Genomic DNA, 72,089 nt, shown 5'->3' with positions numbered 1-72,089 from the left:
AACAAACAGTTTGAGACCCATAAGTATAAGAATAATAGCGTCCATCGTACTTCCAGGCCGAAGTACGATGGACGCTATTATTCAAATTATAGAGGACTGGAGTCATGCGAAAAATAACAACAAATCAATTTATGCAACATTCTTTGATTTCGAAAAAGCTTTTGATCTTGTCAGTCATGACAAGTTATTGTTAAAGTTAGTGAACATTCTACCTAGATGGCTTACCTCTTGGATCGCAGCTTACTTATATAACCGTCATCAAAGAATTAAAACAAATGATCACACCACTGACTGAAAATGTATCGAAGCAGGTGTAGGTGTTCAGGGTAGCCTTCTAGGTGCAATCCTGTTCATTCTATTTATTTCCGACATTGACATCTATCTTCCACCTGAAATCATCCTCGAAAAATATGCTGATGACATACTGACCTATATAATTAATGATAAAGTTCCTACCAACCTACCTCAATCCATTATTGATGGCGTCACTCTTTGGTCTAAGGTAAACGGAACGAAACTTAATGACCCTAAATTATTTCCAGTTGCTCCGAAATTCAAGCTTTACCATCCATTGTACTCAATAATACTGAACTTGAAATAGTCAGCAGCCACAAATACCTTGGAATCATGCTCAATGAGAATATTGATTGGGATGAACAATGGACAAAAGTTCACAACAATATAAAATCAGTACCATATCTGCTCAAACGTCTTAAGCAAATTGGACACACTATTAGCCACTTGATATATAGTGCTTCTATTCTCACTTCGTGCAGTGCTGCTGCTTAAAGAGAGATCCAACATTTTCATAAAAATGTCCTGCAATTTATTGGAATTGATGTAACCAATTCAAGCAGCTTCAATATTATTTTTGACATTGAAGAGTTACTTGACAGGATCTGTATTAATATACTCAAAAAGATCCTTGCAGACCCATGCCATCCTATAACCACTAAATTAACTCAAACCAACAGCAGAAACCCGAATAGATACCCGTATGCTCTTAACACCGCAAAAACAACTACTTACCAGAAAACTTTTATTCAAAAATACCTCCAAATCCTTCATGATGGCGTCAGTGACCTCTACCTCCCAAGCAATATTGGACGCTCTACTGCCTTTTCAATGTATAAATAATATGTTCCTCCCCTGTATTCATAGAAAACTATTAATATTAAAGGACAGATAAAATTGTACAACTCATTACTTGTAATGCCATTCAATTTTAAATAAAGATTTATAAAATAAAATAAAAAATATTATTACATATATATATATATATATATAAATATATATATACATATATATATATATATATATATATATATATATATATATATATATATATATATATATACATATATATATATATATATATATATATATACATATATATATACATATATATATATATATATATATATATATATATATATATATATATATATATATATATATATATATATATGTATATATATATATATATATATATATGTATATATATATATATATATATATGTATATATATATATATATATATATATATATATATATATATATATATATATATATATATATATATATATGTATATGTATATATATATATGTATATATATATGTATATATATATATATATATATATATATATATATATGTATATGTATATATATATGTATATATATATATATATATATATATATATACATATATATATATATAGATATATATGTACATATATATATATGTATACATATATATATACATATATATTTATATACATATATATCTATGTATATGTATATATATATATATATATATATATATATATATATATATATAATATATACATGTATATATATATATTGTATAAATATATATATATATATATATACATATATATATATTTATATATAAATATATATCTATATGTATAAATATATATATATATATATATATATATATATATATGCATATATATATACATATACATAAATTAAATTAGTAAAAAACACTTATCTAACTTTTATATTCGACTTGAAGTTTCACCATTGCTGGATCATCAGGAAGAGTCATAATATATATATATATATATATATATATATATATATATATATATATATATATATATATATATATATATATATATATATATATATATATATATATAGTATATATATATATATATATATATATATATATATATATATATATATATATATATATATATATATATATATATATATATATATATATATATATATATATATATATATATATATATAACGGGTCCGCCATCTAACTTTTTTTTTTTCAACTAGTGCTTATTTCGTGAATGGTAACACTTAGCTCATGTCTGATTTGACAGATAATTAGTTTTATCCTTCCGCTGAACGAATATGGTTGTGTATACGCTTGAACAACGCTGGGAAATATTGCAACATTACTTTGAAAATCATGGTAATGTTGCAGAATGTGTGCGAAAATTGCGTACAGATTTTGGAAGAAGAGAAGCACCGTCAGCTCCGTATGTTCGTTATCTTGTGAAAAAAGTGAAAGAAACTGGCATCCTCATTGGTAAACCAAAGCGTGAAAAGCCAAAAACAGTGCGTATACCTGAGAATATTGCTGCTGTGGCAGAAAGTGTGCGTGAAGCGCCATCAACATCAATTCACCGTCGTTCTCAACAATTGAACATTTCGGAGACATCATTGAGACGAATTTTGCATAAAGACCTTGGTATGACGCCATACAAAGTCCAATTGGTTCAGGAGTTGAAGCCAACTGACCATCCAATGCGTTTTCGCTTCGTTAAGTGGGCCTGCGATCGACTTACAGAAGATGCCGATTTTGCCAAAAAAATCATCTTTTCAGATGAAGCTCATTTTGATCTTGACGGGTATGTAAACAAGCAAAATTGTCGCATTTGGGGCACAGAAAACCCGCACGCATACATTGAAAAGCCGATGCACCCAAAACGAGTCACTGTTTGGTGCGGATTTTGGTCCAGAGGCATAATTGGGCCATTTTTCTTCGAAAAAGAGCAAAGAGTGGCCGTTACAGTCAATGGCAATCGTTATCGGGCCATGTTGACCGAATTTTTGTTCACAAAATTTGAAGAGGAGGATATTGGCAACATTTGGTTTCAACAGGACGGCTCTACGTGCCAAACAGCCGAAGCTACACTCGATGTTTTGGGCCCTGTTTTTGAAGATCGCATTATCAGCCGCAGAGCTGATGTCGTTTGGCCACCTCGGAGCTGCGATTTGACACTGTTGGACTATTATTTGTGGGGTGCCCTCAAAGATAAGTGTTACGCCGACAAGCCAGAGACAATTGACGCTTTAAAGGACAATATTCGTGAAGCCATTGGTGAAATACAGCTGCACACAATCGATAATGTGCTTAAAAATTGGACCGATCGTGTAGGCTACTGTATGGCCAGCCGAGGCAGCCATTTGAATGAAATTATTTTCCAGTATAAACCGGAAGGATTTTACTTTCAAATAAAAAAAGACATTTGAGAAAATATTCAGTAGATTTTTTTATAGCATTTTCAAAAAAAAAAAAAGTTATTTGGCGGACCCGTTATATATATATATATATATATATATATATATATATATATATATATATATATATATATATATATATATATATATATATATATATATATATATATATATATATATATATATATAATATATATATATATATATATGTATATATGTATATATATATATACATACCAGTAGGTTCATCCGGAAGAATGTCTAAACATCAAAAAATTCAAATTATAGAAAAAATATTTCACAGGAAGATGGGAATTGTTATAATTAACTAAGTAATAACTGTAATTATTCTGCAACCAAGAAGTTGCATTACCAACATTAAAATTAAAAAATTAATCATGAAAAGAATTCTTTAATAATAAAGAATTTAATAAATAAAAAAAAATCCTGAAAATCAAATTTAAATGTAAAAAACAAAATATTATTTTAAAATGACTAATTTAAAACTAAAAAAATAACCTGATGAAAAATAAACTTTTTTTATATTTTAACTTATAAACATATTTCAAATGAAAGTAACCGATAAAAATTACAAATGCTTGCTCTGAACAAAGAGTGGATAAAAGTTATAGAAAACAAAATCAATAAACTTTTAATTTAAGAACATAAAAGTTTATAACTACAAAGGCTTACTTTGAAAAAAAAAAATTCCTTTAGCTTGGGTGTGCAAAAGTTGTCCATTCATATCTGAATTATTCTGGAAATATGTCAATGCTCTAGGAAATTATATTGAGGTGCCCCAGAACTTTGAAAATCTAACGGTTCCTTAAAAATTTTTTCTAAGGTATGTTATACTGGTTTTTAAATAAAACGAACTAATAACAAAGTTTTTAAAATAATAGTAATTTGATAAACTATTATTATACCACTTTTATTTTGCTGATTAAACGATATTACAATTTTCATAAATTTTTTTTTAAGTTTATTTAAATTCTCTTTAAATCTAATTTAGCTGGGTTTTAGTCAAATTTCTATTTAACTTTTTTTTGTGGTTTTGGATAAACCAATAACACATTCTGCTTCATATATACATATAATAAAGTCTTAAATCAACTTTATATTTCTTTCTGCACAATTTTTAGTGACTTCCATATTTTTTGCAAAAAATTTAAATTTGTCCAGAAGAGAAAAGTCCCCTTTTGCATGCGCAACATGAGCTAGGCAAAACAAGATATTCAGTTATGATTACCAACTAAATCTGATAGTATTGTATACGGTGTTAGTGTCTAGATATTGTTGCATACGGTGCAATCAGAGGAATTTTAGGTTTGCAATTCATAAACTCTATATGAATTGAAAACTACAAGAGTTTTTGCGGTGTCGTTATCTTTACGTTTTTCACATCATCATCATTATTACAACATCACAACAAGCTGTTGACTTTAATACCAGGTATGGTTCTGCATGCTTTTTAGTAGTGATTGAATAAGCTCAGTATATGACTTACTTAAACTAAACACGTCCTTGAAAGCTAATAAATAATTACCTGGTGCTTTAACACTTTAAAAGCTTTTGACGAACCACGGTATGTATGTCAGAGATATAAATAAAGAAACTATCTGAATCATCTTCTTCTCCCTTTTTTTCATGATGCTTGAGATGTCTTTTGTCATTTCCATTGTAAGCAAATAAATTGCATTTGCCATAAATCTTGCTTTATGGCAAGCTCCTGGCTGATGAAATTTTATAGCAGGAACATGTCCACCAAGGTAGTGAATATAAAGTTCACAAAGAAGTTTGCAGCATCCTCTCTCGAAAAAATTTTTATTTAGTGCAGTTTTCTCAAACTTTAATGTTTTCTTGGCTATATTGTAGATAGGTAATCTAAAATCTTAAGAATTATCTAATGATGGATCAATCTTATCAATAATCTTTGACCACGCCTTACGAAGCGCATCAAAATTTCTTGATTACTTAGTCTTAGTTTAATCATCAAATTTTAATATGTACTTCAGTAATATGGTAACAACACACACACCAGATGAGACTTGTATTAAGGATAATTGATAAGATCGTAACTGCTGCAGCAAATTTTTCAGTGTTCGATGCGGTTGTGTAATAGCAAACACTCACAATATTGTCAACAAAATCATAGTATTTTAAGAGATTGAGGATTAAATGAGTCTGGCTTTAATAACAGGTATGATTCTGCATGCTTTTCAGTAGTGATTGAATGAGCTCTGTATATGTTGAGTTCAAACTCATTATCTTGTTGTACAGTCATAGTCCTATTTCTTTTTAGATAATTGACCTTTATAAAAGGCGACATGTTCTATTTTCTTCTGTTCTTCTCCGATCTTTCGTACCGTGTTAACTAGAAAAGGAACAGGTATGTCAAACAAGTTATTAATATCCATGTTGAACTCTACCTGCTTATGAGTCCAGTTTGCTTTGCTGAAACTCCACTTTAGTTTATTCAATCCTTTGATTTTTAATATATTTTTTTGTAAGTCAAAGGGTCCCTTCACTGGAAAATTCTACATAGCTTAATTTACTAAAAAAATAAATTTGCAAAGCATGGTGTAAAAATATTTTTTTAAATTTATGTAACAGACCTTCCACTGATAATGTTGCACTTAAAACCAGCTTTTATCCAGGTGTCAGTAATAGTTAAAGTTACCCAGTGGGAAACGACCTAGCGCCTAACGAGCGACTTGCTAGCTTTATAGGAATTTTTAAGCAATTTTTTTTCTTATTATATTTCCTCATAAAATCCTTAACATCTTTATAAATTAAATTTTTTAGAGTTGAATCTATTATAATTATGAGAATAATTGTAGAATAATTGTACACATTGCTACAAAATATTTTGTAGCAATGTGTCGCTAGCTTCATATCGTAACTTTGTAGCTAGCCACAAAATCTCTACAAATTTATAGCTGGTTGATAGCTACATATAAAAATATTTTAGACAGGGATTTTATTACAATATGACGCAAGCTACAATACCCAGTGAATTTTAGCTTATTAAGCTAGCTATTCTCGTAGCCAAATCGCTGTCTTTATCTTAACAAATATCGATAGCTTTTCGCTAACTTAAAAAAGCAAGCGATCCTTGTGGCCAAATCGTTATCTTTATTGTTATAATTATAGCTAGTTATTCGCTAGCCGATTTGCTATCGGGTATACACCTATTGGCTAATTTCTCACATGCTCTATCCTTGCAAACTAGAGTTCAGGTGTTTTTGTTAGACAGGCAATAATTTTTTGCTGGATTGAAACCTGGTGCTTCTAAATAAAAGAAATTTTATTCAAATATATATATATATATATATATATATATATATATATATATATATATATATATATATATATATATATATATATATGTATATATATTAGGCTAAGTAAATAAATTAAATGAAAACTAGATGTTAGAGCTAATAAATTAGATAAAAACTAAACTACATTGAGTTTTTTAAAAAGTAAAATTACTGCAGAATATTCCTGATACTAGGCAGCTGTTTAACTGGAAGCTCATTCATGGGATATTTTAGTAGATATAGAGATCGGGACACCCTGAAATCTCTCTCTCTCTCTCTCTCTCTCTCTCTCTCTCTCTCTCTCTCTATATATATATATATATATATATATATATATATATATATATATATATATATATATATATATATATATATATATATATATATATATATATATATATATATATATATATATATATATATTTATCGATATTTAGATATTAAAAAAAAAACACATCAAAGAACTGCTTTTTGAATTTTTGGTTTGGTTGTCTAACTTGCATCATTAGCTAGAATTTTAACTTTCGAAATCAAAAAAATCAATAGTTTTCTTTTATGCATTTGCAGCAGTCTTCACGTCTAAAGTTTGAGATTGTAATTGTTAGCTAGTACAATTATTTTCAGTTAATACATCGTGCCAAACCACAACATTACATATGAATTCAAAACAGTCTAATTTTGATGCAAGTGATTCAGCACTTAATATAATAATAGAGTCTTTTAACAATGTTAAAAACTTCTTTCAGTGCGCAATAAATTTCTTTTAATCCTAATTTTAGAGCACGAACAACATTTGCATGACTTTCCCATCTGGTAGCACTTAAAGACTTTACTGATAATTTGCAACATTTTGATTCAAAAATTTGCCAACGCTTTGTAGTCGCAGAGAAAAAATTATACATAGCTTGAATTTGTGAAAAAATTTCATAATTTCTAGACATCCTTGGACTGCATCCGCAACAAAGAAATTCGAGGAGTGACAGACACAAGGAATATAAAAGGCTCGTGAATTTATATCAGCTATACGCTTCTGTACACCAATTTGTTTACCTTTCATATTGGATCCATTATCGAATTCTAGTCCACGAATATCCATGACAGATAGATTATTTGATTCCAATGAATTCAAAATTTCTTCAGTAAGTCCTAATCCAGTAGTATCTAATACATTTATGAATCCTATAAAACTTTCTTGAATTGTGACACTGATAACCTGGTTATCCAACTGTTTTACAATGTTAACGTAACGTATAATAATAGACATTTGCTCTTGGTGACTATTACCTGGTGTACAATCTAAAATAATGGAAAAATACTTAGCCTTTTTGATCATACTTAAAATTTTATCTTTTGTAGCTTTGCTAATTAATTGAATTAATTCTTCTTGAATATACTTTCCCAAATTATGTGTTCTATTAGGATTCTCAACTGCTTTGTTTAAATGTTTTTCCATCACTGGATCAAACTTTGAAATTAGTTCTACAATTTTTAATATTTTCCCATTATTTTCTGAAAAAATTTGGCCTGATGATCCATGGAATGACATATTTTCAGAAGCCACCATCAAAATTATATTGATAATTCTCTTAATAACAGAGTCCCAATGTCGTACTTCAATAAGGTACATTTTTTCAGTAAGTCAATTAATAGTTTGAGATGTACTAAGTCTTTTCTTCAAATCCATCTATTTCCTAAATGACACAGTGCTCTGCACTGCTTTCATGTCTTTTTAAAATTAGTGTCATGTGTCTCCAGTCATGTGTTCCAGTTTTCACTAAACAAGAAGTAACGTTACTAAATAATTTACAACAAAAACAAAATACTTTGTCTGATTTAATCTCAAATCCGACCTTGTATGGAATACTGTTGCCATATATGGGGCGGTTCTTCTAATGATTCCCTTTCTCTTTTAGAAAAGGTGCAAAAACGCATTGTAAACATAGTTGGACCTGCTCTTGCAGTCAACCTCCAACCATTATCACATTGTCGTAATGTTGCTTCTCTTTCTCTTTTCTACAAATACTATAATGAGCACTGCTCTAAAGAGCTAGCGTCTCTTGTGTCATCTACTAAAGTTCATTCTCGTGTTACTCGTCATTCAATTAAGTCTCATCCTTTTTCTGTGACTGTTCCTAAGTGCTCCAAAAACGCTTATTTGTCTAGTTTTTTTCCTCAAATATCAGTTCTTTGGAATTCGCTTCCTTCATCATGCTTTCCTGATTCATATAACTTGGAATGTTTGAAGTTGTCCGTCAATCGTTATCTTGCTCTACAATCTTCATCTTTTCTCGTTCAGTAACTTCCAACTTTAATTAGTGGCTGCTTGCAGCCTTGTTGGAAGCAAAGATGTTAAAAAAAAAAAAAAAAAAAAGTGAATAAACAAGCCAAGATCTGTTGATTAATTTTTCATTAGGAGCTTTTAAAATAAAAATGTACATAGTGAAATAATCGGTTTTGATTATCTTTTGGGTAAGCAGTAACATAAAATTTATTTAATATTGTAATGTTGTGGACAAATGTTGTTGCTATTTTGAATCACCTATCAATAAAAAAAAATTCCAAATAGTACCAATTTATATATATATATATATATATATATATATATATATATATATATATATATATATATATATATGTTGTTGTACTTTGAATCACCTATCAATAAAAAAAATTCCAAATAGTACATAAGGATTACTTTCGCATAATAAAATGTAACAGACTTAGAACTTTTTGCTCGGGTTTTTTATTTATTTTTTATTTGGTTTAATGCAAATTGTTTAATATTTTATGCCTTTATAATACCTTAAGGTATTATAAATAAGAATTCTTATTTTTAAAATAAAACAATAACAACAATTTTTTAAAATTTATTTGAACTATCAAAAATATGCAAAAAGCAACTCATTATGCAATGCATCATAATCTGAAACCGCACTATCTGCATCAATATAGGCAGTTCTAGTTGCATGCAGTTTTACTAGCTAGATCTACTATTACTAACGAAAAATAATTATGCGCAAAAAATAACCAAAACAAAAAATGTGTAAAAATAATTATATAAATAATAGACCAACAAGGAGATTTGTATTTTTTATATAAAAGCATTCAAGAAAATGTTTTTTAAATCTGGAAAATAAGGTGCAGATGTGTCATTCATAACTGACAATAGAAATTTAAGGCGGTGACCTATTTCAGTAAAGCTAGCACCAATGTCGGCCATCTTGTCCAGAAGTAAACACAAAATGTAAATTTTCGTCTGATTGGTTAGCAGAAAACATTGAAATAAACTGATTAGGATTATACAAGGGGCATAACTCAGTTTTTACAAAAATGGACTTTGTGCCTTTTGCGTTTTTAGTTATAGATCTAGAAAAGTCTATACATTTTGTTTCTAAGCAGAATTTTAATGTTGCGCCTTTTTAATGTTGCGCCTGTGTGTTTCGCAAACGCTACGAGCCGGCTCTGTATATATATATATATATATATATATATATATATATATATATATATATATATATATATATATATATATATATATATATATATATATATATATATATATATATATATATATATATATATATATATATACATGTATATATACATATATATATATATATATATATATATATATATATATATATATATATATATATATATATACATGTATATATATATATATATATATATATGTATATATATATATATATATATATAAATATGTATATATATATTTATATGTATATATGTATATATATATATATGTATATATATATATGTGTATATATATATATATATATATATATATATATAATATATATATATATATATATATATATATATATATATATATATATATATATATATATATACATATATTTATATGGATCAGGGGCTATTCTAGACCATTTTCAATAGCGTCGATTGTATTTGGGAACCGATTTGGGCCCAAATACGGTCGATTTTAGGGAGATAAAAGGTATACTGAGATCAAAGGAAAACAAGAAAAAACTGAGTACAAATCCTGGTCAAAGTCAAAAATTTAGAAATGAAAAAATAATAGGCTTTAGTTTTAGCAGGGTAAGCCATTAACTTTTATAAGCATTAAAGCCATTAATGATAACAATACTGGCTGATGGTTAATAGGAAAGAAAACAGTAAATTTGATCTCAACACTGACAAAACTGCACTCTTGAGAACAAAAAAAATAAAGAAGAAAGAGAAAGGCGAGTGAAGAGGTTCTATAAAAAAGCACCAAAAAAATGATCAGAGGTTTCAAACCTGATTTCGCAACAAATAAGTGAGTTGATACATAAGCATAAACATAAATTAAGCATAGACATGTTATTGCAGTCTTTGTAAATCAAAAGACAATAGTCAATAACACTGAGTTTCAAAGATGAAACAGGCCAACTCAAAGGTACTTTTCTTATGTTTTGAGGTATTAGAGATTCTATCAGTTAACAATCATAAACTCTAGTTAGCTGTATGTGGCTCTGTATGTGGCTCAACAATACACACCAAAAGCAGTTGCAAGAACGTCATCTATTTGCGACATCCATTCATAAAAAGCACTAGCAGGGAAGCCATTCATATCATAGTACTGTGATAATGATCAACACTCTAATATTTTACAGCAGTTTATAGAATCACCCTAGCTGAGAGCTACCACAGAACTCATGAAACCTAACTACCAGCCAACCTTAGAACCATTAAACTGAGGCCTAGAACCATACCTCTCATTAGGAGTTAAAAGAAAGAGTTGCATAGCCAATAACAAGGAGACGCAAGCAAAAATAAATGAATAGAGTCAAAACGATCAAGCATTCACCACTCAAAGCAAGAAACAAGAAAACATTGATTTATACTTACACCAGCTTTATAGATGAATAAGGGGTGCAAATCTGATTAACAGAAATTTCTGCATACATTAAGTCTTTACCTAGGAGGCCTATTACAAGACAGTAGACAGTAGCCAGTTGCAGTACAATCTCCCCAAGATTAGTAATTTTATTGAGACATTATTTCTAGCCTCTACTCAAATAGAAGCTCCAAAGTATGGGTATTTTTAAGTCTGAGTTAACTTTTAACTAGCATTTGCTTAGAAAAGCAAATCCTGAAGAGCAACAGGGTATGGTGCAAGTTGTACTGGATTACTTATTAATATACTGGATTGATTATTAATTATACATATTAGCAGTAGTGGATTGATCACAATGATCCTAATCATAACATGACGTTTCTCTGGCTTAGCTTGAGTTAGTTGATCTCCTTATCTGCTTATGACTTATAACTATATTGATGCTGTTTGCTATGCTTTGTTTACATTTCCTTATTTACCTTTCCCTTTTTTCCCCTCATTGTCTTTTTATGCTACCTTTTTGCTACTCCACTTGTGCTGCAGGAAAAAATACTTTCTCTCCGCATAAAAGAGTTCCCTAACTTCATTCTGGATTTTAATCACCACGCTTATTTTTAAAAATGTTGCTACTTTTTCTGTGTAACTTTATAGTCAGATTATACTTAAACGCAGCTCTAACAATTTTTTGACACATTAATCAATCCGCAGCGTCATGTTTTAGTTATTAGAGAATTTGGGTATTTTGGCTAGCATCCAAATAAAAAGAAATGTATCATAAGACATTTTATAACATTCTGAAAGCGATAGTCTTTCAGACTATAAATATATAAAAATACTAAATAATGAAGCCTGAACAGTTAATCTACATCTAGCAAAAAATGATAATTTTGCTTTATATAACATAAAATATAGGCTTGACTACCTTGCCCATGTTTAAGACACGATATCTTTTTGATGATTTTAAATATAAAATCAACAAGATATAAACCAATTGAAGTAGATTGCTGTTTTCCATATAACCCACAAGCACCCAAGTAATCTTTTTTATGTAGGCATGTATTTAATTCATGCCTACATAAAAAAAATTAAAAATAACATTATTTGTTAATTTACACAAAATGCGCTTATTTAAAAAAAAATCGCTTTATATAATTTTCTATTTTATTTAAAGCCTTCACGTAAAATAAAAACTTTAGAAAAGATCAACGATTAGAAGTTATTCATAACGTAACAACTTTTTTTGTAGCATTTAAATTGTTTAAACAACAAATCGTGGTCAAATTGTAAAGAAAAAAAATTATAAGTGTGTTCACTTACAGCGTGCGATCGCATGCCATTCCTATCCAAGACTGAGGAGTCATCATTTAATTGCATATCAGATTAAAAATAAACTTTGTGCTACTTACTGCATCCTCACTTTACATTTTTAAGTATCTTAAGTATCTTATTTTAAGTATCTTAAGTATCTTATTTTTAAGTATACTTTCAATTCATAGCTTGTGCTGTCAATTTATTGTATTTTTCTTGTTGAATATTAAGAGTACTACAAGATAAAAAAATAAATGAGAACCTTGTGTATAAATCTTTATTCTCCAAAAAACCTTTCATTATAGTATCCACAAAGTATTATTTTTTAAATAAAATTTGTCGCATATATATTAAATATTTTTTGTCTGGGAAAAAAAATATATTTCTATATATCAAATTTCCTGAATATCAAAGACAAGAGAGTACTAAAGATAGAAATAATAAAATTTTACCGAGATATATGCTATAATTATTGTGTTATAAAATTAAATAAAAGAAAAAGAAATATTAATCAAAAATATGTATTTATTTATATACAATTATTTATGTACAAGTATCAATTTACGCAATTTACATTATAAAGATAATATTAAGTGCAGCAATGAAATAAATGTTCAAAACCAATGGAATCAATGAATTCATTGATTTCATAATCAAAAGTTGTTCAAGAATTTGAATTTATAAATAGCAATGTTTAGTTTGGGTGTTTCAAAAGTAGGTTTTACATTTTAATAAAAAACTTCGAATGCGCAATAGCTCGCGAAGAAGTTCTAAGTCTGTATTTTCTTCAAATTGCAAACCTCCTTTTGGATCATCCAAAAGCTAACCGATTATTTCATCCGCCTGATTTATTCCATCCCACTGCGTAGAAAACGAAACAATTTTTTAACTATGTTCGATCATTTTTAATGGCTATTACTTAAAAACGCATTCTTGTTTTGAGTTTTACGCAGTGAGATGGAATAAATAAGTTGGATGAAATAAACTACCACAGAGCGCAACACCGTGAGCGTATACTGACAAGAGCACAACAAGTATATATAAACATATAATATATTGACTTGTTGCGCTTTTCTAACTTTAAAGAGTTAAACTTAGAAATAAAATTTAATAAAAATAAATCAACAATGAGCAAAACACTAAGCCTTAAGCAAATTTTTGCAATTAAGAAAGTATTAAAATTGACCATTAACATTATATTTGAAAAAAAAAAAAGAGTACAAATTCAAATTTAGGACCGATGCCGATACATCGGTATTGGCCTTTAACAATCGACATTGGTATCGGCCAAAAGTAGGCATCCCAACTATTTATTGACTTATCAAAAGGATTTGACTACCTTCAAAATTTTTTAAAAATTTAAACTTTTTTTTTTAGAGTTATTGAACAAAATTTGAAGCAGATTTCAAATCTGCAAAAATAAATAAAGGTTGTTTAATAAAATTTTGCTTATTCTTTGTTATTTTGAACCTAAGTAATGTGTCTTAGTAATGTGTCCTCAATATGAAAATTGTACATTGTACCTTGGTGATGAGAGTATTTGGCGATAGCCATGCTGGCATTGAAAAACATACTCAGCTCATGAATATGCCTAAACCCATGACACCTAAAAACTATACAAAAATAACAACAAAAACAAGAAACATTGTTAAAAGTATTGCAGATGAGTATAAGTCAAATGCTGCAAATGAAATAAAAAAATGCAACTGATGAAAGCCAATACATGCTAATTTAAGTTACGAACCTGAATTAGCAAAGTATCTGCATGGTCGACAAAAGTTTTTTAGGGAAAATACTGTATTTAGCTGATAAGAATTATTACGACATTTAAAAAAGCTAATTAAATCGCTTCTTTTTCTTCTCATGGATAAGGTTGTTAAATTAAGTCTATTTAATCTTTCCTCATATAGAAGCTCTTAATATCCTGGAATTATTCTTGTTGCTCTATGTTGCACTCCTTCAATAAGATTACTGTCTTTTTTTAAAAATAGATTCCAAATAGAAGACGCATATTCAAGATGAGGGCGTGCTAGCGTAATATTTAACAATTTAAGTATATCAGTATTTAAAAATGAAAATGTGTGACGGATAAGACCTAAAATTCTATTTGCTTTAGAAACACACCCAAATATATGATGATCATATTTCAGATTGCTTTTAAACATGATAACAAGATCATTTACACAATCCACCGTACTCAATTGATAATCAGAAATATAAAAATTTATTGATATTTTCATTTAATTTATTACTTTTTTTGACATACATTATTTTACATTTTTCTATATTTAGTTGCATACTCCAGTCATTGCACCAATTAAAAATAGAATTTATGTCATTCTGTAGATCATTTGTACTGTTATCACGGATTATGTGGAAAACTTTGCAATCATTAGCATAGAGCTTGCATTTATTTTTTAGTTTAACCGGAAGATCCAGAAGATCATTGATATAAATTAAAAACAAGATTGGTCCTAGTACAGAGTCTTGCGGTACACCACTTAAAACACTAAGAAGCAATGTCTTCAATAACAACTCTTTGCCTTCTAATTGATATAAAAGACTCAACCCACTTAAGAATGATTCCCTTTATACCGTACATTTCAATTTTTAATAAAAATTTTCTATGGTGAACTCTGTCAAATGCTTTAGAAAAGTTGGTAAAGAGGATATCAATAGGATAATCTTGATCCACTGCTAGAGTTACAATATCTTGACTTTCAAGTAAATTTGTAAAGCAAAATTTACCTGGTAGAACCTAACTGTTACCTAATTTTTCTGAACTTTTTTATGCAAAAAAAAGTATTTATTCAAAAATCTGCTTCCTTCGTATCACAAATTTATACATAAAGAGCAGTTCAGCTAAGTTTCATTATCAGTCCTTTACTCATTCTTCTTAATTTTTTTACAGCGTAAACACAGTTTTTTGGTATTTTCAGCTAATTTTTAGTTACCATTTTTTACTTTTTTTTGGAAAAATATTTATCCTGCCGTTGCTCAAATAAAAAATACTCTGTCGAAAATCATCAAAATTACTGGTATAATGTATTGAGTTTGTTCATGCGTCAATAAACAAAGTTTCAAACTATTATTTTTTGTGTTAGTTCATCAAAGTACTAAATCATTGCCCATGATATGTTTGCATAGTTGTTTCATCAGCTATGTAAACATATCATGGGCAATGATTAACCCAACCATAAAAACTTAAAACAATGTTTAGCTTAAAAAACGTGCTTGATAAATTGTTCACTCTTAAAATAAGCAAAACATGCTAAAACTTTAATGAAGAAAATGAAGGTGGCCGGTTCTAGACAAGAATTCAGGAAAGCCTTTCTAGGAAAGAAACATGAAAATTCTTGCTATGATAGAAAAAAACATGATTGCTTTTTAGGATAGAATAAATGAAGGATAGAAAAGAAGAAAGAAATACATATATCCTTTCTGGCAAAGAAAAATGAAAAACTTGCTAGCAAAGACTAGGATAGAAATCGCACAAGTAAAAGTCATTTTCTTTCTAGCAAAAAAAATTGGAAAAACGTACTAGCAAAGAAATTTTAGAAAAGAAATTTTAAAAACTTTCTAGCAAAGAAATTTTAAGAAAGAATTTGCGCGCAATTTGGTAATTAGAAGTTATGATTTTTAATTGAATAAATGTTAAATAAGTATAATCTAATTCTAACAAAATCTTTGTGAAATAATAGAGATTATCTGAATCATTCATCAGTGATTCACTTTTATTATAAATGGTAATTCTGTCCTAACAAGTTTTTTTGGATTAAAGAAATAAAATTCTGTCGTAGCAAGTTTTTTAGATTTATTAAATAAAATTCTTTCCTAGCAAGTTTTTCGCATTTATTAAATAAAATTCTTTCCAAGCAAGTTGTTTACGTTTATTAAAAAATATTCTTTCTTAGAAAGTATTTCAAGTTTCTTTTCAAAATTTCTGCCAAAAATTATTCTTTTGTAAAAATTCTTTTCTAGTAAGGTTTCTTTATTTCTATCATAAAAAATTCTATTCTAAAATTATTCTTTCCTAGTTTTCTATCCTCATTTTATTCTTGTCTAGCATGACACATCAAAATGAAAATGATCTCTATTTATTAACCCTATTTCAAATAGATATTTATCAGAATTTTATTTTCATGTATCGATTCAACAATAATCTCTCTAATGGAAACTTTAATACAAATTTTGAAAAAAATACAAATGAAAACTATTATCTGTAAGCAAATAACACATATAAACTACCTCTGAAATTTAATAACTGTACGGTACCTTTCAAAATACCTATCAAAATAGGTTCATGTGTTTGGGAATGTTGTTAAGTTTATTTCGATTTGTAACAAAAAAAAATTGAAAAGGTTTTCAATTTGGTTTTTTTGTAACTGGCATTGGTTTTCAAGTAACTAATTTGAAGTCATTTCACTGTTTTGTCAGGTCTTTTTTTGTTTTTTACATGATTTGTTTGTCAGCACAAGTCTTTTATACTTATTAGTATTTTTTTAAATATTTACTTTTATTGAAACTCCATACGGGGACTTTATAAAAAAAATTGCAATGAGGTATTTTCACCTTCATTTTTTTTAACTCCTGAGTACTGAATTCTTTATTTAATAAAAATCATTGTAAAATAAATTATATTTTATATTTTATAATCAAAAACGGTTTATAGTGACTAGGTTATACAGCCTTCTTCGTTCTACGGTCATATATTTATTTTTTTCTTTCTTGTATACTTGTGTTAACTACATATTAGTTATTTGCAGTAAAATAAATTTAATAATAATAAAAAAATTTGACTTGAAGCCTAAGAACATTTGTGCTATAAAAGACTATCAATGCCCTAATGTTTCCCAAGCCTGTCGGTTGAGTTATAGAGGTTGTGTTGGGTGGTAAAAATATTAATTCAATTTAGAAATTCATTAGGATGAGCTGGGAGCTTATCTAAGAGTAAAGCAATTTTTCTATCATCAGTGTTGAACTTTTGCAGAATTATGAGCAAGTGTTTTTGCTCCCAATTCGGCATCATCACATCTGTGCCTTTCCTGGCAGCAAAATAACAACAACAAAGGTTTTCATGGCTTAGGTACAACAACGGTACTCTCAAATTTTTCTTAAACTTTCAAATCTTTTTTTATAAATATAGGAAAAAACCTTGCCGGTGCAATTCCTGAGGGAAAAAAAATCATTTAAATCCTTTTTGAAAAAATCTGATTCCTTCATGGAGGAGTCGGAGCTTTTAATTAATGAACTTCGACTAGCAATTAGTATGCTGAAAACAAATAAAAGTGCAGGTCTAGATGAAGTTAACCCTGATGTTGTAAAAGCGGTCTCAGATATTATAGAGAAACCTCTTTTTAAAATTTTTAATCTTTCCCTAAAAAACTGCATTTTTCCTGAACAACTAAAATTAGCAAAAATAATTCCGATATACAAAAGTATGTCGTGAAACTTATTGCAAAGTTACAAATAAAAGGGGCCTGGTGATAAGACTGCAGTCTTCTACTTGCTCCTGTCATTATTTTAATTTTTTTTAATCTTATTTATGAATGTATACATATAAATATACTTGTATTTATGAATGTATTTGTATTTATAAATGTAATTGTATGTAAAATAAATAGTGACGAAATAAATTACAAAAAAAAAAAATAATAATATTAAAAAAAAAAGGCGATGGTGATTCGATAAAATCTAACTACAGACCAATTTCCATACTTTCCTGTTTTTCCAAATAACTAGAGCTTTTTATGCACAACAAACTGTGCAATTAGCTTGAAAATAACAACATTCTTTATCATAAACAGTTTGGTTTTCGCAATAACCATTTCACGGACCATAATTGATCTTGTCAACCATATTTTAAATGGTTTTGATAACAACAACCACACACTCGGAATTTTTCTAGATCTATCAAAAGCATTTGATACTGTCAACTACAAGATTCTTATTTATAAACTACGCAATTATGGAGTAGTTCACTCCAACTTAAAGTGGCTGCAATGTTATTTACAAAATCGTAAACAAGGAGTTCCATATGACTTAACATGTTCCATATTTAAATCAAAAAGTTGCAGAGTTCCCCAAGGATCAATACTTGGACCTCTGCTGTTTTTAATTTATATTAATGATATTTATTTGTCTTCAAAAATAATTAATTATATTATTTTTGCTGATGACACTGTTTTCTTTTCTGACTCAAATTTAAAAAATATTTTTTATATTGTAAACTCAGAATTAATATATATCTTAATGAGTGGTTTATAGCAAATAAATTTTCATTAAATATTGAAAAAACGAAATATATTTTGTTTGCTAAACCATCTAAATCCGAGCACCTTCCACTTAAATTACCTGAACTAACAATTAACAATATTAAAATAAAAAGAGTTTTTTTAATGAAAATACTCGGAATAATTTTCGATGAACATTTAAGTTGGAAAAGGCAAATAAAGCTAGTCGAGAACAAAGTTTCAAAGACTCTTGGGATTATGTACAAGACAAAACATTTTTTGAATAAATTATGTTTAAAAAATTTATACTTCTCATTTATACATAGTCATATTAACTATTGTAATATTGCCTGGGCCAATAATCATTCATCTTTCCTAAAAATTATTTATACAAAACAAAAGCAAGCAAGTCGATTAGTTTTGGGCGCAGATGGATACGAAAGTGCCAAGCCGTTACTCAAGGAAATAAATGGTCTAATCGTATACGAACTAAATATATACCATAATTTGTTATTTATGTTTAAACTTCACAATGAAACAATTCCAAAAAATTTTTTTTAAAGTTTCACTCGAATTAATCATAAATATGAATCAAGACACTCAATGAGTAACTACTACATCCCACTAACATCACTCAAAAAACCTGACTTCTCGATTATATGCCGGGGACCACGCTTGTGGAATTCGGCTCTTGACGAAAATATGAAAAAAATAAAATCTATTGATACATTTAAAAGAACTATAAAAAAACACTTACTAAAGTTAAACATTACGTACATTTTCTCATTTTTTTAAAAAATTGAAATAATTTTGTATTTTTTATTTTTAATGTATTTTATTTATTTTTAATATTGTATTGAATATGTATGCAAATATGTACCGATTTGTAATTTTTTATTATTTTTAATAATTTTTTTCAATTTCTTTTTTTTTCTTTCTTTTTTAACTTTATTTTTTTTTAATTTCTTTTTTAACCTTTGAATTTTTATTTTTTTCAAACTTTATTGTACTTTTCTGTATTTCACGAAGGGGCTTGATGATAAGACACTTTGACTTCTACTTGCCCCAGTCAGCTTGTAATTATATATATTTGTTTAAATTTATAGATAGCATTATAAAATGTGTAAAATGACAAAATAAATAATGATAATGATAACAATACTAATAATAATAATAGTAATAATAATAATAATAATAATAATGATATATATATATATATATATATATATATATATATATATATATATATATGTATATATATATATATATATATATATATATATATATATATATATATATATATATATATATATATATATATATGTATATATATATATATATATATATATATATATATATATATATATATATATATATATATATATATATATATATTTGGAATATATCGCATATTTGGAATTGTGATTATACAGTTTTTTGGGGTGATCAAGGCAAAGCAACCGTATCGTGTCCAAAAGGGACAAGACGTGAATTTAAACTTACTGGCAACAACGAAAAAGTTCATTACACTGTAAACAATTGATGCAACGCTGATAGGCATTTTGCACCACCATTTGTGATATACAAAGCCAAAAGAAACTTTCGTCCTAACTTGGCAAGAGGTGGTCCAGCTGGCACCAAATATTCAATTTCAAATCAGGTTGGATGGAGCACGACACGTTTATTGATTAGCTAAAAGAAGTATTTATAACTGAAACTGAGCAAATTGGTTATATTCATATTTTAGTATTAGATGGGCATACAACTCACATAACTTTGGAAGCTGTATTGCTGTGCAAAAAATTCAATATAATCTTGATTTGTCTACAAGAGCATTTTCGACATATTCTACAACTATTGGATAGGGGTGTCTGTTTTCATGTCAAACAAGCATGGAAAGAAATTCTTACAAAGTATTACAAAGATTCAAAATGTAAGAATTTAGATAAACAAAATTTTCAACCGTCGCTAAAACTGCTGTACAAGAGTGGTAAATATTTTACACGCTTGTATGCAATAGCTGATTTCCAGTACACTGGCTTATTTCCACTTAATAAAAACAACATAAATCATAAGGCATTAGCAATCACACAAATGTTAAATCCATCTTTATCAACTTCAGCAGCCTCCGCAGCACCTACACCATCTTGCTCAGACACAGTTTCATCATCTTCAACAGTCGCCGCAGCACCTACTCTAACTACACACCGATTACTATCTTTCTCAACTACACCAGCTTCAAGTTTTATAGGTATCAAGCATGTGTTGAGCGTTGCAAAAACAGCATCTAGATAGAGTTAAAGAAGTTTTTTTAAACCAAAAATCAATCGAGTGTTAAGAAATCGAAGCTGTGCAACATGTCAAAACTTGGCGGAAAATGTATTACCGAAGAAAACGTGATCGAGTTCCTCAAACAAAAAGATGAAGAAAACGCAACAAGAGAAGCCGTGAAAGTCGCTAAACTTAACGCAAAGCGTAGACTCTCTATGCCAAATACTCAAATGTCTGAGCTTAACAATGCTGAGCAACCTCAGCAAAACAATAATAAAAAACAAGTACTAGCAGCAAAACGATTAAAAGCTGCAAAATGTAAAATGTGTAGAGCACAGTTACACACAGAAATGTTGCAATGCAAGAATTCGATGTGTCGGGAACGGTTTTGCAACATGTTTACCAAAGAAATATGTAGTTGGAACTAAATTTTTTTGTTGCAAAAAATGTAAAAACTTTATTTTAGTTTCTTAAATAAAAGTTGTGTTAAAAAAAAAATAAAAAAAAAATTCAATGTTTTCTCAAGTGTGCGGTTTTATATTGCCTAAAACCGCACAATTTTTTTTTTCTTTACATTTAATATTTTCCATAATTTTATTAAAATTTTTTTAACATATATTTAACAAATATATAAAAAAAAAAAAAAAAAAAATGAAAAATAAAAAAGTTAATTTTTATTGATAAGTGTGCGGTTTGACCCGGTTTTATCTTTATCGACCATTGGAAATATGTAATTTATTTTTTCATCTTTTTATTTATGTATGATATTAAAATGTTTAGAAATTAAGGGGAAAAAAAATGTCATTCAAAATACAGAAAAATTTAATTAAAAAAAAAAAATGTTGATAGACTTTTCAATTTAATTTTAAACCTTTTTCCGAATTTTGATTTTTTATATTGCATTATTTTCTACTTACATGTTTTATTTTTTAAAAAGTTTTGAAAATAAATTAAAAACTTGTACAAATTAATACTTTGTTAAGTTTTATTGCAGCTGTATAATTTAATATATTGTTTTCAATATTCACAATTAACGTATATAAAGCTTATTTAAAATTATATAAATTATTTTTTCATAATCTTAATCGAATTTATTACAATTTTAAAAAGTTATGAAAAAAGTCAAAAAGTAATAAAATTTTATTCAAAAAGATCTTTCAACGTTTTAAATTTTTTGAATTGTAGTTGCAAGAAAACATTGTACTATTGTACATATAAGTGCATTGTGCTTACACAGTAATGGTTTACTTGGCTGCCGCTAATGTATGCAACTTTAACAGCTATCATAATGTGTTGAATTTTACCAGTATCGTATGTGCAATTTAACTCCACAATTCACCGATGTTGTGTTTCAAGATAGACATAAAAGATATTTAAAGTACTTTTTAACGCAACTAAATATAATGAGTGTTTTCAACGAGTCTATTTCTATCATCAATTGTTCGAAAACTTTACTTTTCGTGCCTAATGCACAAACTAATAGAAGTGTATATGTAATTATTTGTCTACTATTAATTATATCTATTCCAGTTGTTATCATGAACGTTTATATTGTTGGAATAACCTGCTACTTCCGGAATATGCGCTCGGTTTCCAACACTTTGTTAGCCATTATATCATTTTGGGATTTATTAATTGGAATCTTTTCAATCATTCCACTGATATTAGTCTTGATTATATCAATTTCACAGGCACAAAAATGCAGTTTACTTATTTTTACAATGTTTACAAACTTTTTGTTTGGAACAATATCATTCTTAACAGTTTTCATGAGCTCAATTGACCGTTACTTTGCAACTTTTAAACCGTTTTTTTACCAAAAATACTTACATGAAAACTCAAAGTTTTACATAAAATTCGCAAGTGTTATTGCAATAATAGTTCTACTAATTATGTGCATTAGCTTTACGTTAGAAAATAAATTAAAATCACTATTTATTATGTCAATTGCCCCAATTGTGATTATTACTGTTTTATATATTCATACTCGAATGCACATCCAAGTGAAATTGATCAAACGTAAGATATCATCATTAAATCCAAACCTCAACGGAAACAATTTTAACAAAAATGAATGTAATATAAAGACTCTCAATACATCAACTAAAAAAGTAGTTGGAAAAGATCTAAAAATGAACAAATTTACAATAATAGTGTACGCATCGACGTGTATTTCATACTTACCATTTGTTGTATTATTATATTTGGTGCAATTTAATAGCAATTCGCTTAGTTGGAAATGGACTCGCTATTTTTATTTATGGGCATATATATTGACATTTACTAAACCTTTAGCAAACCCAACAATTTATTTTTATCGATCTCGTATCTTGCGCAGAAGTTTTAATCGTGTTAGACAATCGCTCTCTAAATCCAATCCTAATGTCGGTGAATAAATTTTGTGGATGAAAACAAACAAATGTTTTTGGTTTTTAAACAGTTTGTTATTTTAATGAAATGCTAATTAAAAGATAAAGTATTGTTATACAAACTTATAGCTTAAAATATTTTTTAAAGTAAACATCACAAGGTTAGAAATACCTTGTTTTATCTCCACCTTTTGAGTTTAGAGAAGACGATATATAATAAAAATATTTGTTACTTGAGGTATTTGTTACATAACACAATTAACGAGTCAAACTTTTTAATAAGTGGAGATTGAATGACATAATTCTATGGTTATAAGTTAAGTAAGGTCATACTATAATAATATTTGTCATTAATATTTTAATGATATTTTCGTTAAATTTAAGAAATTCCAATAATTTTTTAGTTTTTTTTTTTTAAACTAACATTTTTGTTTTGTGGTAACATTGACTGGAATATTAATGTTCCATGGCTCTGTCACGCCTCTCCATCGTCCATAACGATTAAAGTTTACCCGGTAAAGTCTGCCCTTTTGTGCACAATTAAAATGAAATGGATCAAAAAATAAGTAAACTTAATAAAATTAATTAAAAAAATAAGAACCCTCCAATTAATTAAATATCACTGAACAGTTGATGAGTGAAAATTACTTTTTTTAGAAATTCTATTATTCTCCCTGATTTCTTCAAACAATAGTAAGAAAACTACAAAAATAAAACAAAGATGAACAAATTTGGACAAAATTTACCCCCTTCAGCAATTTTTGGCCAAATTAGACTAATTTTCAAAACTTTCCATACTTGAAGTTAGTTATTCCAAAAATAAAGATTTGTAGTATTCTTCCTATCAAATGTATTATTTCTCATCTAATAACAGGATATTTTAAATGAGTTTCAGAGCGTACATTTAAAGTATATTTACAATCGAGCAAAAAATATTTTGATCAGTGTTAAAATGTACCTTGGTGTTAGGTATTGGCATATTCTTCCTAGATTGAAGACTAACACGTATACCATCTCTTTTCATCTCATACTACCTCTTTTCATCTTGTCACAAACCGAGGCAAAAATCACAGTCACCATCTTTACACAACTTTCAACAACTTGTGTGTGACATAGTAACTTTCCTTAAAAGAAAAAAAAAGGATCATTTAAATGTAGGGGAATGTCGGGTAGCCCCGGACATTAGGAAAAAAACATATTGTACACATTGTAACAGAAAACAAAGTAACAAAAGACTTTATCAAAAGTATAAACATTTATTATTGAATTAAAAACAAAAGAATAATTATTGCGTACCTTAAAAATACACAAAACATAAAAGAAAAAATGTTAGAAAAAAGACATGTTTCAAATTTAGAGGGTAGCCACGGACACCTAGTTTAGCCATGATTTTACCTCTTTTAACCAGCGTGAAACAAGTATAATATATAATTATTTAGCATTGGACTCGACTCAAAAAAAAAAAAAATAGCCTTTAAAAATTGCTTCTGATATATAAGGAATCTAAGGGCTTTTTATTGGAATTAAATAAATTACTATGATAGGTTTGTGTATTATATTAAATTTATTATAATTTATATAACAAAAGCTGCTCATTTTTAATATGTTAGCAGATTATGTCTGGAACCACCCTCTAAACATATGCCCGATACCACCTGATCATATCTCATTTACAAATACTAGTTTTAAAACCAGTGAATCAAATGTGTTAAACAAATTTCATTTTAATAACTATTATAAAAATTATCTTTAATCAATAAAAAGTTATTAGTTTACATAAAAATTAGGTATAATAAAATGTGAATCAATACCCCAAATGCTTTTTTGTCTCTTCGAATAGCTTCATCGAGGTGCGTTGTTATTAGTGGTCCAACTTGTAACTTAGTTTTTCACATTCAAAACTTTTTCTAATTTTATAACATGAAAGTAATAATTGTCAGGTTCATTAAGTCATTCTGGTGAATACATGGCAGATGAAATACGGAGGTTTTAGAAGTAATTAATCCTAAAAAGTCTTGGGGGAATAGTAATAGACAATGAGGCAAACATGAAAAAGGCATAGAAACTATTAAAAAATAGCTATCCTCTTCTTAATTGCTATAGATGTATATCTCATGGTCTTAGTTTGCTTTTAAATGATTTTATAAAAATATCTATTCTTTGTGTTTTAATGTCACAAGCAACAGATATTGTAAAGGAAATCAAAAACTCTCACATATTAGCTGCAACATTTAAAGAAATGCAAAAATGAACAGTTGATTCAAACATTTCATTAAAACTACCGGTAAAGACCAGGTAACTGATATTTTTATACAACTGATCAAAACATAATTTTATGTAGTAATCTATTTTATTTTTAATTTTATATTATTAAATTAGGATATATGATTAAAATCTATTTATCATTTGGCGTGTCTTGAGAGTATACAGAAAAATAAACAGTCTTTAATATATTTGCTCATCGCAGATATTTTTTGGGATAAGGTTCAAGGATTTTTGAAACTGCTAGCATAACAGAAGCCGACAGCCCAATGTTGTCGTCTATAGTTAAAATATTTTATAGTTTAGAAAATAATACTAATCAAAACATAGTAGGCAGTCCTTTAAAAAAAAATAGGAAGCATAAACGAAAGAACTATTTGCTAAAAGAAAAAAAAATTGCTTAACAAAAAATCATATGGCTGCTAATCTACTTGACCACAAATATCAAGAAAGATATTTAAATGGGAAACAAAAGGTTAAATTATTAGTAACTTTTGTTTATTTTTATTAAACTAAGTAAAACCATTAAACCAATGGGCACACGGACGTCCATAGTACGTCACAGGAAGTCCAAAATGGTCCATTCGGACGTCCAAAATGGACGTCCGTCGACGTCCATAGGACGCACCAAATGCAACAACTTTCCTCCATCCATTTTGGACCTATAAAGTACATCCAAGGACGTCCAAAGCAGTCCGTTCAGAGGTCCACAATAAACGCTTTTGGACGTCTTACGGACGTCTAAATTTTGTCCGTTCATTCAGTGTTTAATTTTATTCAGCTTATTCTCATACCAACTTCATTTCTAGCAACTATAAAAAATGCTAAAGAAAATCAAGGGTCCGTCTCTTATCAGATTCCAGATATTCAAAATGAATTCATCAACCTGATTGCCTGCACTGTTAGAGATAAGCTCCTCACAAGTATCAAAAGAAGTAAGTATTTTGGTATCTTACTTGATTCGACTTTTGATCTGGGACATCGAGAGCAGTTATCCAAAGCAATAAGAGTCATTAACATTGATTTTGTTACCAAGAATATTGTGATCAGAGATTCATTTCTTGGATACATTGAAATTCATGCCAAAGATGCAGCAACTCTTGAAACTGTTATTACTGAGAAACTTGAATTGGACAACCTACCACTTGACAGGACATATCTCTGGGCTTCAACAAAATGCGACCGAAATCCTCGAGCATTGTTTATGAATTGTGATAACCATAGTTTGAGCTTGGTTGGAGTTCATGCTGCTAAAGTAGATCCTATAGTCATAACATTTTTTGGAACAGTTGAAGCATTTATCTGTTTTTTTCTCGTTCGACTCTGCTTGGCAGCAATTGAAAAATGCTGTTAAGATCAATGTTAAACGGGAAGCAGAAACCAGATCGAGTGCAAAAGCAGAAGCTGTTAAAGAAATTTCTGAAGAAGTCATTGAATTGGTTGATATCAAATGACATAAGCCAGACAATGGCTACAAGAAATGAAGCTGGAGCTTTACTTCAAAATATTCTAAAAATTAATTTCATTGTTTTACTTCATTTCTGGAACAACATTCTTGGAAAAGTAGACCGCGGTCAAAAGCGACTACAAGATCCCACAATGAACTTTAAAGATGCAGCATCTAATATGGAAATGTTTGAAAACTATCTTAAAGAATTTCGTGATTATTTGTGCCTAAATGTATGTATAGCAAGTTGATGTTGAGTATAGTAAATGTTGAGTAGCAAGGACAGATGTATGGAATGGGGAATTGAAGTTGAGAGGAGAGTCAGGCGATGGCGAATAATGCGAGGTAAAAGGGTTGGAGATAGTGGCCTATCTGCTGAAGATGAAGTTAGCAGAGTTTTGAAAATAATATTGGATTGTTTTCAACAAGAACTAACAACCCACTTTGACGATTAAACGATCTCAATGAAAAATTTGGATTCTTGCTCGATGTGAAAATATTGCTAAAGAGAGATGGTGATGAAAATCAAGGAAGTTTGCAGCAACATTCTTTGGATCTTAGAAACTTTTACAGTACAGATATCAGTAGAGCAGAATTATTTACTGAAATTGCAGACAGTCAGATGCTGCTTAAATATCGTGTGGGCCCAATACCAACAACTCCGCTGGATTTACTTTAATTTATTTTGTCGTACGAAGATAACGTTTTTTCAAACTTACGAATTGCATTACAAATCTTGCTCACAATTGCAGTGTCAATTGCCAGTTGCGAACGTTCCTTCAGCAAGACGAAGCTTGTTCTTTCATATCTACGAGCTTCAACAGGGCAACAACGTCTTGTTGATTTGGCAATCCCTTATGTCGACAGAGAAACTCCAGAATCAACAGACTTTGACGACATAATAGATAATTTTGATGCAGTTAAAGCTAGAATGATCAAATTATAATTTATAAATAGTTATTGATATTGGATCTGATTAACCATCTGTCACTTTCAATATCTTGTTTTATGAATTATAACTTTTTCTATTCACATGAAATATCTTGTTTCAAGAATTATCTTCAAAATAAAGTCAAGTATGGATAATGCGAGCAAAGTTTTTTTACATGCCTTGTTTCATGGTGCCAGATCTCGATTATAAAACCTTATGTAATAAGATATTCTCATATAAACATAGTCTCTTGTTAAACTTTCTTCTAAATGAAAAGCATGATCAATATGTTCATCATAAAGAAGTGTAAAATCGCAATCGATTTTATTTACTTTAATAATTGATTGCGTAATATTTTTTTAGTTTAAAAGTTTCATTTGCATTATAAACATGCTTTCCATTTCGTGAAGTAGGTTTTGTAAAAAACAATCAGTATTAAATAAGTTACTTTCACAGGGTGCCACACTGGAAAGAACTTGTACACATTTTTGACAGACTTGAACTTTCTTTATCAAATCATCTGCAATTGATTTCAAAACATGCCTAATTGACTGTGAAACTGAAACAGTTGAAACATTTTGTATGCATAAAGTTGTAGTTACTTTTTAAACAATGCAGTTGGCTGTTTAAAAATCAATTGTTCATTTGCAGAAACTTGATTCTCAAATACTATCTTGGTAATTGAGTCAATGGTAACTGCAGCAGAGAAATCTAATTCAGTTGGACAATTACTGTAAGAGTTAGATTGTTCTATTGAAAGGAGTACTAAGACATTTTTATATGCTGATTTAAACTGCATTGCTGTTGGTCTGTTATTCCAACCTCCTTTGCTTCGTACTAATGCAAAAATAATTTCTAAACAGTCCTGATTAAATTGAGCTGTTCAAACATAAAAAAAATCCTCACGAAGCAATTTGTTTGTAAGACAAAAAATATTAGAAGTAGTGACATCTAAACTTCAATGACTGGATATACTTTTTTTGGCTGCGGGCTGTTCTATTAAAGTTGGTGAATTAAAATTATAACGTATACGTGGTGAAAGTCACGTAGATAAACGTGATAAAAGTCACGCATTCGTTTATGGTTTTTAATGACTATTGTTGTTTTATAATTGTCATGGGAATTTAACTTTGTAATTATATACGATTTTTTGTAATAAAACAGAAGGTTGAAAAACGCTTAGATAGTTGTTTTTAATATATTTATATAAACGAATACAAGAATGCAACACGGGCACCAGAAAAATGCCAACCCTCAATCTAAACTATTAAATCTTCAAGCTTTTGTATAAAACTACTATTTAGAGTTAAAGTAGAGCGTGTTGAATTATCTGCTTTTAGTTTACGAGAGTTCAAGATGTCAAATAAAATATCCATATTTTTAATAATAAAGGCTGTTGACAAAAACATTTTCCGACAATAGTTTTGCAAAAGCATATTCAGTAAAAGCATTAACCTTGTCTAAATTATAAAGTTCTTTCAGATGCTTCCATTATGTTATTTTACCATCAGATAAAGTTTCATGTTTTATTGAATTGTTTATAACATTTTTTATAAAATGTAGTGAATTCAATATTATATAAATTTTTGCTCCTGTAGTTGGATGTGAAATTTGTTGATTTAATAATGAAAATAATAAAAATTTGAGAGCTCTTACATTACTTGAGCTTTGATCACAAACATCTTACAGCTAAACCTGCTTTATGTTGATGAATCATAGCATTATTTACTCTCTTTGCTAAATTGGTTAAACACATAGTAGCATTACTGCAAAAATATGCAATTGGTTGTTTCCATTTTGTTGATAGCCCGCGAACCATCAATACATTTACTTGGTTTACTGATTTGCCATTAGATTGAATTTCAATGATCTTGTCATTGTTTTTGTCATAATCAAGATGTTGCTTTAAAGCAATTTTATCAAAAACAAGGCTACAGTTTCGTTCATATTTTTTCATGGTATCTACTCGCATTTTTAGTAAAGCCATAACCTTATTGGAAAAACTAGATTCAAAAGATTTTTCAAGAAACACTAAAATAGTGCTTCTAGCAGGTAACGAAAAAACTCTGCTAAATATTTTGAAAGCTTGTGGACTGCAGTACATGATTCTAAAAGCTAAAATTTTATCTTTAACAGTCCAACGTTTTCCTTGTATGACACGATTATTCATACGTAATTGACTTTCAAAAAATTGAAGTTGGGTGTTTGGTAAATATTTTTTAGACAAATTAATAATATGTTCTACTGAACCATCGCATTTTTAACATCTCATGCTTTATCTTCAGGTTTTTGAGTTTTTTTCCAAGTTGAGAAACCTTAACTTAAGATAATAAACACTTATTTTTAAAAGTAGTTTGACAGTTGCATTATTTGTACTACTATTTTCAACATTATTTATTTCATTTAACTCAGCTTTATTTGTTAATTTTTTTTTTGTTGAATTATATCTTGTAAATGAAGTCTGTTTGTATGCTGTTTTCTCTAAATGTTGTCTAGTAAATGTTGAAGATATAATCTTTCTTTTTTCAACCCTATTCTTTATCTTAAGTTTATACATTTTCTATGCACCTGTCAAATTTCAAGTTTTATTTTGACTAGCACTTTTGATACCTAAATCAATAAATTTTCCTTGATACCTAAATCAATAAATTTTCCCCGCATCAGGAGAAGGGAGAGGTGAAAAAGAAATTTGAAGACAAATAGTATGTAATTATATAATATTTAGCCTTTATGTTATAATAATACTTGCTATTTTTGCAATTAATTATGAAGTGAAATATAATTTTTGTATTTTATATTAGATTTACTCATTTTAATAAATATAAAAATATTTATATTAATTAGTTATTTTTGATAATAGGCTGTGTTAAACCATTACACCACCATCCACCCTCAACTCAAAAGTAAACCTCTCATATTTGGCATTGGTCTGGTAGCAAATAACTACAATTTATTGTATATACAATAAATTTGTAACTTTTATATACGTATGTAAAAGTTACAAATTCATTACAAAAAAAGCTCGTTTTATTTTAAGATTAGAATTTTTTAGTGGTATAAATGGCGTTTTGGTTCCCCCTCTATCCCCCTGATTACGCCCTGTTGCTTAAAACTATTATAAATTTGTAGCCTACTCTTACACTTTTCTTTTGATACCAAATTATTGACATTTTGATGAGAATTGACAAAGTTATAACAGTTTACGTAAAAATTACGCACTTTGACCGCAGTTTCCTAAACAAATCCATATATCAAAAATTTGCTACTAACCTTATAACTTTTTGCAGAGTTGTTCGATTTTCATAATTTTTTCACCATTAAAATACTGCACTAAAGTTCTTTCCATTGATGTATAACTATCTAATAATTAATCAAATTAAAATTTTCATGTAACATACCTACTTTGGAAATCAAAAAAAGGTATACTATTTCCAACATTCTTTCCACACTTGTTTATACAACTGATGGTTGAGCAAAGTGCTGGCTTATTAAAATTGTGAGTATTTATAGAAAAAACAACTTAATTCTAGAAAAGCGAAATCTAATAATGTTATAGTATTTAATATATTTAGTTGACAACAAAGATGTTCATTAAATTTATGTTGTTTATAATATGGTCCCGCAAGACATCCCATAATTCAATATACAGCCAATTACACATAAATATATGGACTTTTAGCCGAGTTGGCAGGCATTGACCAGAACTTTAGTAAATGCGTGTAGTTTTTACTTACGTTACACAAACTTAAAATAAAAATGTGCTTTAACTAAGCACCGTTATTTAAAATTAATGTAAAGACATAACATTTAATATTCTTTCACATATATTATTAAAAAACTTAAGTTTTTAAACTAAATTTTGGAAAAAACAAAACTTTATCATCTTTTGTTAACTTATGTTACATGAAAATTGCAACAGTTCTTTTATTATTTTCTTGAAATATATATATTTTATAACGTATGAAACCTGACCAACAATAATTTAAACATGCTAACTCCATTTTCAAGCTAAATTAATTCCGATTAAGTAAATGAATTCATGGTTAAAATAACATTTTATAATGACAATTTATTTTATCATGAGACAATAAGAAAAACCGTAACTTTTGGAAACATAAAAATGACTTAAATAAATTAACTTTAGTATGTAAGGTATATTTTAAATAAACTTTCATGTGTCTACATTAATATTCATTTGCTAAAAGTTGACGAAAAAAAGATTAAAATTTGATTACTTTTTCACTTTCTGCTGTGGAATTGCCAATATGTATGTATGTATGTATGTATGTATGTATGTATGTATGTATGTATGTATGTATGTATGTATGTATGTATGTATGTATGTATGTATGTATGTATGTATGTATGTATGTATGTATGTATGTATGTATGTATGTATGTATGTATGTATGTATGTATGTATGTATGTATGTATGTATGTATGTATGTATGTATGTATGTATGTATGTATGTATGTATGTATGTATGTATGTATGTATGTATGTATGTATGTATGTATGTATGTATGTATGTATGTATGTATGTATGTATGTATGTATGTATGTATGTATGTATGTATGTATGTATGTATGTATGTATGTATGTATGTATGTATGTATGTATGTATGTATGTATGTATTTATGTATGTACATATTTATTTATATATATATATATATATATATATATATGTGTGTGTGTGTGTGTGTGTGCGTGTGTGTGTGTGTGTGTGTGTGTGTGTGTGTGTGTGTGTGTGTGTGTGTGTGTGTGTGTGTGTGTGTGTGTGTGTGTGTGTATACTCATTGCACCCAATCGCACCCAACGACCCCTCCAACAGCTCGTACCGCGGAGGGGTCGTCGGTTGCGATCGACCCCCCTTTTTATGCAAAGTGCTTTTTTTAATTTGACGCCAAAAATTATTTCTAGACTCTTTTCGATGTCAAAATATTTAAACAAAAGTTTTATGATAATTATTTGATTTTTATGAATCATTTTCATAAAATAATTTTTACTTTACTGTTTCACAAAACGTAAGGCGTCATTACAAGTTATTGCTTGTGAAATCTTTTGTAAACGAAAAATGAAAAATAGTCTCTCCAGAGTTTCTACTGTAATTACAATTCTCTACTAATACCAATTCACTTTTAAAAGCAAACGATAGAGTTAACATGCCTAACCAAATTAGGAAACGAGCAGCTTATAGAAAAGAGCCTCAAAATGCAGCAAAGAAATGCAAATTGTTAGCTGGACATTTTAAGTAAAAAAGTTATTTTTGATCTTCTTTTTATAATAATTAATTTTATTAGATATTAATTTGTTAGATATTAACTAGATAAAGATATTATCTATACGTTAAATTTTTTTATGATAGTACTTTTGTTATTAATTGTTTTTTGTTGCAATGTTTACGTGAGTTTTTTTAATTTTTGTGTAGTGTCATTAAAGATGATAATAATGTTAACAAAAGCTTGTCATGCGAAGTAGACCAAACAAATTTAAATGAATGTGATTTTAAAGAAGAAGAAAAACGATATGGTATTGACGAACTCTTGCGCGGAAATCAAGAATTATCACCACATGAAATATACAAAACGTTTACGAAAAAACTTAAAACAGAAGATACATTTTCAATTTTCCAAAACATTAAAACATGGTTGCAAACGCGTTTGTAAAGAAGAATATTTAAAAATGGATTTGTCTACAGCGAAAGTGAAGACGCAGTCTACTGCATATACTGCACTTTATTTCTAAAGCAGGAAAAAAAAAATCTTTGGGAGCTTTTGTCAACCGTGGATATAAGGAATGGCATAATGTTTTAGAGAAACAAAAACTACATATAGACAATACATATCATAAAGAAGGTATCGAACAAGCTGATGGCATTTGTTGTCGTTTTGAAGATCCAAGACAAACCATTCCATTACAAAGCGCTAGCACTTTAAAATACCCACAACAAATGTACCCGTACATTGTTGAAACATTAGGTAGAATTGTGCATTTGATGGGGAAACAAGGAATTGCAATTCGCGGAACTTGTGAAAAGTGTATAGAAAACTCAGATCAAAAAGGTAATCCTAGAAATTTTCTTGCAATTGTGCAAGGAATAGCTCGCCATAACGCTAACTTAATGCATGTGCATTATACAAACACCATTACGCAAAGATGTCAGCTACCTTGGCCCCAAGAGTCAAAATGAATTAATTGATATAATTGGAAAGAAATGCATACAAGTGTGGCTAATTAATAAAATCAAAGCTTTAAATTACCATTCAATTTTAGGAGACGAGGTAACAACTGCAGACCAATAAATTCTATCCGTATGTATGCAATACGTAAACGGAGAAAAAGAAATTAGAGAAGTATTTATTGACTTTTTGAATCTTGACAGAATAACAGGCAATAATATTGGGGAAAGCTTGATGAAATTTTATAGCGAAAGTGGAATTGATTTTAGTTATTGTAGAGGCCAGTGTTACGATGGCGCACCAAACATACAATCTGTAAAAAAAGGTGTTGCCAGCTATATTTTACAAAGATCACCAAAAGCAATTGTAACACATTGTAGCTCACATAATTTGAATTTATTAATTGCTGCAACATCAAATCATTGATATCATCTTTGAGGTATACAGAAATATATCCATTTATTTCAATTCCTCTCCGAAAAGAGAGCGCTTGCTTAAGCATGTTGCAGAGATCCGTAGTAAATCAACTGAAAGAAAAAAGATTTTGATAGAGATGTGCAAAACAAGACGGTCAGAAAGAGATGCAGCATAAGAACACTTTTATGTTGCTATACCATTTATGGCAGAGGCATTAGAGATTACTTTAGGAATACACTCTAATATAGAACAGTTCAATATGGAGTTTAGTATGGATTGGGGCGCACAAGGAAAAGAGAGGCCAACTCACTCCTTAATGCACTCACTAAGTTCGAATTCATAATTGGTAATATAACTTTCTACCGCTTTCTTCACCCGTTGTCGTATATAACAGAGAGGTTGCAAGGGCGCGCAACTGATATTGTGTATGCATACAGTAACATTCAAGAAAAAATCGACAATTTGAACCATCTACGGACTAATGCTGAAAATTGCATTGCTGCTAAGGTTTTATGCTTGGTTCCCTCGATAATTTGCAGTGAGGAGATAACTGTTTTCCAGGAGTTAGTTGAAATGTATAAAAGTGATCTTCTAAACTCAGAAACTGTAGATCAAGAATTCATGTTTTGGAAAAGAAAATGGTCTGTTATTTAACCTGATGATAGGACTAATACTTAGCTAAAGCCATTAAAATCTGCGATGAAAATCAATATCCTAATCTCTTTGAGCTTTGGATGCACACTACCCGTAACGTCCGCAGAATGTGAACGCAGCTTTTCAGCAATGCGAAGATTAAGAACATGATTGAGAGCCAGTATGACTGCAGATAGACTTGGTTCATTAGCCATCATGAATATCCACTACAATGAAATTGTTGATTATAAACAAGTCTCAAAATTATTTTTTACTTTACATCCTAGAAAATTGTATGAAAAAAGGTTAGTTTTTGAACAAAAATTTAAACCGTTTATCAGAGTATTATTAATCTTTGTACCGATACCCATTTTCTAACAAGGAGCTTGCTTATACGCCTATGCCGTATAAAAATAGAAAAAATATTCGGAGAACAATGAATTCGTTTATGTAAACATTGTTTACACAAATATAACTATGTTTCACGAAAATTTTATTAAGTAAATTTAGTAAGATATTTGTTTGGTATTTTAAAACTACTTTTTTTTTTCAAAAACGACCCCCAACCCTAATAAACTTTACGGTACGACCCTGTATATATATATATTTATATATATATATATATATATATATATATATATATATATATATATATATATATATATATATATATATATATATATATATATGTATATATATATATATATATATATATATATATATATAAATATATATATATATATATATATACACATATATCCTTTAAAACTTAAAAAAGAACATATATACATAACATAACATAATTGGAAAAAATGCTAAAAGTCTTGCAAATTCAACAAACTTCAACCAATTTGCGGAAGTTTCAAACAAATTAATTTTTTGGATTTTTTATCTTATTATATGTAGGTACCAAGTCCAAGGAAAACATTTGGATTTTCAAAAAGCTTTTTTTTTTTGAAGTACCTTAACATTCTACGACTAGAGTTTAGTTCTTGTGTTATTTGTTTGATTATGTTTTAATTAAACTTCAATTTACGTTGAGTTTAAACGTAGTTTAAACGTAGTAAACTCTACGTTGACTGAGCCTACAAGTAGTCTCATCGCAAACCCGATGATGAAAATATGAATAAAAAAAAAAAAAAAACGATTTTTCGTATTTTTATTTTATTTAAATAGTAACAGTCACGTAAACGTCTTGCTTTATGTCAACTTATTTGTTTTAAATACACATTAATTAATAATGAATGCTAATTTATGTTGATTTTGAATTTTTGAATGAATATAATGCGCAACAAATATAAAACCTTTTCTTTTTGATTATTTTGCGGCAAGAATACTCGTATTACCAGTATTGTTCTGCTCAAATATTTATTTTTTTTTTTGCAATAAAGCATTAACTTTTATTTAAAAAATAAGTTCACACGCAAAAAAAAATTTAAAAAATTTATAAACCAGCTTTGTCTTGTCAAGTCTGAAAAATTTAAATTATTATTGAGATAAAATGTTTTTATTGCGTAAATATGTCGTATTTTTTAGCGTTGTATCTTATCTAGAGGTTAACTCTAAATCGCAAATAAAAAATGGGGGAAATGAAGCAGCAAATAAAATTTTTCCAACCATGAGTATAGAGGAACAACAATGTCAAAGCCTTAACTTAACAATGGAACAATGTTGCAACATCGACGAGTTAAAAGAACTTCTATGTAAAAAAATAATAATTCATGTTTGTGACTCTAATGTAGTTAAGTCAGTACCTAACGTAGTGCTTGCCCTTTTAGCAATGGTTGGAAACAGTCTTGTTATCTACTCTTCAATAAAGGATTGGTCTGTCACTCCTAGATTTAGAAAATTAATTTGCGGACTGGCAGTATCAGATTTTATGTTTGGTTTGGTGTTATTATTATACAGTGTACCTGGATTGTGGACATGTCATTGGGTATACTGGAAGCCTTTATGTAAAGTAATTTCACCTGCGATTTTGTTTTGTGCAAACTTAGGAATAGGATTTGTTGTTCTTATTGCTATAGACAGGTTCACCGGAATTATTTTTCCATTTAGTTTCTGGTTGTCGAAAAACATAATTATAATGTTTTTTTTTCTAAACATTTTTTTGGCTTTTGGATCAGTTATTCCGGCAATTCTATCTCAAAAAATAAGTAAATTTAACACGTGCGAAGAGGATATGCCTAAATACTCACGAAGTTATAGTTGGTTTTTGTTTGTTGTATATTATCTTATTCCAGTAATTTTTACCTCAACGGTTTACACTATCTTAATTGTGTGGTTGCGCAAGGTCCAGCTTAACACCAATGTGCTAAACGACGAACAGCAAAAGATTCGTCAGAAAGCAAATCGAAGTATTACATCAGTTTTAATATGTATTACTATTTTTTTTGCAATTTTTGTAATGCCCAGTAAAATTGTATGGATTATAAAGGAAGAACTTGGTTTCGCACGGTTTAGTGGACAAGTAACAAAAAATATAAAAACAGTAGCGGAGGTTTTTTACAGTTTCCACGCTGTAGTCAATCCTTTGATTTACGCCTTTGCTGACGAAATGTTTCGCAAACGACTTAAATTATTGTTTTGTTCCAAGATGAAAAACAGACGAGGATTCAAATCCTCGATGTCAATATTAAGTACCCGAACTTTTTCTGCAATTCAACTAAGCACTCGGTCATGATTTTTTGAGAAAAAAACGCGCACGTTAGTTAGCGCAGGGCTTTAGAGTTATACTTCATTTATTATATAATATACATGAAAACGAGTGAATTTATTTGTATATATATATATTTGATATTTGAGTTTATTGTATATATGCATTTTCTTCAAAAATTTATTTTTAGTTTGAAGTTTTCAAAAATTTATTTTTAGTTTAAAGTTATAAGTGTCTAGATACTTATAACAAAAACTTTATAACGAATAAGCTTATTTGGAAAAAAATAAATAGTTTTAAAGTGAAAAAATTTTTTGTTTTTGCTACATTTTCTCAACAGCGTTAGTATGGCTTCTTAGGTTGCACTACTCGCGACGCCACTGAGTATCGCTACTTAGGTTGGTTTTAAAAAATCTATACTTTAAAAATATAGTTTGTACTAAATGTTAATAGATTCCTAATATCAAAAATTATCATGAACGATAAAAATTAAAGTTTTGGCGTAAATATTTTTCTTTTAAATGTGGCGTAAATTTCCTCTTTAAATAGCGTTTCCTTGTGCTCTGTTGGAATATCTACCAGTATCATGATTTAATTTTTTCGTTTTGATTTGGGTAATATTAGGCGGGTTAACTTTTTAGGTGGATTTACTTTGTTTAAACAGATTTCTTTCATTAAAACATTTTTTATTGCATTGGCATAGAGTTTCTAATAAACCTTTGGTTTTGTTTTATTTTTTTACCGAAATCAACTGTAGTTAACCATAAATAGTAGAGAAAATGAGGCTAATACACTCATCTATTGGACATCAAGACTAATATACTCATCTATTAGATATCGTTTTTAAATTTCCGCTTTTATTGTTAATTTTTGATCTGGTTATTTACCCTGCTTTTTTTTTATAAAGCATATTCATGTTGATAAACTTCAGAATATAATATAAGTGTTTACTAAATATTTAAGAGCAAAAAGTTTCTTATGATTATTATTGTCATAATATATCATAATAAATTTTCCCCATTATTTGTTCGTTGCTAAACTTAACTATATAGTATCAGTAAAGTTTATGACTGCTTATCAATTATTTTATTATTTATATTATTTTATAAGTAAAATAATAATTAAACTTATTTTAAGATCATTCAGCTAATTTCTTGCTTTTTCATAAATCAGTATTATTGAAATAAAAACTGTTGTTTCAAAATCATTTAAGTAATAATGGTGCTAATCAGTAAAAAAAAATTTAACTTTCAAACTAAATATTTATTATATGCTAAATTATATAACATGTAATAAGAAAAAGGAAAGTTTGGACACAATACTTTTTGATAAAATGTTAAAGACATTTAAAGCAGTGTGAATGAAAAAAACGTGTTTTATTTCCAGTTAAATGGAACATTAAAGTCAGTATATTGACCAGGTTTTAACAAACACACGCTCAATCGCAAAGTAATAAAAGTTTCAAGCAAAAAAACTGAGTGTTTGTTATTTATAATAATATATAGCATAAATAAAAATATATAATAATAATATTGCAAAATATTATTAAATGGCATATTATTATTATATATTTCATAAATATAAATATATAATAATATTTCAACAATATTTTGACTTTGTATAATATAAAAATAAGTGCGTAAAACAGCTAAGAAATATTAATATTATTTACAAACACTCTTTATATGAAAAATTGCTAACTGAAATGCAAAAAAAAAAACAAAAACGGAAAAAATTACAAGTTATGCAACTTCTCACGTTTTTAATTGAAAATTTCCGATGTATTTCATACAAATACTGTTTAAAAACATATGGTTTGTAAAATTATGACATCATCATTATGACATCAGTTTAGAAATAACTAGTCTCTATTTTGGGTTACCTAAGATTCTTTATTTGTATTTCTTCCTTTTATTTTTTTAAATTACCGAAACATAAATATAATAAAACGATCTACATTCATTATTTTACCTTACAATTCATATTTTATCTCATTATAGATAATCTTAAACATTAGCTTTTGTCTTTTTTTTTGTTAACAAAATACTAAAAATTATTTAAAAAAAAAAGTTTTTTTTTTTTAATTTCGACGTAACCTTAAACATATAAGAATTTGATAAACAATACGCTTTAACTTTCCATACAACATTTGAAATAACAGCTCAAAAGACTTAGCTAGGTGTGAAAAGGGAAGGTGCGATAAAATTGTTCAATTACGTTTTTAATTAAACTAGCATTTTAAAAATAAACAACTAAAAAACTTTTTGTCACGCCTACTTATTTAATATGTAATTTTTTATTAAGACTTATTATTAATATCATTTTAAATGAATGAAATGAAGGAGTTTTATTTAGTTTTAATTTTTTATTGATTAAAATTTTTTTAAAACTCTTCACAAGTTACAAAATTTAAAACATGTTAAAAGTAAAAATGAACTTGTAAAAATATTAACTGGGTACAAAGTTTCAAACAAGTCAAATAGAAGAACAAACATGTCGAAAACAAAAACAAACATGTCGAAAGCATGAGTAAACGAGTTTAAAAACTAATCAGTTTGTTTTATATTTATATTATATTTATAAAAATTTATCAATTTATTTTATCATTGCAGAAATGAAGTTGCACACATTACCTCTCGTATTATTTTATATATTACAGGGTCAGTCTGGGGAAAAGTGTGGCGGCAGGGATGCAGCAATAAAAGGTTGTATATCAAAATATAGTAAGTCTGGGGACCATGCCCCAGATTTATCAAATTCTATCGGAAGAAAATTTCTTTTGGTAATATTATTAAGTAAAAAATGTTCTGTAGCTCGTATAGGCTGTACAAGCCGTGGTGTAGTGGTTAGAGTTCTGGCTTCAGAACTGGAGGTCCATGGTTTAAATCCGGTTCTGGCCATAAACGCATCATCGTTAAGGAAGGAGTTGTGAAGTTCCTGTCTAAATGCAATTCCGCGTTGTGTTCGTGATAAGTCTACTTATGTTTTCTTGTAGCACCTAAATATCTAATTTAAAGAAAAACAAAAAACAGAAACAGCCTGGCATTAAAAGACTGAAGCTCTTTTTGATGCGTTGGATTTGTTTCAAATTATTTTTTTGTGAAATTTTATGTGAATTTAATATATGAAGCATTGCTTCTTTCCATCCACCTAGAGAATCATGATGTTTAATACAATCGATAAAAGGTAACCTTGCCTTGCCCTTCTTAAAATGTTTATTTTTTCTGAGAGAATGCATATGTTGGTTTAAATTCGTTTTGATATATCATACTTAAATCTTTTCAAAACTAAAATGTTCAAGACTGTTAATAAAAAAAAAATTTACCTACCCTATCTAAGCTATCACCTACCCTATCTAAATTTACCACCAACCCTATCTAAAGCTATTATCTTGTTTACGGAAAATATACATCTATCTAGTTTTCCCTTGTTAGCTAAAGTAAATACTTCCCAAGTATAACTATTGTCCTTTAATGTACTTAAATACAAGTACTTTGATTATTGCTTAATATGCCTATATTAAAGGACTTTATTTTATTGGTTATAGTTTTTATAAAGGTTTTATTGTCCATATTTGTGAGAGACTCACCTTTCCAGTTACTAATCTCTTTTTGTCCTTTTTTATGTATACATTTGGTGATAGTCTTCTTCTTTAAAGATGATGTATTTTAATCCTATTTAGAACATAATTAAGTGTTTCAGCAACTTCAGCTTTACCTACTTCTACTTGCTCGAGTTAATTTTTAAAACTTTTTTTTATTGTCTTCAAATTTTATCGAGGGATATTGTTTTAAATGCGTTATTCATCAGTTTCGTCTTTAATCAGTTTTTTAAGTTTTCATTTTTAAAATTTTTTAGTTTTTTACTAATTTTTATTGAAATTTTGTTAATATTTTCTTTTTCCGCTTTCCTTTATTTTTAAAATCGCTGAAAAAATAGTTTTTTTTAAGGTCTTTATTCTATTCAGTTCTCTTTTACTAAAGATTTATATGCGCTATTATGGAGAAGTTTATTATTAAAATTTAATTTCTTTTCCAAAAGTTATGTATCCGAAATTCTTATCTGAAAGTTAATGTAGGTTAATGTAATGTTTAAATGAGATAATTAGACGCAAAGATTAAAAGTTTTTAACAAAAGCCACTAAACCGAAAATTTTTTAAGTATTAGCAGTTTAGTGCACTTAAAAAGTTTAGTTATAGTATATTAGTGTTAGCAAAAAAACACTGCATAAATCTTTTTTTAACATAAACTAATTTTTTTCAACTTTGTTGTATTGGCAGGTTTGGCACATAACCATCCATTTATTAATATATATGATACTTTAGAATAATAATGGTCTGTAAAAGTTGTTGGTTCATAAAAAAGTTTCTAAATATGTTCTATATCTTTTATTTTAGTAAAGGTGGTCTAGGCAAGTATGTGAAACTCCATTGAAACCCCAAACCTAGAATGTGAAACTCCAATGCGGTTGTAAAAGTATATTTATGTTTCTTCAGGTTGAAAGCTCTTCAAATATATTTTATTTTTAAATGGTTTATGGAAGTTTTAAGGGAATGCTAGTTGGGCATTATCTTTGGAAAATACCGAGAAATCTGTGCATTTCTGAGAGTATTTTAACAGTCGCCTCTCATAAAAAAATAAAAAGTCGCTTAAATTTTTAGTACGAAAAAACACTTATTAGTTCTTTGCATAATTTCTTTCTTAATTTGTAAACACTACTGCCTCCTGACAGTATCTAAATATTAATGATTATGTAGCTAAGGTTATTTATTTAAAAAAGGCTAAGTAATTATAGTAATTATATTTACATCATTTTATTTAACTTTTTTACATAGCGTAGCTGTACCGCACGTTTTAGATCAGCCAGGTGAGAAAAAAAAATTTCTCCTTCCCGCTTATTTAAAAAAAAAATTAAGACACTTTTTATCTAGATGTGTTTCCTGAAATAACTAAAAAAAATATAAGGTTTATTTGTAAATGAATTATTAACTGTTTTTTCAGCATTTTTAGCATTTCAGTTCCGTTTCGTTTTTCAGACTTTTTCGTACCGTTTACGTAAAAAAGTTGTATTTTTGTTTTTAAGCAAAAAAAATTTTCTTGAAATCTTTTTTTGTTTTTGTTCTTTATTACATTTCAAACAACGTGTCGTTATAAAATATAAAGTTTACAAGATAAGAATGAAAAAGTAAATGACAATAAAAAGTTTACAAAATTAGTTAGACAAAAAATAAAAGAACGCGGGGACTCGCAAAAGACCGTTTGGTCTTGTCGTCGAGAACCGCTAACGTGATAATTTCTCGTCGTATTGGTAAAAGATAAACAAGATAACTATAAATTTTTTCTTTACAGAAAAGTCTGTTGTTAATATTTAAATCTTATATATTCTATATACCCAAAGTTTTATATACTTTATATAAAAAAAAATCGCATAGAAGTCTTGTATATATATATATAAATTTTTAAAAGTTTTTTGATTAATAAAAGATAAACAGGGATATACAAAAAAATATTTATTTATTAAAAGTATATTACTATATTATCAATTGTAAAAATTAATTCTTTATGTTTTTGTTTAAATGAGTTGATCAATAAAAAATTGAGAAAAGCTTTTCAAAACTATTTTGTTCACTGCAAAACTTACTATAATTTGTTGGAAAATATGGCTGCTTAATAAAATTGTCATTAAGTAGAATATATTTATTTTTATCTTTTTACAAATCCAAGTTATGAAAACAAACTGGGGAAGAATTGATTTTACATAAAAACATAAAACACAGAGCATTATAAACATTAAGTTGATATATATTTAGTGCATTCATTTTTCTTAATAGAGGTTTTGCATGGGTAAATATTTCACTAAAATTTAATAAACGTGCTATATGCTTCTGATGACTATAAGGAGGTTAAAGTTTGCTTTTGTTGGTAGTAGCCTAGGCTATATTTGAATAATTAATATGCCTGTGAATAAATTAGAAATATAATTGATTTAGAGTTTTCTTATTCAAAAAGCTTCCTACCTTATATAATTTACTTATACTTCTTGAAGTTTTGTTGCATAAATTTTCGATGTGACTTTTCCAAGTAAGGTTATCATCAATATAAACACCCTAAAATTTTGTAACATTTACTCTGTTTATTTTGACATTATTAATAAAAAAGGATGACATTCTGTTAGGAGAAAATACTTTCCGAAAAATAAAGATTTTAACTTAAATTTAAAATCCAAAAAACAAAAGTGTGCAAAATGTATACAAAATAAATAAGAGGCTTTCAAAAATAGAGCCTTGTAAACAAAAATAGATTTGTGCATATCACTAACATTCATTGTATCATATTTGTTTTGTTTAAAATTTTAGTTTAACCATTTTGTTTTACTGTTGCCTTATTTAATCGGTATCATCAGTTGAAGTATGTTTTCTCCATTGCATGTTCATTCATCATCTCATCACTTGAAGTGCATATTTGTAAAAACTCAATTAAAAAAAAATAAAAAGTTTTACCACCTTTTATTTTGTCATTTTCTTGTCTTTTCTTTTTTAATTTTTCGATTTTAGATAGATAAAGGGTTTCTCAAATATAATCAGTTTTTCAACTGGATTGAAAACCAAAGATTTTGGTGGCCACCAGTTCATTGAAATTGTGAGTTTAAACTTAATAAGTTTTGCCACCACCACCACCACCACCACCAGTACTGCTGATTCTGATTGGTATTTTTTTCTGATTGATTCTGATTGGTATTTTTTCAATTAATTTAACCGCTTAATTTTGTTGTTTGTTTGTGTTTGAAAACTTTTCTTCATTATATTTTGCCTTTTTTACTATGGACTTCAAACAACTTTCCACCGGAATGTTTTATAACTTTAGTTTTGTTTGTTTGGAGAAGATCCTCAAATTTTACAGAGGTTCTGGTATGAAATCAAAACAAAAAGGTAACCTCCCCCCCCCCTTCCCCCCCCCCCCCCCTCCTCCTAAAAAAAATAATAATGAGTTTTATTTAGCGCATCAATCCCAAAATGAAAAGTTTTACCGTGTATCATTTTAAAAATGAAAACAATAAGACCATCTCCGATATAATCTAGCGTGCTGAAAATGGCTCTGACTATAAAAAAGTTAAAGAAAGAGGTCGTGTTGCCATTAAAAATGAATAAAAAAAATAATTGACGCCTCAAAGTCATGTTTGATCACAGTGATAAACTATCCTAAAATCTGGCTTCTTGCACATTTGAATATAGCACAATTATACGCACTAGTTTTTAACAAGAAAAACATCAAATGTTTTTAAACATTAAATTCAATTCGTTCAAAAATTCAAATTCAATAAAAAAACAAATATTAAATTCAACATTAAATGTTGTTGCCGGTACGATAACAAATTTTGTTACCATACCGGTGCAAAACGATGACCAGCAAAAAAAAATTAGCCAAAAATGTGATCGCCAATAACGGAATCTGTGAAGAAAAGTGCATATATTTGATGATGAATCTTATTTCACTTTAACTCACAATTAATAAAAATAGCATTTTATACCATGGCTGACAACACGGATTTTAAAGTGGAGGGGCACAATCGTCAACTTCTAAAAAAGTCCTCTATGTATAGAAGTTTTTTTTTTAAATTCCTTTAAAAAAAGTCCTTTACAAAAAAGGTGGGGGGTAGGAGGGCACGTGCTACCCTGTCCCAATCCCCTCGGCGTTGTCGGCTCTGTATACTCAAGCAAGGTTAAAAAACTTTTGGCTGGGTTAAATATAGAGAAACTGTAAAATTAAAATAAAAAATATTTGTCTAATCATCTTTCATGGTTATTAGACAAGCATTTTTTGTTAAAACAGTATTATACCCTTAGCGGTCTTTAAGTTAACGAAAATGTCTATATGAAGCATAACATCAAATAGTTACCCAGCCGGCAAATTCCGGCTGGAACCAATTATATTTTATTAAAGAATGTTATAATATTCATCAATCCTTTTATTGGCATCATAATATGATGCTATAAAGCCATATTATGGCTTCATAGAGCAATGTCGAAACAGTGACTCATAACATGCAATTCTAGAATAGAATTGCATAAGTTATGTAGCCGAAGATAACCCGTTTAACGTTCCAGAATGTTGTCCAATTATAGAATTCGGAATATTTTAAAAGGAATGGTCTATGCAAAAAATTTGAAAACTAAAATCTGAAACAAATATTTATCAGGAAAAACAGCTGCCTTCTCAACTCGTTCTTGAATTGGACAAATTAAAAATATTTGACAGATATAAAAAATTAATATTGAAATTAGTAAACAAATAAATACTTTATAGAAATGCATTTCTGTTTAATTTTTAGCTTAAAAATTTAGGGAGTAAAAGAAATCCAAGCTCTTTTAAAAACCTTTATAGATCTATAGCATTTTTTTTTTTTTCGGTAATGTTATGGTTTTTAGCCTGCTTGTTAATAAAACCAGCTATTTTTCTGACTGCATTGAATGTTTTAAATTCAGAAATAAGTTTACTGTCTTCAAATACGTTTTTTTGATTTTTGAGTAATTTTTTTAAAATGCAGTTATTGTTTTAAGAAATGTTTTGATTGGTTCTCATTGAACTCTTTTCAATGCATTTGTGGCTTAATGATGCTAAGTTTTTATTGAATTTTAAATTTTTTAAAAATATTTTATAATAGGTGCCCCAAGACTACCTAGTGGTCTTATCACATAACACTGTAGAAGAGCATTTAATTAGGAAATTCACGTCTCTTTACTTAACTATAATGTAAAATATGCCCATAGCTCGTATTAAATCCTGATTTACTTGCTTCTAAAGCGAGGGCATTAACCACTGCATCACCACTGCGCCACGGCTGCTTCAGTCAGCAGCATTTAAAGAACATAAATTCCTTTAACAAAAGATTATTTTTTAAAGATCAAACTTCCTGGTAAGATTTCTAAGAGCCGTTTTTTTAACATAATTGACAAAATAATAAAAAATTTTGTTTCACAAAGACGATTTAACAGGAGGAAATTTGAAACTTTGATTGAAAATTTATAACTTACTGCATATAGCTTTTAATTCTTTACAAGAACACTGATATTTTCTGATAATGATTTAATCATTCCAAATGTACTTAATTTTTGTCACACACTTTGCCTTTCACAATCGAATGGTCCAGTAGGGTCAATAATATCTGCAATAAAACCTAGTAGGGTCAATATCTGCAATAAAACTTCGTTATTTTAATATTATCAAAGCATTATCAGAAATAATTTTAAAGAGTCCTAATAAAGATAAGCGTTGTGAAGCAGAGAGTTTTAAAACAAAAATGCTATATTTCGAGTTCGTGTTGCTTTGCGAATTCATGCACAGTAGGCTGGGGTGAAAATAAAAGTTTGGTCTATCAAAGAATATTTTGTTGCGTCTAACTGTAAATGAACAAAAAATATTAAAAATATTAATATACGACATGGGAAACTGCCCCATTTTGACCCTTAAACATTAGACAGATCCCTAATATTATAGAAAAAAAATTTCTTTAAAAGTATGTTATGTTGGGTCTCAAATGAAGCAAAATTTTATAAAAATTTCAAAAATAATAATCAAAATATATAAAAACATCTCTAAAAAAAATTGACTCAAAAACACCGTGAAAAAAATTGATTTTTTTAATAATGTTAATAAATGGCAGTTTTTACGCATTAAAATGTAAAATAATAATCTAAATGCAAAATAATTATTATTTTTGAAATTTTTATAAAATTTTTTTTCTATAAAATCAGGGAAATGTCTGATGTTTAAGGGTCACTTCCAGTAAAACATTTTTATTTTTTACAAATGCTTCTGGTTTCATACATGGATTGGCAAATAAGTATGGTTTTTTGTGATAAAATTCACTGTTTGTTTATTTTTACCCCAGCCTAATGCACAGTGTATTGAACGACATCAATTATGCGTCGAAAACTTTACAATAATGCGACATCAATTTAGGCGAGGCGAGTAAAGTTTTAGTAGAGACCAAAGCAAAGTTGCAAATTTATAGTAATGATTTTGAATTATTCAATTACAAAGCCAGTAAAACTGCAAGAAAATATGGTATTGATACCCATTTTCAAGAAAAAGGCAAAGAAAAGTTAAAAAATATTTTGATGAATTAGCTGCTGATCACCGATTTCCAAACCGAGAAAAAATATTTAAAATTGAGATTTTCAATAATGTACTAGACACAGTATTATCTCAATTAGATACACGTTTTATTGGTATTAGTGCAGTCTGTCATATATTCGATTTTCCAACACCAATATTTTTATTACATGTTGATGAAGCAACTTTATTACAAAAGTGTGACGAATTCAAAAGAACACATTCAGGTGTAATAGGCTCTATTTTTTCACTTCAATTTATTAATAGTTACCATCTAGTTTTACCTCAACTAACTCAAGCATGGACTGTTCACCAACTGTGTAAGGAAATAATGAGCAAATATGGAGTGCTAGAATGCGACCTTACGGAAGTATTTACAGCAATGTTATTATTCTTTACAATTCCGGTCACTTCTGCAACAGCTGAAAGGTCATTTAGCAAATTAAAAATAATAAAATGTTATTTAAGAAAAAAGATGGGCCAAACTCGACTCCGACATTTATCGCTAATAGCAATTGAAAGCAAAACCGCATCAAGCCTGGATTAAAACGAAATCATTGATACTTTTGCAAAAACTTTTTTAAATATAATTGTTATTTAGTCAGTTGGTAGGCCCAACCTTTATGTAATAAACCCTTGAATCTTCTCTATTTCGTTTTATTAGCCAAACCTACACCAATTATTAATTGTAATTTATGTTGTTACTGTTTAATATTTTTATTACCTGCCCTGCAGTGCACAAAGAAGAGCTTAAGTAGCGTATCATTTTTAAAGTATTTGTATATTTCATATATTTTTATTTGATAAAACCTAATCAGTTTACATAGCAGTGGGGCCCCATTTTTTAATTTGCCCCAGGGCCTTGGTTACCTTGCTACGCCACTGTTTTAAGGATATTTAAAATTTGTATAAATAGAATAGAAGTTTAATTATTATTAGTTTATTGCTAGTTAAAAAAGAAGTTAATATACATATAACCTACTCTTCAAATATTCCATTATTACAAAGACAGTAGTATTCTTAATTAGGATCAGTTTTAATTTTAATTGAGAAGAAGTATAATTTACGGTAACATTTAACTTGCGTTAAAAAAGTTTAATTTTCATAGTTTAATAGTTTTTATTTAATTATATTCTTTGCAAGCATTATTATTATTAATGCATTTTTAATAAACTAAAAGCAATTTTATTAATAAAATTCAACTTTGAACTAATAAGCAGAGTTGTTTATTATTGGCCTTGCCAATTATAATGATAATAATAATAGTAATAATAATATTAATAATAATAATAATAATAATAATAATAATAATAATAATAATAATAATAATAATAATAATAATAATAATAATAATAATAATAATAATAATAATAATAATAATAATAATAATAATAATAATAATAATAATATATACTGTGCTGTGCAAAAGTCATTATAACAGCGTCGAAAACTAGCTTACAGTGCATTTAAAACGCCATAAGGTCCTGCCATCTGGCGAATACTTCATAACTATTTATTTAAATGATTGGTTCAGCAGCTGACTTTGTTTTTAAACACATTTTGTGTTATTTTATTAATATTTATCCATTTTTATCGGGTTTTCTCTTGGCGATCGGTGAACTTTCAATTTTTGGCGATTTAGCAGGTATGTTAAAATTTATTTCTAAACTATTGTTTAGTTTAGTAATTGTAATTTAATGACATTTTATGCAGTTTTATAGTATTTTACTTATGGATTTATGTGGAAAGCATGAGATTTTGGTTTTTTTAGCCCATAAAATTGTTTTTTAATATCATGTAACAAAATTGGAATTTTTGGTCAATAAAATTTAAAAATTGTCATATTCTGTAGAAATAACAATTGTAATAACATGATTTATTATGTATTTTATATTTATACTATTGCACTTTTAATATTTCTTACTTCTTTTTATTATTTTATATTATTTAAAAATTTTGTTTACATTTTTCAGACATGACTCCGTATAGAAAGTTGACGATGGAACAGAGATGTGAGGTGTTGACGAAGGTTAAGGAGGGATATTCGTATCGGAAGGTGGCACAAATAATGAAAATCCACTACCTGACTGTATTTGGAATTGTGAGGAAGCATGCCGCAACCAACTCCGTACGCGATCTTCCCAGGGACGGCCGGCCAAAGAAGACCACGGTCAGAGAGGATCGAATGTTAGTTCGAATGACATCATCGGACATCAGGAAACAGTCGGCAGTGGACATATCTACAAGCACAGTCAGAAGGAGACTCCTGAAGGCCGGTCTACAAGGTTGTGTAGCGGCCAAGAAACCTCTTTTGACTGTTGCCCACAAGAAAGCTCGATTGGATTTTGCGCGACGACATAAGGACTGGGGTGTTGAGGAGAGGCAAAAAGGTGTTGTGGAGCGATGAAAGCTCATTCCAGATGTTTTGTGGGGTTAAAAGGCCTTATGTAAGAAGGAAAGCCGGGGAAAAGTTCATCCCACAGTGCATTGCTCCAACAGTTAAGCACGGGGGAGATTCTATAATGGTTTGGGGTTGCATGTCCTGGGCAGGGGTTGGCCAGTTGTACAGGTGTGAGGATACCATGAATCAACACCAGTATGTCAGGGTCCTCGAGAACTGTATGCTGCCATCAGCCAATTTGCTTTTTGGCAATGGAGAAGAGTTCCTGTTCCAACAGGACAATGCTCCTTGCCATAAAGCAAGGCTTGTGACTGCATATCTGGAGGATCATGATATACGGGTACTGAACTGGTCAGCCCAGAGTCCAGACCTCAACCACATAGAGCACCTGTGGGAAATAATGTTTAAACACTTGCAAGGAGCAAACCCTAGCAATAAAGATGCACTTTGGGCCCATTTACAGAGCATATGGAATGATATTTCACCAGCTACTGTTCAGAACTTGATTAGCTCTATGCCCCGTAGGATCAAGTCTGTCATCAAATCAAGGGGTGGGCAGACAAAGTATTAATAAACTGTGCAATTTTAAATTGTATGAACAGTTGCAATAAAAAAAAAAAATCCAAATCAATTGTTTTCAGTCGTTTTTATTTGTAACGCTACAAGAAAATCGAAAAAAACCTTTAAAATATTACTGTTATAATGACTTTTGCACAGCACTGTATATATATATATATATATATATATATATATATATATATATATATATATATATATATATATATATATATATATATATATATATATATATATATATATATATATATATAAACTATATCAGTGTATTCTACAAATAGAGTGCTCAATGTTCTTAAAGAACAGAGCAATAATAAATTAGTAAAAACACTTATCTATCTTTTATCTTCAACATAATGTTTCACCACCAGCAGGTTCATCAGGAAGAATGTCTAAACACAAAAAAAAAATATTTGAAACAAAAATTGCAAAAAAGCGAAATAGAAATAGAAATATAATTTGGTTTAACCCTCCGTACAGCAAAAATGTTTCAACGAACATTGGAAAAGCGTTTTTAAAATTAGTTGACAAGCATTTCTCTCCCTCTAATAAATTGCACAAAATTTTTAACAGAAACACTATTAAGGTAAGCTATAGCTGTACAAAAAGTATTGAAAGAGCTATAGCTGTACAAAAAATATTGAAAGCTATAGCTGTACAAAAAATATTGAAAGAATTATAAAAGGCCATAATTTTGCATTGATTAATAAAAATGAATTTCTCAAAGAAAAAAATACTGAAAACTGTAACTGCAGGCAAAGACTTGACTGCCCTATGAATGGCAAATGCTTATCTAAGAATATTATTTACAAATGCATTGTTTCCTCACAAAACAACCCTGATAAACAATATATTGGCTTAACCGAGGGCAAATTGAAAAAACGTTATGCCAACCACAAACAATCTTTTAAACATAAAAAATACTCAAAAGAGACTATGCTGTCTAAATATATTTGGCAACTAAAAGAAAAATATATATTTTTAAATTAAACTGGTCTTTCCTAAAAACTGCGCCTGCCTATAATAACATTTCCAAAAAATGTATACTATGTTTACAAGAAAAATTTGAAATTATTACTTATTTAGATCAAGAAAATTTATCGAATAAAAAATCTGAATTAGTTTCTAAATGCAGACATGAAAATAAGTTCTTTTTAAAAAATTATAAAAACAAATCATCAGTCTAAAATTTATCCTATTTCTAAAGAATTCTTTTCATGATTTTTTAATTATCTGATTTGGTTGATGCAACTTCCTGGTTGCAAAACACTACAGCTATCAAATAATTAATTATAACAATTCCCAACTTCCTGCGAAATAATTTTTTTATAACTTGAATTTTTGTGTGTTTAGACATTCTTCCTGATGAACCTGCTGGTGGTGAAACATTATGTTGAAGATAAAAGATAGATAATTGTTTTTACTAATTTATATATATATATATATATATATATATATATATATATATATATATATATATATATATATATATATATTTATACATATATATTAGTTTAAAAAGACATCATTAAATACGACATTCTCTCTATACTATTTTTATTTTTAAAATCTTTAAAAATAAAAATGATGCTTTTCAAAATACTCTCATACATGATCTCATCGCTCAAAAAATAAAAGATATATATATATATATATATATATATATATATATATATATATATATATATATATATATACATATATATATATATATATATGTGTATATATATATATATATATATATATATATATATATATATATATATAATATATATATGTATATATATATATATATATATATATATATGTATTTATATATATATATACATATATATATATATATATATATATATATATATATATATATATATATATATATATATATATATATATACATATATATATATGTAATTAACATTACAAGATTCAATATTAAACTTTTGAGACAAGATGCGATTTATTAAAATGAAATAAATATAAAATATTTTATTTAAATAGTTTCGAATAATATTTTAATTTCATACAATAAAGGAAAGACCTTCTTTCCAAGGTAGAGCAACAACCTTTCAGCGGAGACTTTCTGAATTGTCTGAGTTCTGTTGCTTTCCATCAATCTAACTCTAAAAGGGAACGTGGTTGACGAGCAAGTTCAGATGGCATCACACCGAGTAAGCCTAATAGTTTATCAAATATTTTTTTCATTTTGCCATTTGAAAATCTACAATGTTTAGGACCTGACTTTAAAAAGGTAACTATGCGTCTTACTACTCCAAGACCATCTGCATATAATCTAAAAAAAAATCAGAAACACAAGATACTTGAAGTTGAGGTAAAGGAGAAAGGGATTTCTGATGTGTAGTGTATAAAAGGTATTAATCTCCTCAGTTAATCTTAGAGTTGATAAGTTTTCATCAATTAAAACCACTCTATGTTTCTCATATAATCCTTTAACATGGTATCGTTCGCAAGAATATTATCCTGTATTACCTTGCATACATTTAAGAAAACAACAAGAAGGTGCATCAAATATGAATGCTTTAAGTTTAACATTAATTTTTTTATTATAATAGTATAAAACTTCATTAGATAAAAATAAAAATTCTTTGATAAAATTGTTGCGAAAATCATCTAAGCAGTTTGGTTTACTCCACAGAAAAGTGTAATTATAAAATTATGGTTCTCTATTAGACCAAGAATTGGCCATAGTTCAAGATTAGAAGATTTGAAAAGAGGTAGTCCATCAACATTGACAGTAATAAATAACTCATTATATTGATAATCATTTTTTGTATTCAAAAAATAATTAAGACCATTAGCAATGAAATACGCATAAGTTCCACCACACTTCCTATCTATTGTAAAAACTTTAGAGAGATTTAAAAGGGTTCTTCCATCTTTTGGCAACTCTAAATGACCACGCCTTCTAAGAATATTTAAAAGTTCGTTTAAATTACTTTGAGGAATGTTGCTTTTTGAGGACCACTTTGCCGAACCCTCTGGTAATGTTTCTGTTTTCAATAATGTTGGTGGATTAAAACATTCAAAAATCTCATAAATTGTTTACTTTACTTTTTTGAAAAATATTTGTAGGGGGTTCACAAGGTGTTTCTTGTTCATAAGAAGCATTAAGTTCATGAATCACAATAGTACTAATATTAATAACTTCATCTTGTGTCGGTATGAAATCCAGCATACTTTTATTCAGGCGACGACGCTTCATTCAACTTTCAGTTTCCGTGTCTATATAAAAGTTTTTACAGAAACAATGCTTAAAAAAATTATTATAAGTCAAAGTTTAAAAAGCAAACGTAATTATGATAAAGAAAACTTACAAACTTCATATGAAAACTTATTTAGCTTATATATAACACGAAATATTTTCACACTCATACAGTCTTTTTGAAGACGTTTTTAGGACGTTTTAAAGAGGGCTATTCAAAATATTACAACTAAAGTAAAAAATTGACGTACTAAAGACGCCATACGAAATTACGAAATATTTTACTGTCTTTTTTAAGACGTTTTAAGACGTAAGTGAAAGAGAGTTTAGATTAGCGGCGATAAGAAGGATTTAAAAAATTAGATATTAAACGTCTTGAAGACGTCTTTCGAAGACAAGACCATTTAAAGACCTAAGTTAGACGGTCTTAAAGACGTCTTGTGTTTGCTAAGTAAAACAGTGGGTGAACATAAGTTTCCGTACTTTTTCAAATTCTCGAAAGTTACACTTTTTAACAAAAAAAAATCTTTTTAAGCCTTTTAAACATTATTGCTTTAGGTTTTAACCCAGCGTTAAAATATTGAAAACACTGAAAAAAGATATTAGTGAAAACTTTTGAAAATCACAAAGTTTTATACAAACAAACAATAGCAAGTCGTTATATGAATACTGCGATAAACTAGATTTTTAGGCGTTAGAAAGATATATTAAAAAGTTGGAAGTACTTGGTATAAAGCAGTGCCCCTAAAAGTTTGCTGCTGACAAATGGAAAGATGACCCAACAGAGTGGCCTTCTATACAGTACCATGATCTGTATAATTATTTAATTAAAAGTCCGAAAGTTTTTTATCCAGGAGCAATGGAAAACTATAAGGCGTTGGAAGCATATAAGTACTTTGTTTCTGGTTGGGTACAGCCTTTATATCATATTGTTTTAAATTTTTATTAGACAAATATTGTATTTCAGGTTTATTGAAAGCTGAAAACAATGTAGGAATGTAATCTGGATTATTTAATGCATTTTTCTTTTCACCTAATAGAAATAATTTATAATTTTTAGACTTTACTAACATATATATATATATATATATATATATATATATATATATATATATATATATATATATATATATATATATATATATATATATATATATATATATATATATATATATATATATATATATATATATGTGTGTGTGTGTGTTAGTATTACGCGCTAATAACGCGTTTTGCTCAATATTTTCCCCCTACAAAGATGGTAACACGTTTTGTGACGCGATCGCGACCCCAAGGATACCATAAAATTCTGAATCTAGTAAAATAAAGTTTAACACTTAAGCTGTATATAAAACTTTATTGGTTTTGATTTTAAATCAATAATTAAATTTTATTACTTTTTGATTTTCGTATTAACAATATGATTAGTTACTTTTATTTATTAAAAATAGACATTACATGTCTAGATCTTACGTAGTTGGTATGAAGTTTTGTGGTCCTTTAATGCAACCGTTTTGTAGGTTTAGGGAGAAAACTCCTAACGAAGAAAATTTTTTTTTTTTTGCGCCGTTAAAATTTATAGTGCGTTGTTGGTTGGTCCGACGTCTTGCAAAATTTACACGGTACACTACAAAAATCTGATAAAGTTGCAAGTTTTATATAGTTTATACCAGGGTTGCTCGTTGAAATACAAGGCTTGCGAAAATTTTGCATCTTTATGTATCATATTTCAAATGTTATTACGGAATTTACATATGCAAAAATTCACCTTCCGTAAGGCGCTTTACGAAAAATAAAAAAATTTAAATTCCGTAATAATGACTTGCAAAAAAAAACTTTTCGCAAGTCGTTGTTGCGAAGCGAAAGGAGCATTTTAAAACGAGCGCTTGCGGAAAATACTCAAAAATGTTGTAAAATTATTTTCTATACATTTATTCGATTAATATTTATAGTATGCTTGTGTGTACACACACACACATACACACACACACACACACACACACACACACACACACACACACACACACACAAACACCATTTGTTTCAGTGTCTCAAAGGTTTTCATTTGTTCCGTTTTCGTTTTTTTTGACTTTATTAAATAACACTTCATGTATATGTTTTTATTTTATTACAATATACAAGCATATTTTATCAATTATACATATCAATTAAGATGGTAAGCTGGAGCTACTGAAAGAAGTACCGCTTGAAGATTTTGTATAAATATATTGTTTTTACTGATGTTACTTGAATTGTATTTCTGTTTCCATTTTTCAGCTTTCCTGTTTCATATATGTTTTACGGCCGTGGTGCAGTGGTTAGAGCGCTTGCTTTAGAAGCAGGAGATCCAGGTTCGAAACGAACTCGGATACACGTTCGCGTCACGGTAAGGAAGGAGGCGTGAACTTTCTAGCTAAACGCACATCCGCGGTGCTCTGTGATAAGACCCTTAGGTCTTTTTGAGACACCTAAATAACAAAATAAAAAAATAAGTTTTCGTATATGAAATTAATCTGCTCTCCGTATATGAAAATAAATATTACCAATCGACTTATAATCATCAGTTTAGTTTATGTAACAATAATAGTCCACTAACCAGCCTTTTATAAAAATTTATTACTTCTGTCAAGTTAATGTTAATTCTGGCCCACTGTGCATAACTTTTATTGAAATATTTGTGAAGTTCTGGAAAAATGTCAATGCAAAAGGACTGTGTACTGATATTCGATATAAAGATCCAGATAGAGCTATGATATCAACTTTAGAAGATGCTAGACTTCCATTTTTACTTAATCTTGCAACAATAGCAGAACAAATATCTAGCAAACTAGGCAGCAGAAAATTTCAGTTAACCAGAGATATTGAGGCAGTCTTAGCTCATACGTGTCGTGGTTTAGTAGCCATTATAAAATTTTTGTCGCTGAATTCTTTTAAGTATGTTATACTGGGAAAATTTACAACTGACCTATTTGAAAAAATGTTTAGAAACTCCAACAAGGATCTGGAAGCACATATTTTATCAATGTGCAACAAACCATTGAAAAAGTAAGAATTCAACTGGCCAAACTAAGTCTACATATCGGCATAGACATTAACTTTTTATCAGCAGAATGTGGAGAGAACTGCCAGAAATGACACTTTCTTAGCAGTAATGTTATTGACAAATTTAACAATGCCTAATAGATACTAATGCTAAATAGATATAAAAGGAGGATCAGTATATAGCTAGATACATGATGCGAAATAAAGTTGAAGAGCAAGAAGAAGCTAAAGTTTTTTACTAAAAACTAGGCAATTATACTGCTAAAAATAATCGGGGAGGTTTGAAAATACCAAATGACAATGTTGGTCAGTGAACCATATTGGGTGTACACGGAAAAATCCGGTCAAATTAAACTGAGATTTCTCTAAAACCACAAAATTTCATATTTCTTTTTTCCTTTTTTTTTTAATTAAACTTTACTTCCTAATCTTTAAATGTGTTGATAAACTTTTATTTAGAAACAAATTGAGGTGTGTAAAAAGGTTTGTGATTTTTTTTTGCAAAAATCCGTCGACTTCATATCACTTGATTGCTAAACGTTCAAATGTGCGAAAATCTGCAATCATAGATGTTATTAATAAGTTTAAGACTACATAAAGCTTTGGAAAAAAGCCTGGAAGAGGAAGAAAAAAAAACTTTCCATAAATCCGAAAAGATAAAGTCGATTCTCAGTTTAATAGCAAGAAATCCGAAACAGTCAGAAATATCAAGACTTCGCTTTCTTATATAAAAAAAAAGTTCTTAAAAATGCTGGAGTATTTCATGAGAAAAATACACCTAAGAAAAGCTTATTTGGTGAAATTATAGGAATTTGACGCGCAAAGAAGTTGGTTAAAACAATGGCGGATAAAAATGTGTGCATAATTGAAGACGACGAAACATATTGCAGAGTGGATTTTTTACAACTTTCTGGTCAACAATTTTACCATAAGAACAAAGATATACCTGTTGATGATCAATTTAAATATATTCGACGAAAAAAATTTACATCCAAGTTTCTTGTGTGGCAAGCAATAAGTAACTGTGGTATGCAGTCCTCTTTTTTTTATCACTAAGAAGACCTTAACTGCCGATCTCTACATTAAAAAATGCCTTCAAAAAGACTTTTGTAATTTATGAAAAAAACACAAATACCAATGCCTCTTTTGGTCAAGGAAGGCATAAACCGGTGTCACGGTTACTTGGATGCATCTTGTAACGTGATAAAATATGTTTTTATTGCAATTTTTTTCTGTTAGTAACCATACTTTTTTAAATATTCACACTTTTTCAATAACCGATATTTTATTTTAGATTGGAGGGAGATAGGGGAGTACATATCCCCTAAACCACTATATTCACCACTAATATATGTTGTTAAGTAGTGGAATATGATTTTTATTTGTAATACTAGATTTCTTTTTTTTAATAAATATACATTTATTTATATTAATGATATTATATAAACATTTTTGATAATAGGGTGTGTTAAACCGCCATCTCTTTATTCACCCAAACATTAAATACACCTATCATATTTGGTGGTTTGACGCCCTTCTATAGAAGAAATATGCATTTTGAGGTGGTACAGATTGTGGTTCGGCACCCCCTCTAGCCCCTTGGATACGCGCATTGAGTAGAAACTATTATATATTTGTAGCCCACTGTTGCATCTATCTTTGATACCAAATTATAGAAGTTGGATAAAAATGGACAAAGTTATACCTATTTTAGAGAAGAAAAGCTAAATTTTGATCATAGTTACTTCAACAAATCCGCATAACATTTTATAGAATTGTCTAATTTTGATAATTTACCTTTAAATTACTGTATTAAAGAGCTTTCTAATGATATATAACATTTTAGTTTTTAGTCATTTTAAAATTTTCATGCTACGTATCTAATATATATATATATATATATATATATATATATATATATATATATATATATATATATATATATATATATATATATATATATACATATATATGAATATATAATAACCAAAAGTGGACCACCTAATGTACTATATGAATATATAAGAACCAAAAGTGGACCACCTAATGTACTATACAATCATATTCAGGACGGTTTGGTTCTATTTGTTTTTTTGACCGGTTTGTTATTGTTTTTTGTCAAATTGTAAGAACTAAAGTTCCTCTTTATAATCTAAGCAACCTTTTCAGTAAAAAGTTTTTTATTTGAATAAACTGAAGGAAATAGTATTTTGTTGCGAAGAAAACAGTATTTTGGTCCATAACTGGTAACGCTACACATTTATTGCAACCTTCTAATGTTGCATTTTATAGAACTCTTAAAAAATTTTGAAGGAAAGTACTTGATCAATCGAAAACCTCTTGTTCAAAAAAAGCACAGGTAGTTACATAAAATAAATCTCTTTCGTTCTAACTTTATTTACTTATAAACATTATATTCGTCTGATCAGAATGCGGGGCTTAGTGATAAGACTATTTTTGTCTTCTCTTTGCCCCGGCCATGTAATTATTTATTTATACATTTTGGTATTGTAGCAATTTTTTAAACGACGAAATATATACATAAAAAAAAAAATATAATTAGCAACTTAGTAGCTTAGTGGTTTTAAAAAAATATGGGATTTACTCATATTTTTTGTTTTATTTATTTATTTACTTTTCCCGTTTAATAAAATTTACCATAAAAAAGATTGTACATATATAATAAATGGCCGGAGCAAGAAAAAGACGCATATTGTCTTATCGCCGAGCCCCGTTTACATTGTCGCCTTCAGTTTATAAAACAAATTAAAAATTAAAAGTTAAAAATTTACAGAATGAAAATTATATAGTAAAACACAATATATTACAAGTAGTAGATCGTGTGATAAGATATATATATATATATATATATATATATATATATATATATATATATATATATATATATATATATATATATATATATATATATATATATATATATATATATATATATATATATATATATATATATGTATATATATATTATTTTAGTTATTTACTTTTCATTTTTATGAGAAGAAAATAAGAAACAAATCAAAACAAAAATAAGTGAGTAAAGATGACTTTTTTCAGTTTAATTATTTTAGGTACTAATTTAAAAAAAAATTTAAGATCGAAGTTATTTTCTAATAGAAATCGTTTAGATACACTTTTGAACTTATCTGGGGAGAAGTTTAGAAGAAATTTATTATTTTTTATTTTTATTTTTATTTTTTTAATTTAAGTTTACAATGTTAGTCGTGTTACATAATTCATAAGCCTTAATACGTAAACATAAGTCGTAATACAATTACGCAAATAATACAATTCAGCGTACTAACAATATAAAGCTAGGTTTCCAAAAGAAGATCATAAGGATCTTATCATCGGAACCTTAAAAAGTAATATTTATAACGTATATATATATAAAATAAAATATAAACATATATGTATACACACATACACATAATATATATATATATATATATATATATATATATATATATATATATATATATATATATATATATATATATATATATATATATATATATATATATGTAAAACATATATATATATATATATATATATATATATATATATATATATATATATATATATATATATATATATATATACATACATATACACACACACATATATATATACATATAAGATTTAACGTATTTACATTATGCAAAGATACAACACATTTTAATATATAATAAGCTGAAGATTTAACAAATACATTTTACATTTATTTTTACTAAAATTTTAGAATGGTGTCCATAGAGAGTTAAATTAAAATTCAGTTAAAAAAATTAATTTTTTTAACTGAATTTTAAAAACAGGAAGAGTAATAGAAGGATCAAAGTTTGGTAATACTATTTTATTCCAAAGATAGTTCTACAAAAAGGTTCACTTAAAAAACTAAAATTTCTTAACGTGTATTTGTTAATTGGTTTTAAAAAAAAGGTCGTTAAAAACAAATAAAGATAAATCGTTTTTCCATATAAAAGTAAAACATAAGACATTAAATACGTTCAGTTTATAAACATCTAAAACCTTCATATAATCAAAAAAATATTTTGAATGTGAAAAGCGATCCGCATAATTAACTACGCGGATTGCATGTTTCTGACGGCGATAAAGATGTTGTAATTTACTTTTATCCGTACTTCCCCAGGCGATGATTGTATAATTTATATAATTGTATATAAATGAATAATAGAGTTGGGTTAGGTTTTTTTTGTTTAGATAATTTCGGGCTTTGTATAAAATACCAATGTTTTTAGAAATTTTTGCGTTTATATGATCAATATGTTTTCTCCAAGTAATATTCTCATCAAGATAAACACCTAAGAATTTTATAACGGTATCTCTTTTTATTATCGTTTCATCAATATAAATTTGAGGCATATTACTTGGTAAAAAACGTTTTTTTGCGCAGGAGTGAAAGATAATCCATTTTGTTTTGTTAATATTTAAAGTTAATTTATTAGCTTTGAACCAATTAGAAATGAGATTGAGTTCTTTGTTTGTAGTTGAAAAGAGTTCATAAACATCAGTATGGGATAAGAAAAGATTAGTATCATCAGTAAACATTATACTTTTCAATTTGGAAGCATTGTTTAAGTCGTTTACATAGATTAAAAATAGTAGTGGTCTGAGAATAGAACCTTGTGGAACACCACAGGTTATGCTCAGGGGTTCACTTTGCTGACCATCATTACTATACACAAGTTGTTTTCGATTTGTTAAATAGCTTTTAAACCATTTTAAAATTTTACTGTTTAAACCATAATGTTTAATTTTTTTGATTAAAATTCGGTGATCGACCGTATCAAAAGCTTTTGATAGGTCAATAAAAACACCTAGTGTATATTGAGATTTTTCAAAAGATTCAGAGATGTTATGCATAAATTGAATAATGGCATGTTCAGTTGAACTTCCTTTTCTGAAATCATACTGATTGTCATGAAATAAGTTGTTGTAATTAAAATAATTGTATACTCTGTTGAAGATAATTCTTTCTAAAATTTTAGAAAATATAGAAAGAACAGAGATAGGACGATAGTTACTGATATTGGATTTGTCGCTCTCTTTATGGATAGGGGTAACCCTGGCAAGTTTTAAACGTTCAGGAAAAATACCTTGATGAATTGATGCTCTGATAATTTTAAAAAGAACATTTTTTAATTGTTCGTAGCAATCTATAACAATATTCCCGTTTATTTCATCTGCACCAGGTGCTTTATTTTTTTTTAAGGATTTTTAATAATATTTTTCAAAAAACTTTTCCATATAAATTGTCCACGGTATTGAATTTGAAATAAACTGAGTTTTAAATAAGATCTAGCAACAACAAAACTATTAGTTGAAAACTTTGTGGGGTATTTATGAGTAATTTCGTTGAAGTAAGAGTGAAATATATTAGGAGATAAACCATGTTTTGACTTAAACTTAGAAGCGTAACTTGGTATATGTTAAGTTTACAAATATAGAGTGCATTTAGTTCCATTAAAAGAGATTCACCATTAACAGTTCTGTTGACACCAAAAATAATTATACTTTCAAGTTTTTGTTTGCATTAGATTCTTTTAAGCTTCCCATAATTGGCACTTCCCCATGCAATATTGCATTAGGAAAGATAACTATGAATAAATGAAAAATATATAATTTTTTTAAGACTCAATATTAAGAAATGGTTTAACTTTATTTTACATTGAGATATTTTTGGAGATTTTATTTTCAATAGATTTAATATAATATTTCCATGACATATTTTCATCTATAATCACTCCTAGAAAATTAACCGTTGACTCTCTTTTAATAACTGTTTTATTCATTAAGAGATTATGTAACTTTAAAGAAAGGTATCTCTTCTACTTGGTTTGTGAAATAAAATAAATTTAGTTTTGCCAGCATTTACTGAAAGTTTATCATTTGTAATCCAGTCATTTACTTTTAATAATTCTTCGTTGGATATTCTAAACAGATCTTTTATATTACTGTTTTAATAAAAAAAAATTCGAATCATCAGCAAATAAAATAACATTAAAAGTTTTGGATACTAAATATAAATCATTTATATAGAGTAGGAATAATAGCGGGCCTAAGATTGATCCCTGGGGAACACCACAAATTATAATATGCTTTTCTGTTTCATTTGCTACATATATTATGTATTGTTTTCTGTTTGACAGGTGACTTTTAAACCATAGTAAACCATTTTAAACCATTGTTTAGTATTTCATACAGTTCTAGTTTTTTTAACAGAATATCATGGTTAACAGTGTCAAATGCTTTTGATAAATCAATAAAAACTGCTAATATAGCAATCATTATTGAACCCATTGGATATATAATTTATTAGGTCGATTATCGCATGATCCGTTGAGTAATTCTTTTTGAACCCAAATTGTTTACTGTACATTATACTGCTCTCAGTTAAATAACTATTAAGTCTATCATACATAGTTCGTTCTAATAGTTTTGAGAACATGGTAAGACAGAAATAGGTCTTTTAGATTAGATGAAAGTATTATTCTCAATCGTTTGCCAGATGGTGACATTAAAACAGTAGTCGCCAAACAGTAGGTAATGCACTTTGATAATTGTGTCATATTGATGTCAAGAAAAAAAGAGATTCAAATGGAAATAAAAATTACTTTTGCCCTTGAAAAAAGTATTTTTTTAAGGATTTTTTTGTAAAATGTAAAGATGTTTCACTTGTATTGTCTGTAAGTGAAACTAATGTAAATAAGACTTTTTTTCGCATAAAAAGAGTCACTTTTGCATTAGTCCTCTTAAAATACACCCATTAAACAAAACAAAAAACCAAATGGGTGTTTGTTATGAAATAATATTGTATTATTTTAGCAATAATAAATTCATCTGAAGCTCGAATGTTATTTTTATTAAATTTTAAAACAAAACAATCCGCTTTTGAATATGTTTTGCTTTTACAAAAAACTCAAATTCAAAGTTACCTAGTTTGTGGGATAACTTTGAATGACTAATTAAATTAAAATTTTACAAAATCCTATTATTTAAATATCATTTTAAACTTGAATTATGTAAGAGTCAACCTTAGCCCCTATATTTATTTTATTAAATTTCAAATATTGTCAATAGTGAAGGAAGAGCAAGAAAAATATCTCAAAACGTTCAAGGTAACCCCAGTTTACAGTATCTCTCCATTTTCAAGAATGATAGAAAAAAATCTTTTTATTTTGTCTGAAATTGGGAGTCCATTAGTCCTTTGAATATATAAATCGTTTATTCTTGCAATAAGCCGCAGTTGCACTATAAATATTTAGTAGTACCATTAATGATTCGCAATGAGCCGCAGTTACAGCCGCATATATATCGTTTTTTCTTGCAATTGTAAGAAAGTTGTAAGAGGCGCAGTTGTACTATTAATAACGCAGGTGCACTGTTAATGGTGGTAATATAAATTTGTGTTAGCACATTTTCATAGTTGCTAGGTGAAAGGCTCATTAAAAAATAAAATAGTCTCAAGTAAATAAAATTAGCGTTTAGATGGTTATTAATAAGTTAAGAAAATCGTTGTTTTTCGAGGCATGACTTAAAATATAGATATCTTCTATTTTTATCATATCTTATCAAATATTTTCCTGTAATTAGAAATATAAATATATATATATATATATATATATATATATATATATATATATATATATATATATATATATATATATATATATATATATATATATATATATATATATATATATATATTATATATATATATATATATATATATATATATATATATATATATATATATATATATATATATATATATATATATATAGTACGGTGCAAATTTATAACCTCGCCAAAACTCAAGATCTTACAAATAATTAAATAATTATTTTCAAATTATTCAATTGTCTAATATCTTACTTGATTAACATTTCATTTGTAATAGAGTCTGGTTTCATTTCGTTAATTGACTTAAAAGTTTTAGAAAAATGATCAGGGCAAAATTATAACCTCATTTCAATTTTACTCAACAAAATTCCATAATGCAATTTATTGCAATTTAAATTTATTATTATTACTTTTTTTTATTGCCGCCATTCTGAATAACTTCAAGTATTCAATTTAGCATTTTTTCCGAATTTTTTTTAAGATCTGCAAGAAATATGCTCGTTCAAATATGTACAATTGCTCTTTTCAATTCATCGACATTTGAATAGTGTTTCCCTTCTGCATAAACACGTCTTGCTAAGATGCCTCATACGTCATCGATAGGGTTTAAATCAGGTGAGAGCGCTGGCCATTCTAAGAATTGAATTTTCTTGCTAGTAAACCATGAGATATTTGAATTTTCACTATGAATTGGTCAATGGCAAAAACTTGTGTGGTCCGATAAAAAAAATTTTTATCGGACCACACAAATTTTTGCCATTCTTTTTCCCAAGTCATGTGGTCCTGAAAAGTCACGCCAGACTTGTTAATTGCACGATTCATCGCCCATCTTGAGCATTTCAATCCCAAATCAGCTCCTATTTATCTCGCGGAGATTGTACGGTTACTAGCGGCATGCAGAATTCGAGTATCTCAGAATGGTGAGTATCTCAGTTTTCAAGCAATTGCCCTGTTTGTTAAAAGCAATGACATGTAGGCTTTGATTTTACTTTTTTCTTTATCAGGTAGTGTAATTCCTCTTGGCATTCATTAGAATGTATTTTATTATTTTTAAATGTAATAAATTTAATTTGAATACGGAATTTACTATAATTTTTTGATGGCTTTTGATACAATTTAGATAATAAGGTTATAATTGTGCACCTCGGTTGTAAACGGTTCTTTGTTTTTAAAGAGTTAATTAAAGTATAAATAAGTTTAATCAAAAAAATTTTCAACAAATTGAATTTGATCTACAAACTTTGAAAGATTGTTTTAAGGTTTCTATATAGGTGAGGTTATAATTTTGCACCCAACTATATATATATATATATATATATATATATATATATATATATATATATATATATATATATATATATATATATATATATATATATATATATCCCGTCAGAAAAACATTTGAACCCGCCAAGGTGCAATAATAACTTTCATAGCTTTCTATGCGTTCCAAATTCACCCAACTTGTTTCTCTGCGCTGCGGACTTGTTACTCAAGGTTTGAGTTTCGAAGTTATAGTATTGAGAAAGGATTTTAACCACAACTAAAGTAGTCTTCTTGACTATATTTTTCTCTGTGGCCTAGAGGAGGTGAACTAAAATTAAAAAAAAAAAGTTGTTTTTCTGTGTCTAAATGACCTTTGTATTCTTCCAGTAATGTTTGGTTACTACGCAATAAAAAGAGGTAAATAACAATGATAATACTGCTTGTACAATTTTTGATTAATTTAATTGAGAATATATAGTTACTATCATTGCTTGAATTTTCTTTGGAGAAATCTTTAAAAAATTGATGGTTATTTGGACCTAAATCTAAACAATAGGATAGTTAAAAGTGTGTTTTACTACTGAAATATTATTAAGAAATATTCACGTTTAACAAATATTTTTGGATAATTATCTACTTTGCTTTACTTATTTAAGAGCTAAGTCGCCAGATTCTTTGATTTTCCGCTGCAGCAGATTTGGTGTACTCCTTTATCAATAACTTGAAAATATTTTTGACTCACCTTTAAGAAAGCAGCATTTGACACACCTTGCAAATAATCTTACCTAAAATTATTTCATAATAACTAATAAATAATCATACCTAAAATTATTTAATTTCTACTTTATTCAGATATTTTTAATTAAAGAATTATTTTGTTATAAATTTAATACAAATTAATTTTTGAAGTTTAGAATTTCACTTAATGAATTTAATAGGATATATATAAATATATATATATATATATATATATATATATATATATATATATATATATATACTTAGTGAATTTAATAGGATATATATATATATATATGCATATATATATATATATACATATATATATATATATATATATATATATATATATATATATATATATATATATATATATATATATATATATATATATATATATATATATACTGTGGTGTACACTGGATTTTTAGATGTTTGAGTTTTGACACTTATAGGTATTGTGCAAACTTCAAACTTTTGTATGCTTTTGCTTATATCAAAAAATAATGTTTTGCAAAGAATTGGGGTAATTGGACCTTGGCAACAAAAAAACCCTAATTTTTGGGCCAACCCAGCCCTTAATGTGGGAGCAACAAATTTATAGAATATTTTCTTTACTATTTTTATCTAAATTTATATTCATCAAGAAATTTCAATTTTCATGCAATAATCTCGTATTTTTCATGGAAAAAAGTAAATATTTTGCATGTGGTTTGTGGTGGAATGATGCCAGAAACAAAGATGGTTGATATAAATGTAATATCAGTAGATATTTTATTTAGACCACTGATTGATTACTATCGGCTTTGGGCTCATCAAAATTGTTGCCAAATAGATTGAGGATTTTTTTGTGCAATTTATGTAATCCATAAATTTTTTTTTTCATTTTCACTTCCAACAAGGCTGCAAGCAACCACTATTAGAGTTGGAAGTTACTGGAATAGAAAAGATGAAGTTTATAGAGCAAAATAACAATTTACAAATGACTTAAAAGATTGAAAATTATATGAAGCAGGAAAACAAGATGAAGGGAGCAAATTCCAAAGAACTGATGTTCGAGGAAAAAAACTAGACGTATAAGAAATGATGGAGCACATAGAAACACTCACAATGAAGGGATGAGACTTAATTGAACTTAATTAATTTTAGTAGATAGCACAAGAGACGCTAGCTCTTTTGAGCAGTGCCCATTATAGTATTTATAGAAAATAAAAAAAAACGTAACATTACGACGATATAATAATGGTTAGAGCTATTTAAAAATATTTACTAGTTTAATAAAATAAACAATTTTTTCGTAGCTAATTTTCAGATATTTTCTTAAATTTGTTTATTTAAGAGAAACTCAAAAGATAAAACACAAAAGATTTCTTTATTTTAGTTGTTATTGAATGGGTGTTTGGACGTGAAGTTTATATAGTATGTTAACTATTAAGGGTTAAATCTAAGAACATGTTTAAATTATAGACAATTTGCTTCTCTAGAGTTTCGTTACTTTGGTTGGCGTTATCTTTTTTTGTTTTGTTTTTTTATACAAATGAGCGTTACAAAATTTATTAAAAAAAATAGTAATATATATATATATATATATATATATATATATATATATATATATATATATATATATATATTTATATATATATATATATATATACATATATATATATATATATATATATATATATATATATATATATATATATATATTTATATATATATATATATATATATATTTGTATATATATTTATATATATATATATATGTATATATATATATATATATGTATATATATATATATATATATATATATATATATATATATGTATATATATATATATATATACATATGTATATATGTATATATATATATATATATATATATATATATATATATATATATATATATATATATATGTATATGTATATATATCTATACATATATATATATATATATATATATATATATATATATATATATATATATATATATATATATATATATATATATATATATATATATATATATATATATATATATATATATATATATATATATATATATATATATATATATATATATATATATATATATATATATGGAGACATATTAACCCAATATGCCGCACAAAAGTCATTTTGAAAAATAATAAAACTGAAATGTTCAAATATAAAAAAAGTTCATCACCAGAAATTTTTTTAGAACAAGATTCTAAAAGCAGATAATAAATAATTTTTAAAAAAGCTAAACTATTTAATAAATTTTAGCACTTTAAACGGATTTAGGCATTTCTAAATTTAAATATTTTTACAGTAATGAAACACAATAATATAAAATTTTTATTAAAATAATTTTTTGAAAAAAGATAATTTTAAGCTGAGATATTAAGCTTCAGGGGTATTTATTACAATATACTTCACAATATGCCCCGCTCTACCCTATTTAATAAAACACATAAGACAATTTTAAAAAACCTTAAAAATGTTCAAGTTTTATTCATTTTTTAAAACATGCTTATTCAAGAATGGCTAAGTAACTCAACTCGTATTAGATGGTATTGTTTAATCTCTATTTAAAAATTTAGATTTTATCCTCACGCACAGTGAAGCGAAATGGTCAAAAAGCGACCAAAACTCAAAATTTTGTAAAGTAATAAACGTTTTTATTAAATTACTTTTTCAGTTCAAAAACAACTTAAAAAGTGGGTAATTCAAAACTTTTCAAGTTGTAGACCCCTCCCCTTACCCCCTCTTCTATCCCCCTCATCCCTCGAATTTTCATTGCAATTTTTTTTAATTTTTAGATTCTAGTAATTATTCTAAAAATATTTTCTAAGTGAAAAAAATATTTACCTTATTTATTAGGCATTAATATGTAATCCCTGATTATATATACTGATAAGTGAATTTTGACATGAAAAAGTTTAAATTTGAAAAGATAACATTTATTAAGAAAAAATATTACTATTCATCTCCTCTGAGAAGGTCCTGTACGTCAGGATCAAGGTTAGGACCAGAAAATGGGTTCCTGAAAGCAATCGAAGAGATGACAGGGTTGCTTCTTATTAGTAAAAAATGGAATTGGTTCTGCATCTCATTAATTCTAGATATTTTGCATGTGTGATTGAGTCTTGCATTTTGTATGGCCTACTTGTGCTTCCTGAGCCTCCTCCAAATACGCTCCGATGGGAAGATCCAAATGCTCAGCAATTAAAAATTCATGTTCCAGAATCTTATGAAGTGTAGGTGGCATTATGTACCAAGTATAGGTTTCCACTATCAGCTCTGAAGTTTTATAACAGTATGCTTTAATAGCATCCAAGTTCAGGTGGAATCCACTGCAAACGGCATTCAATATGTTCCTTAGTCTTAAAATGATGTCCAAACTAACTCCTGTTATTTCAGAGAAAAATTCTGCTGCTAGAAATGCCCTCCTTGCAGTGTTTCCTGTATTAGTATTTCCAAATCCCTGTTTAGGAGTATCAACCACTAAGCTTAACACCTCTCTAAACTTTCTTTTGATTTTGTATTTTCGAGATTTTACAGATAATTTATCTTCTGGAGATCGGGACTGGTATATTTTAATATCCATTTTATATCCCAAGTGTAGAATGAATTCAAAAATTTGTATCCAACAGTGCAGTGTGGATAATCCTAAAGCTATAGCTTGCTTATTGCAAACTTTTTATCTGTCATAGCATTCACTGCCTTGCCGTCCAACATGGTCATCTCAATTTTTATTTTTATTTTTGCTTTCTGGTTAGAGAAGGGGATTTCAAGTTCAAAAACTTAAAGACTTTCTATTTGCTTCCTAACATCTAATTCTTCAGCTCTTGTTGACTCTTTTGTTTCTTTTTGGTATTGCAGGTGAAGAGGCCTGCAAAAGTGGGGGCTTGAAGGCATTGGATTTGACCATACAGTGATGGCCCCTATTTCCATTTCAACGAAATAATTGCAGTTTGGAACAAGGATTTTTTGTTTTTAACTCCTGTTAAAAGATCTGTGTCATCAAACCTTTGATTGTATACACTTTGAGATGAGGCTCCATCCATTCCAGCTTTCATGTAGAATTTTCCAGTTGTTTCCAATCCATCTAAACACTCAGTATTAGATATGTTTATAACTCTTGATAAAGTGTGCACACTTTATCATGAATGTACGCGTACAAACACATTAACAACAACTATCCACTTTAGTTATAAACCACTACACGTCATGTAACATTTAACATAATATAACCACATCATGTTAACAACATCTGTATTCAAGATTCAAGAAATACGGATAAAACACTTTTCCAGGCATGATTTGAACTCCCAAATTTTTATTTTAATACTATTGTCAAAGGAGGATGTGTTACAAAATATTACAGTTACTGGAGCTTGGGAACATGAAGAACCCAAATAACGGCCCTCTCCAACCCTTTGAGAAGGGGGACAGTATTTTAAACATAATTGTTTTCAAAATTTAAAACAAAATTTAACTTAATCAATAGAATTGAAATTTCTTAAAAAAATATTTTGGCGTTCAGAAGTAATGACCACGTACAGTTTACAACCCCCTCATTGTGGGAGGAAAAATATTTTACACAGATTCTTATTTTTTATACTTATGCCCTTATATCTATTTCGGGCAACTTTTGGAAGCTGATTTTTTTTTTGTTATCCATG

At 27.8% G+C, this 72,089-nt stretch overlaps 1 protein-coding gene across 1 annotated transcript; it reads left to right on the top strand.

Annotated features, from left to right (window-relative positions):
* Positions 1-37,165: 37,165 nt before the first annotated feature.
* On the top strand, positions 37,166-38,554 carry LOC105843792 (pyroglutamylated RF-amide peptide receptor). The gene has a single exon (XM_065807724.1). It carries the CDS (start codon positions 37,249-37,251, stop codon positions 38,428-38,430), a length of 1,182 nt encoding a protein of 393 aa, XP_065663796.1. The 5' UTR covers positions 37,166-37,248; the 3' UTR covers positions 38,431-38,554.
* The last annotated feature ends 33,535 nt before the right edge of the window (positions 38,555-72,089 follow it).

Source organism: Hydra vulgaris, chromosome 10 (assembly GCF_038396675.1).
Source record: "Hydra vulgaris chromosome 10, alternate assembly HydraT2T_AEP".
NCBI lineage: Eukaryota > Metazoa > Cnidaria > Hydrozoa > Anthoathecata > Hydridae > Hydra > Hydra vulgaris.
The sequence above is the reverse complement of the archived record's forward strand: the minus strand, read 5'-3'. Positions and strand labels throughout refer to the sequence as shown.

What these genes read in the sequence shown, in the direction of transcription:
- LOC105843792 (XM_065807724.1), top strand. Translation starts at nt 37,249, where the DNA reads ATGTTTTTATTGCGTAAATATGTCGTATTTTTTAGCGTTGTATCTTAT.